General features: G+C 42.7%; 1 protein-coding gene and 2 long non-coding RNA genes across 3 annotated transcripts; 1 reads left to right on the top strand and 2 right to left on the bottom strand.

The window, feature by feature from the left end:
* Window positions 1–28,106: 28,106 nt before the first annotated feature.
* Window positions 28,107–29,596, bottom strand: LOC132653108 (uncharacterized). The gene is made up of 2 exons (XR_009590819.1): window positions 29,024–29,596; window positions 28,107–28,340 (listed from the first exon to the last, which is right to left on the bottom strand). It is a non-coding gene; the product is annotated as an uncharacterized LOC132653108 (long non-coding RNA).
* A 16,029-nt stretch (window positions 29,597–45,625) lies between these two features.
* LOC110541437 (zinc finger protein 728-like) lies at window positions 45,626–60,998 on the bottom strand. The gene is made up of 4 exons (XM_060380363.1): window positions 60,800–60,998; window positions 50,852–50,978; window positions 50,319–50,414; window positions 45,626–49,508 (listed from the first exon to the last, which is right to left on the bottom strand). The coding sequence occupies exons 1-4, from the start codon at window positions 60,833–60,835 to the stop codon at window positions 47,059–47,061; spliced, it is 2,709 nt and encodes a 902-aa protein (XP_060236346.1). The 5' UTR covers window positions 60,836–60,998; the 3' UTR covers window positions 45,626–47,058.
* Window positions 60,999–61,092: 94 nt separating this feature from the next.
* On the top strand, window positions 61,093–67,824 carry LOC132653107 (uncharacterized). Its single transcript, XR_009590818.1, has 2 exons — window positions 61,093–61,536; window positions 67,227–67,824. It is a non-coding gene; the product is annotated as an uncharacterized LOC132653107 (long non-coding RNA).
* Window positions 67,825–72,089: the final 4,265 nt, after the last annotated feature.

The following is a 72,089-nucleotide window of genomic DNA, read 5'->3' as shown; positions in this document are numbered from 1 at the left end:
GGTGGGGAGCAGGGGGAGGGGGGAGGGCCAGGAGAGAGAAGGGAAACCAATGTATGAGCATGTCTGGCCCAAACTGGAGACTCACAAGGGGTAGGTAGGCTCTTGGGAGGATATGGGGGTGACTAGCTGAGACTCTTAGCAGCCAGGGATATGAAGACTGAATAGGCCACCTCCTGTACCCAGGCAGGAATTCCAGTGGAGGGAATGGAACAGCAACCCACCCAAAAAAGCCTTTGACCTGAAATTTACCCTGCCAACAGGTGTGCAGGGATAAAGACGGAGCAGAGATTGAGGGAAGGGCCAAACAATGACTGGCCCAACCTGAGATTCTCCCTGTGGGAGAGAGTTAACTTCTGGCACTATTAATGATATTCTGCTATGCTTGCAGATAGGAGACTAGCATTACTGTTTTCTGAGAGGCTCCTTGAAGCAGCAGATTGAAACAGATGCTAAGACCCAGAGCCAAACATTAGTTGGATCTCGGGAAGTCTTGTGGAAGAGTTGGGGGAAGGATAGCAGGCCCTGGAAGAGACAGGAACTCCACAATAAGACCAACAGAGTCAACTACCCGAGGACCATGGGGGCTCACCGAGACTAAACCACCAACCAAAGACTGGACCTAAGCCCCCTACACATATGTAGCTGATGGGCAGCTTGGTCTTAATGAGGCCCTCCTAGTAAGAGGAACAGGGGCTGTCTGACACAGACTCTGTACCTGCTTTTGGATCACTTTCCCCCTAGCTGGGCTGCCTTGTTGGGTCTCAGTGGAAGAGGATCCCTTTAGTCCTGAATTGACTTGATGTGCTAAGGCAGGTCGGTGGGAGAGACTCTCCTTTTCTGAGGAGAAAGGTTAAAGGGAAAGGGTTTGAGGGTTTGAGAGAGGAATCTGGATGAGAGGAGAGATGGGGATATGATCTGGATATAGAGTGAATAAGTAAACTGAAAAAAAAAATTCCATGTCAGATTTGATACCAGGTTTATGCTTCTAGTTCTTTAGCAATTTTAAAATGCAAGAAAATGTGTTCAGTTCATTGTTCCTATTGTTAGTTTTGTCATCTGACCCTTTGTAGTCTGAGGGACTTTTTTGTTTTGCTTTGATTGTAGTGAATATTTACTTACTGATTTTGCTGATTTGCTTAGTTCCAACATTTTGACTCATTTCCAACTGTCAGTTATGTCTAATTGTATAAATAGTTTTCATATTCTAGGATGTTATACAGGTTGTTCCCTCCCCCCAGGTTACTTCCCTACATTGTTGCTGATAAATTTTAGTTTTCACAAACCTTGTGAATTTGTGGTTTTCATTTTTTTTCACTTTGCCAAAATTGGGGAAATTTTGTTTTTGTTTATTTTGCATTTAGGTTAATTTTGGCAAATACAAAGCTTTAGAGACTTGTTCCTCTTTTGTGTGATTTTTATTTTTTGAGACTGTAATTTAATTACACCACTTCTCCTGTTTGTTCTCTCCCTCCAACTCTTCACATACAACCCCCACTTTCTTTCTCTCAAATCCATGACCTAGTTTTCTTTCATCGTTGTTTGGTGTATATGGTTGTTTGTGTGCATGTGTGTGTCCTTATGTGCATGTATATTTGTGTGTGTGTGTGTGATTGTGTGCATGTATGTATGTGTTCCAAGTACATGAACACAACCTTCTCAGTCCATCTTTAAAAGCTCATATTATCCATCTTCGTTTCTGCTTCTACACTATTGATGTTCATTTTTTTAACATTTGAGCTAAATACTAGAACTGAGTACTGTATTTTTGTTTACCAATTTTTAATTATAAATACCTTGCTTGTTCTTTATATAGTTTTTATAGTAATCAATGTGCACATTCCAACATTTTTGCGTGGGTGAAGTGGTGTCTTATTAGGGATTCTATTGTTGTGATAGACTAAGACCAAAAGCAACTTAGGGTTGATTTCAGCTTATACTTCTGAGTAACACTCCATTGCTGAGGAAACAAGGAAGAAACTCAAAGAAGAAACCTGGAGGCAGAAACAGAGTCAGAAGCCATGGAAGAACACTGCATACTGGATTTCTTCTCTTGGCTTGCTAACCTGTTTTTGTTTTTACCATCGAAGACCACCTGCTTGGTGGTGGCACTGTACTCAGTGACTAGGACCTCCCACATTAACTATCAACCAAGACAAATGCACAAGAGACTTTCCTAGAGGCTACTCTGGTGGAGGCTACTCTGGTTGCTCAGCTGAGAGTCCCTGTTCTCAGAAAGCTCTAGCTGGTGTCCAGCTGACATAAAATTAGCCAGCTCAGTGTGCTCCGTAGCAGACACCGGGAAACCATGGGCAGATTGCCTTCATTTCTGTGCTATGCTGGGCTGCATGAGGCTCCCATGAAGCCCTGCGGGAAGTTCCCAGGATGTGAAGCCAGGTTGCTGCCAGTGGATCAGAGCTGTTAGGTGTGATGTGTGTGCCACAAAAGAAGGCATGCAGGTGCTTGGTGGCCTGTAAGTGAAGCGAGAGGACCATCTGTGCTTTCACAGAGGACATGTAGAGGGCAAATCGGAGGGTGGGTTTACAGCTCTGTGGAGTATTTTGGGGCAGAGCTGATAATTAGTGCCATTAGCAGGGAAACTGGCTGTGTCTCTGAACATTGAAAAAGGTGAGTTTTGAAAATGAGGAGCAAGTCTATAGGTGCTTCACAGAGGCGTGTGTAAGACCAGCAGCAGGCAGTAAGGCCATATGAGCATGGGAATCCGTAGCAGGTTTCCAGACAGGAATAGCAGACCTTTAATTAAATTTAGTAGGAGATTTTTAGCAGTGGAGAGAGGTTCAGTTAATAAGCCATCCTCCTGCCAATATCTGGGGTTTTATTAAATTTTAGAGGCATCCCTGAGACAAAGCTAAATGCTGTCCAAGAGGCCAAGGTCAAAACAAAGCTAGCCAAAGATAGTTCTTTCCTTAAACTGTGGGAGTGTGAGAGGCACATAAGTGTTTTAAAAATTGTTTGAGTAGCTGGTAGGAACTGAAGTTTGGAGAACTGGAGTCAGGTGGGAAAAAGCTGAAAATAGGAAGCCCATTAAGTAATCATCAGGCTGAGTATGAGTCAGGGGCTCTTCAACTTAGCCAGCTCAGTGTGCTCCAGGAAGAGCAGTTCCAGTCTCCCATCTCCACAGGAGACACAGGCTGATAGACTGCTGCCTACCTGTCTTAGGTTTATGGACAATCAATGTCACCACAGGTGTCTGTCATTGAGTACAGGGAACTAGTCAAAGCCTTCAAGAAACATAGGCTCATGACAAAGATAGCCTGCTGCCCAGGGTATGCACAGCTGAGGAGACACACAGACAATGGACAGAAAAATGGTGTGACCTCAAAGCTCTCACAGAGACTGGCTGCTGGGGAAGTCACACAGAGGGAGGACCAGGAAAGCTGTTGCTCCCATTATGGAGCAATGTCTGGGGATCAATGTTGAGGTCTTTCCTGCTCTAATACTAGAGACCCTGGGAGGCGATGGCTGTTTTCACAGTGAGGCCCATGTGAATTCAAGTGACAGCTGCAGACATTCTCTTCAGCATACATTTTAATAAAACGACACAGTGAGAACATATTGCTGGAGGGTGAAACATGGCTGTGGAGGGGAAGGGCAGGGGGCCAGAACACAGGACAGCAGGGAAGCACCACAGCTCCAACGTGACTCATGGACTTTGAACTTGGTGATAGACGACAGACATGATTTGATTGAACCTGGCAGTAACCTGACAACATTGCAATTGTCCTTTTTCTTTCTCCCTGCTGTTTCGATCCACCCAGCGTGGGTCTTCTCATGCCTGGAAGCTGCTGTATCTTGAATCTCAGAATGACCATGTCACACTGTCATGGATTTTGATGGTTTTGGGTCCCTGCCTGAGGTTCTCTGTGAACTACAATGTAGTGGCGGCCCCTGTGTTTAGAAATCATTGCTTCTTGCCCGGGTGTTGTGGTTTTGAATGCCTGAGCATAGGAGAATTTGATTCAGCCATTTCACACTGGCTGACTCTCTACCAGGCAGCCACTGAACAATTGCTTTCTCCTCCTGGCTTTTGCTCTAATTGCACTTCTATCTATTGTGTAGTTTTGAGCCTCCTAGTTTGCCTCACAACCACACATTTTTCTTCTTTCCTAACTAACTTCTTATTCCTTGAAAACTGGCCGAGACAGCATCAGGCTCATTGCTTATTCATCTCAGTTCTTCACACTTTTGTGGAGATGCACAAAATATCTGTTGTAGAAATGACTGGAGAAGGAGAGGTTAGATTAAATAGGTGCACAGACATCAGAAACAAGCACTGTATCTAGAATAATATGTGTGTAATGAGACTGACTATATGATAGTCACTCTTAGGGTAACTATTGCTGTGATGGATCAGCAGATAAACATGAATCAAAACAGTTTGGGGAGGAAAGGGTTTATTTGGCTTACACTTCCAAATCACAGTTCATCACTGAAGGAAGTCAGGACAGGAACTCAATCAGGGCAGGAACCTGGAGGCAGGAGCTGAGGCAGAGGCCATGGTGGGGTGCTGCTTACTGGCTTGCTCCACATGGCTTGCTCAGCCAGCTTTCTTATAAAACCCAGGACCATCCACAATGGGCTGGGCCCTTCCCCATCAATCACTAATTAAGAAAATACCTTATAGGCTTGCTACAGCCCAATCTTATGAAGGCTTTTCTCAGTTGAAGTTTCCTCTTCTCAGATAGCTTTAGTTTCCATCAAGTTGACATAAAACTAGCCAGCACAGACCTTCAAGTGAATGTGGTCAGTATTGCCTCTTTTGCAGAAAGTGGTGTAGAAAATTTTCACACACAATGCATTTCAGTCTCCTCCAAGGAAAGAAAAATCAACGACCCAAGCACAGCAGACTGTTTGGAAAGATCAGGGCTTGTGTGAGCGAAACATGGCAGAAAGGTGAGGAAGCATTCCTGACCAAGTCGGTACTCTGCAAGGGGTGAGGAGCGCAGTGCCAGGAAGAGGTCCTGGAACACTTGTCTCTGCAGGCAGCTTGTGTGCTTTTATTGGCCACCAGGTATGCTCGTCAAATCTCTCTGACTTACTATATCAAAACTTCCCTGCAAGAAAACGCACAAGGTCTTCCACTCAGAAACTTAACAGAAATTCACTTCACATAAAACTGCAAAGCGAGTCTCTCTAAAGATCCAGTAAAGCAGACCCCAAATGGCGCGTTTCATCTGTGTTCTCCAAATATTTCCTCTGAGTTCTCCCAGCTCAACGCTATATTTTCACATTATAAAGTTTTTATTGTCACTCCTGGAATATTAAAATATTAAAAACATGAAAATTCAAGAGAAATCACATCTGCAGTCAGCCGTCCTCCTACCTCTGCATGGACACAGCAGCACTGCTCTTCTCTTCCTTGATCTTGAGCGCAGAAGTGCCCTTGAGTAGAGCAGTTTTCACAAAAAACAACACTTACTCTACTGGGTTGACAAAATCCTGTGCCATCTCCCATGGGCCCCCAGCTGGTTGTACATAACGTTGCGTCTGTACTTAGGGCATCTCCATGCAGGGTGCAGAGAGTTCTATGACTGGACAAGCTATCTGCTTGCTTCAGATCGTATGTTAAAGACGATCTGAAGAAAATCTTAAAATTTTTTAAGAAAAGAAATTTCTTAAAATTGTATGTTAGAGACTTCCTAGTTTTTCCCCTAAGCCCATTTTCTAGGGCAATTTTAGGCTATTTCCACATACACATGTATATATATATATACACATATTTCCATACATATATATGACTATAAAAGAATAGTTGCTGCACCTAGAATTGGCCTATTGATGAGAACAAATCTAAGGGATGAAGGAGTCTCATGCCAGCCAACAGAAGCCACTCATTAAACTCCATGTAAGTTGAAATAAATTCCTCTTGGTTAAGCCACCAAGTTATTAATTTCTTAATACTTTTGTACTGTTGAGGTCTGTCTGAAGGACATGGAGTGGTGTTATTCCAGGAAGATGCACAGACCTTTGGCTGAAGGAAGGAGCCTGCAGTGAGCGACTGTGACCTTGGGAAGGGCTCACCAGTGGCTCACCAGTGACACACCGCAGCACAAAGGAGGTTGAGCTGGCACTGGGGTGTCTCACTGCCCATCATGCCAGGCCTACCACAGTTCTTCATTGACAAGCAGACTCACAACTGAGCATATCTGATACAAGCTGCACAGGTTAGATTTGGGGGCAAGAGAAGATTGTGGGGTGGAAATAAGTCCAAAGCGGACAATATAATACATCTGAGCACAGGCATGTTAGGTCAAAAAGAATTGCGTTTTGCCGGTGCATCAAATGAGCTGGGTGCAGTCCATAAGCTTGTTTTTTAGTCTGTGCTGATCTTTTCTTCTCTGCAGCTTTCTTCTCCCTGGGAGATTGCAGGCTCACCACACTGAGTTTCAATTTGAGCTGTGTTTCTATCGCTTATTATTTCCATTGCAGATTTCTTTAAAGCAAGAGGAATGTAAACAGCACCAGCAGGGGTTCACTTTTTGAGCATAATTGCTGGCTCTGAATCCTCCTTCTCAGATCTCATTTCAATTAAATTCAACATCACTTAGTGTTTCCTTTACTGTGTTTACAGATCCTAGGCCTCGCTGAGATGAAATGAGAACCCCTACAATCTGGCATCACCTATTCATTCCACAGACAGGCAGGTACCTGAGCACAGTGATAACCTGTTCGCCATCCTGCCTTCTGCTGGGTTTGATGCTGAGCATGCCAGTGGCAAGTTGAAATAAAAATCAAATGTAGTGGCCTGTCACCTTCAACAGCTTGCAGCGAATGGCACTCTGAGATGCTGGTGACATTCTCCTGTGTCATCCTCACGTGGACCTGCACTGTCCTGGTTCCCCCCAGGCTGTGTGAACTGGATGGACAGACTCTTAGGACTCTCAGTTCTCAAGCGGTAAACAGGCAGAGGGCAGTGATCCCTTCACTGACTCCCTGCCTGTGAGAGGCAACAAGTTCATGTAAGGCCACAGATCACTGGTTGGCTGAGTGACGGTGTTGTTTTCCTAAAAGCCCTGTGTAATTGCACATTATACCATGGAGTACTTATCATTTTCAATAGTTAGGAGAAAAGCCAGTATGTGTTTGAAGTGGAGGATTGAGCGTTGTGGGGAGCTAGGGGCCCAGCTGAGAGTCTCATGGGCACTGAAAGGAGCAGTGTCTATGCTGAGTTATGAGTCAGCATGAAGAGCAGGGGGAGAAGAAGGGTCCTGGTGACTCTGAGGCAAAGCTTGACCCTATACAGCCACAGGCTGATGATGTCACCAGCACCATGGCTTGGAGAGTCAGGAAGATTTTCTGCAGCCTCTGTATGGAGTGTAACCAGCTGGGAACTTGGGTGTTTGGGCCTTCAGAACACTTAGGAGGAAATTACTGTTGCTTGATGGCAGCTAATGTGTTTATTGGAGTTTCCACAAGAAGCTAAGACCCACTCTTTCAGACTTCCTGCCACCTAGTGAGCACTTCCTTCCCTGCAAAGCAGACTGCAGATTTACTCAGGGATTGGTAGGGGAATAGAGGTTCTCTCTATGAAGCCCAGAGTGACCTGTAATTGTCTTTGTATCCCAGGCTGGCCTTACACTATGGCCTTCCTACTTTCGCCTGCAGAATGCTGAGGTGTGTGGCACCATGCAAGTTATTCAGGGAGTCTGATGCTGACATGGCAGCCACATTCTGTAACCTGACTCATCTTTTGAGCATGCACAGAAGAGCTCCTGGCTACTGAGAAAGGGGTCTCCATGAAACCATATGATCCCAGTGCCCTGGAATGGTGGTGATGACTTTGGATATACCTGATTACTGACTTATAGAATAGCTTTTTCCTGTGCAATTGATTTTTAGGTTTTGCATTAAGGACAGGTGTGAATGCTTGAGTCTATCTGAATAATCCAGAATAGTCTTTAATCTCAGTTCCCTCATTCTCACCTGTAAAATCTCCTTCCACATTTAAGGTAACATAGACATAGACTCTGGGTGTGGAGCTACTGAGGGGCTTGTTTGTCTTCCAGGAAGATGAAGCATGGATAGAGAAATGCCAGTAGAGAGAAGACCCAATGCCATTGATGCTTCGCAAAATTTCTATAGCCTCTGCGAGTGTGTACAATAGTAAAGCCCTAAAAATCTTTTCCATATGTGTGCTAGGCTCAGAGCTTCTCTGCTGTAGGGACCTCCCTCATCATCTGCTTTGCTCACCCCAGATGCTTATTCAGACTGTACAGAACCACTGGTCCCATTCCAACTGAGCAGTCCCAGTTACTGAGCTGGCCCTAGTGTCACCAAGAAAATACCATCATGCAGTAAATAGACAGAATTTCTTACTAGAGACTTTTCCTCATGGGTCTGGCTCTGTTTTGAGATAAGAATCTGAGCCCCAAGGCCAGCTGCTTCCTTCCATCTTGTGACTCACTTTCTGTGGCTCATTTATTACCCTGTGTGTGTTTTTTTTTTTTTTTTGCCAGTGTTCTGGTTGACATGGGATGCAATGATTTGATAATTTGTGAAGGGTTTTGTATCTTTCATCAACATAGAGTGTTTGAACCTAACCTAGAGGTTTTCCTCCTATGAAATTAAAAAAAAATGATTATATAAAAATACATATGAAAAAATGAAATTTTAGACAGAAAAGGAGTTTAGAGTAAGCACCCAAATGGACTAATCAAACTTACAGAGGGTCTCAGCACAGCCTCTCATCCAAAGTCCTGAGTTCCTTCCTGACAGGGGGGGATAAAACCTTGGGAATCCTGCCTTCTCAGCTCCCGCCACACCTCTGTGCCACCAGACATCACTTTGGATGTTAACAGAAGAGCCATTGCTGGCTTTGCATTCAATCTGAAAAGCCATTCTACTGTCCCCTGCTCCTTACTCTCCTAAAATGACTTTCAAAAGACGTGAAGAGAATCTGGTTCCGATTTCTTCCGTCAACTGTGACTTGCAGGTGAGCAAGCAGCAGTTGGCTTTTGTCCCATCCACAAAAGTAATTCTAGGTGGGACTTGGCCAGAGACTCAGCAGTGCAAGCTGCTTTTGCTAAATCAAGAAAGAGAGGGCTGACAACACTATGGGGATGTTTTTTCCTCTTGCTACCCCTGACTGATGTACTCTGAGGCTTTGTTTACGGTGTGATTGAAGGAAGGCTGGAGAAGACTGTGAGGCTGAAGAAATGCAAAGGAAAATAGGAGCCTTTGATAGTGTTATAGACATTTGGGATCATGCCACGGGTGTCATTTGAAGTACACGGGAAGGTAGGGGGTCAGCCGGCCATCTGGGAATAGTTTTGCACCATTTCTTCTTATGGATGAAAGGTAACAGATGTGGCGGCACCTTGGTGTGCTCATATCCATGTCACAGGGTGGGGACCACACCAAGCCGTGAGACAGGAGATCTGTGTGCTCTTTGGGGGTTTATGATGTGGTCTGCGTACATTACTGGATGTCACTGTGGGTTAATTCCAAGCCATTGTTTGTGGATTCCATTGCAGCCTTCAAGATGTACAGCTTGGAGCTACCAGGGCACAACCTTGGCATGAATGTCACACATACACTTGTCTCAAAGCAGGAGTCGAGACACATGTGTATTATGCGCTTCTAATACCCTAAGAATAGCCAGCCCTAGTCTTTAGGGTATTCCTACCACACACCATCACAACCCAAAACTATTGCTCATTTCTGTTTCTTTAAGCCACGTGGGGATTCTGTTCTCTAACCCAAAGAGTCAGCTGCACAAGGAAAGCCCAGTCACCACTACGGGACCTGTGCACGCCGTTTCCTGATTGTGTGATTTGAACTGAATTCTGTGATTTCTGCTTAGCTATTTATCAGCATTCAAATATATGGCATGCACGGTATTTGCCACAAAAAGTTGTACCGACGTTAAGTATGGTGTGCACTAAGCGCTTGTATGAGGATGCAGGGCTGGAATGAGCCCACCGGATCAGCACACGCAATCCCAGCCATCACACACAGCACTTTCTCTAACTCAAACAAGGCACCATGCCTCTAGAATTCCTCACCATGAAAACACAGCCCTGGAACTGGAAAGAAGACTTCTCTGTTGAAAGCACTTGCTGCTCTTCCAGAGCCATATCAGGTGGTCCACAGCCTTCTTAACCCAGGTCCAAGGGATCTACCGCTCTCTTGTGTCATCTGGTGGCACCTCCACTCACATGTGAATACACACGCAGACATATGCACAAGTAAATAAGTAAATAAATATTTAAAAAGACAATCTTCTATAGAGTTTTATCTGTAGAGACACTTTAATATTCTCCTGGGTTTTGATTAATAATAGGACTTGTACCTCTCTTGTTTAAATTCATGTTTATTTTGTAATATATTTAATGAGACAGGAGTGTAGCTTTTACAAATGTTTTCTTCCTCTTTCACATTGTTTCATTGGAACAGAAACATTTGATTCATCACCGGCAGAAATGTAACATGTAGGGATTTTTATATTTGAAATGATCACAATGGCTGGGGGTGTAAGAAGTGGTAGAGTGAGGGCCTGGCATGCGGCAGCTTTAATCCCTGGCACTAGACAGACAGACAGACAGACAGATGATAGATAAGATAGTTGATAAATAGATGATAGATGATAAATGATACACAGACAGATAGATAGACATAAAGAAAGAAAGATAGCTAAATAGATAGATAGACACATAGATACATAGATACATAGATAGATATGAAAGGGAAGGGCTGTTACGTACCCAGGATTATTTATTTCATGGGTCACTTTGACATGGTCATTCAATCTCTAGATGGTTTTTTTTTTTTTTTTCAATGCAGTTTATTCAGGAATCTTGAACAATCATCGGACCCCGGGGAAAGCCAGCCCACAGCTTAAATAGCCTCTGGGTAGCCAACCCCAGCATGCCACGTGGGCAATGCAGATAGGTCCACATACATGGAAGCAAGCCAGATCCTCAGCCTTAGCCAAATGTGGAGTTGTTCGTGACAGAGAGCACTCACCATCGGGAAGGTGGAAGGCGGAAACCAGCTCCATCTTTAAGGCATAGCATTCCGCAGCTCTCTACAGTTCCCCCTTTTTGTTTTAGACATCTTGCATCAGGCAAGAGTAGAGGTCTGATCTCTGATATTAGAAATAAATTGGGACTTGGTACTGATGTTCATTTAGGTGTCATCCACCCAAAGAGCATCAGACCCGTCCGATACCTTTTTCTCAGAGGCGGGACCTGGGGCATCAACCCGCATGCAATCAGACTTGCTCTTCTCTGGGTCGAAAGCGGCTGACCCTGAGTACAGTGCTTAGCCTCGCATCCTGAGCATAACATTTTAGCTTTTTATGGTATCCAACCATGCTTGGGGAGAATGTCCTGCTTCAATGGCTGTAAAGGCCTGAATGATCATGGCTGCATCACACTGTTGTGAGACTCTAATCTTGCATATATACCACAGGCAAACCAAGGAGACCAACACCAGAAGGCCTGCTAATGCTCCCATGCCCGCCCATTCCTTCAGATGATTCATGGCTGCAGCAATCCATGGTGATAATCCTGTGGCTAGTCCTGCGTCCACTCTGGTAGAATTTACTGTGACAATGGCCACTCTCAGCTGCTCCATCGTAGTATCGAATTCTCCAGTCCAATTACCTAAAATATAGCTAGACAATTGTTTAGACAGATTTGCAGCACAGGAAAAATTCTCATGTTGTATGCTAGTGACACAAAGTCCAGCATACTTTCATTGACAGCCAGGTTGAGCGATTTGCCATAGGGTATCAATTTGCTCCTGCAAGAGGTCAATCCTCTGATTGACCACAATCAAGCTTCCTTTTAGTTGAGCATTAATTCCTTTATGTACAACTAAGGCATGAGCTACATTGGCTAAATGATTATTCAGGGTCTGAGCAGTCTGCACAGTATGACTCATGGCTAATGCCCTGGTGGTAGCTCCAACAGCCGCCAATGAGATGGTAGTAACAATGGTGGCTGTAGTTCCAAGATCCCTTTTCTGTCTGAAGAGAGTCATAGCATGAGGGGCATCAATGGGCACAGGCACCCAGTGAGGCATGCGAGTAACCAGGGCATACCTAAATTTACTAGCATTCCAGCATTGGGCAAAAAAGCAAGTATCATTACCACAATTACTTGGCTCTATCTGGCTAATAATGAATAAAAATGGGGGATATAAACAAACAGGTGTGGGCTTATAGGAAATATTATGAGAAACCTTAACCCCTCACTGGAACATCCTGCATCAGTTCTAGAACTAGCAGTGGTGGTGTCCGAGGTCTGAGTAGGTTCAGGAGACCATTGCCCCCAGGGGCGAGACGTGCTCCATGCCAATTAACTAACTCCATGTTTTCCTCCAATTTTGAAAGTCATTTAAGGTTCTTAAATTATTTTTTTCCTTTTTTTTTAAATTTTTCATCAATTACACTTTATTCATTCTGCATCCCCCCATAAGCCCCTCCGTCCTCCCCTCCCAATCCCACCCTCCCTCCTCCCTCTGCTTGCATGCCACTCCCCAAGTCCACTAATAGGGGAGGTTCTCCTCTCCTTTCTGATCTTAGTCCATCAGTTCACATCAAAAGTGGCTGCATTGTCCTCTACTATGGCCTGGTAAGGCTGCTCCCCCCCAGAGGGAGGTGATCAAAGAGCAGGCCAATCAGATTATGTCAGAGGCAGTCCCTCTTCACATTACTATGTAACCCAATTGGACTCTGAACTGCCCTTCAATCTCTAGATGTTGAGTCAACCATTATTCCATGAGTCTCTGTATCTTGTGGATAATGATAACATTTAAATGGTAGGTGGAGTTAGACACAGAGCCTTCTGTAACATGGGTGACCATCCAATCAACTGCTAGAGCTCTCCGTTAACTCAGCAGAAGGCCAGCCTACCCTGATTGCAGGAGGGTAGAGTTCTTCAGTAGAAGGCTGTGGGCTTCTCAGAGGTATGTCCACTCCCTCAGTTCTCCTGGGCCCGAGGCCGCGGGCTTTACGATGGAATTGCATTCTCCATTAGCCTTCTCTGAAGAACTTGAATTTGGCAGCCTCAACAATAATCCGAAATTCTACACCGTAAGTCTCCTCACCACGTGTTTGTGTGTATGCACTGTGACTTTGCTTGCATGTGTACTATATGCACTTCTGCGACCTTGTGTGTGCACTGTATGAACTCCTGTGTCCTGGTGTGTGCACTGTATGAACTCCCGTGTCCTTGTGTGTGCACTGTATGAACTCCCGTGTCCTTGTGTGTGCACTGTATGAACTCCCATGTCCTTGTGTGTGCACTGTATGAACTCCCGTGTCCTTGTGTGTGCACTATATGAACTCCTGTGTCCTTGTGTGTGCACTGTATGAACTCCCGTGTCCTTGTGTGTGCACTGTATGAACTCCCGTGTCCTGGTGTGTGCACTGTATGAACTCCCGTGTCCTGGTGTGTGCACTGTATGAACTCCCGTGTCCTGGTGTGTGCACTGGATGAACTCCTGTGTCCTGGTGTGTGCACTGTATGAACTCCTATTGGCTCTGTTTCTCTGGATGATCCTGACCGAAGGACTTTCTAACTCAGGACTGAAACCACTCACTACACACTGCTTTTTTCTCATCTGTTCCTACTTCTCTGTGCCTCACCTCATATTCAGTATCCAGGAGTCTTGGCAGAGACAGTATCAGGTCCCCTCTGAAAACAGTGTTGCAGGAGCACTGAAGAGCACTCCAAAACACATGCCAGGAATGTAAACAGGAAGATACTTTTTTGTGCTTCTAGACTCAACACAAGGAAATAGAAAGTCAGCTTCAGTAGCAATCTTCATATGCTTTTTTTTTAAAAAAAAATAATGTATTGAACATTTCAAAACAGCAGGAAGACATTGCACATCCTCAACACAAAGAGATGATCCGTGTATGAGACGATGAATGTGCCAGGGGCCTTGATTTGATTATTGCTCAATGTATACATAAAACATCCCCCTGTACCACATAAATGCATGCAATTATAATGTGCCAATTAGAAACAAACATAAATAGTAAAGCTAAATATGTACAACTAAAAACATGAAGTAGTCTGCTATTGTAAAAGAAAATTAAAGCTGCATTTTGGCTTCTAAACACCTAAAGCAATGAGCTTTATTTTCTGCCGTTGTACACTTAAAATCGACAAGTTTCATTTAAATGAGGATTATATACACTCAGTGACAAATTCAGGATACATAGCTGAAAAGAAAAAAACCTAGTATGACCTATGATCTAAGAATACTGAACATATTTTGTGTATATGTCATACCTTTATGTACACCCACACGTATTGGAATGTGTATATGCATAAATGTACATGTGTGGACTTTGTGCAACACTTTAGTATATGTGTGAAAGAAGCACCCTTGGTTACGGCCCTCTTTTTTTTTTTTTCAATGCAGTTTATTCAGGAACCTTGAACAATCATCAGACCCCGGGGAAAGCCAGCCCACAGCTTAAATAGCCTCTGGGTAGCCAAACGAGGCGTGCCACGTGGGCAATGCAGATAGGTCCACATACATGGAAGCAAGCCAGATCCTCAGCCTTAGCCAAATGTGGAGTTGTTTGTGACAGAGAGCACTCACCATCAGGAAGGTGAAAGGAGGAAACCAGCTCCATCTTTAAGGCGCAGCATTACGCAGCTCTCTACAGTTCCCCCTTTTTGTTTTAGACGCATCAGGCAAGAGTAGAGGTCTGATCTCTGATATTAGAAATAAATTGGGACTTTGTACCAATGTTCATTTAGGTGTCATCCACCCAAAGAGCATCAGACCCGTCCGATACCTTTTTCTCAGAGGCGGGACCTGGGGCATCAACCCGCATGCACTCAGACTTGCTCTTCTCTGGGTCGAAAGCGGCTGACCCTGAGTACAGTGCTTAGCCTCGCATCCTGAGCATAACATTTTAGCTTTTTATGGTATCCAACCATGCTTGGGGAGAATGTCCTGCTTCAATGGCTGTAAAGGCCTGAATGATCATGGCTGCATTACACTGTTGTAAGACTCTAATCTTGCATATATACCACAGGCAAACCAAGGAGACCAACACCAGAAGGCCTGCTAACGCTCCCATGCCCGCCCATTCCTTCAGATGATTCATGGCTGCAGCAATCCATGGTGATAATCCTGTGGCTAGTCCTGTGTCCACTCTGGTAGAATTTACTGTGATAATGGCCACTCTCAGCTGCTCCATCGTAGTATCGAATTCTCCAGTCCAATTACCTAAAATATAGCTAGACAATTGTTTAGACAGATTTGCAGCACAGGAAAAATTCTCATGTTGTATGCTAGTGACACAAAGTCCAGCATACTTTCATTGACAGCCAGGTTGAGCGATTTGCCATAGGGTATCAATTTGCTCCTGCACGAGGTCAATCCTCTGATTGAACACCATCAAGCCTCCTTTTAGTTGAGCATTAATTCCTTTTTGTACATCTAAGGCATGAGCTACATTAGCTAAAAGATTATTCAGGGTCTGAGCAGTCTGCACAGTATGACTCATGGCTAATGCCATGGTGGTAGCTCCAACAGCCGCCAATGAGATGGCAGTAACAGTGGCGGCTGTAGTTCGAAAATCCCTTTTCTGTCTGAAGAGAGTCATAGCGTGAGGGGCATCAATGGGCACAGGCACCCAGTGAGGCATGCGAGTAACCAGGGCATACCTAAATACACTAGCATTCCGGCATTGGGCACGAAAGCAAGTATCATCACCACAATTACTTGGCTCTATCTGGCTAATAATAAAAATGGGGGATATAAACAAACAGGTGTGGGCTTATAGGAAATATTATGAGAAGCCTTAACCCCCTCGTTGGAACATCCTGCGTCAGATCTAGAACTAGCAGTGGTGGTGTCCGAGGTCTGAGTAGGTTCAGGAGACCATTGCCCCCAGGGGTGAGACGTATGGCCCTCTTTCTTATGAAGAATGTTTGCAGAATACTGAGTACCAGCCAAGCCTCGGGACAGATGCTTGACAAATATTTTCTTTTTAGAGAAGCACAGTCTTTTCTATGTTCATTATTTTTACAATGAACTTTAGAAAATAGAGTTAAATCAGACATTGTAAAAATATGTTAAAATGTTGTAAAACATACTTGAGATTTGTTTATTTCAGCTGCATAGGTAGAATGCCAGCCAGACTGCCAGATTCTAGCCTTCCTTGTGTCAAACAGGGAGGCAGAGCAGGGACCACGGGAGGCCCAGTACAAGCAGAGCCCTGGAGTGAGACAGGCTCTCCTAGGCCGCTGTTGTTCCAATGTGGAAACACCAAAGGCACCTTTGAGACCAGCCGTCCACTAGTGCACCAGGACAGCCCACTCCTAAGGAAAGGCTTTACTTAGGGATAAAACGATACGGAGGGGATTCAAGTTTATCTATACTCTTTTGCTCTGATTTTCATAGAGGTTATTTTTAAAATGTATACCAACACATTGAAACATTCATGTCAAATGGACAAAAGCCTAGGGATTCACTCGGAAGGACTCAGTAGCATGAAGGCCTTGACCATAATACTGCCCCAACCCTTCCAAGCTGAGTTCATTCAAATCTAGTCTCAGTCTGTAAGCTTTGTCTAGTGGGCCTCTCCACTTCAGAACCCCTGACTTCAGGGGCCTGTGGTGCTTCTCAAGGCTGCTGTCCTTCAGGGGATCTGTGCTCAGTGTTGGTAAGATGGTCTGTGGGCAGGCTGCAGCACAGTGTTCTTTGTGGACTCCACCATTTCCTGTCTTATGACCCCTCTACCTCCAGTTTTTCCATGTTACCGCTTGACTCTCCTTATCTCCAGGCCCATGGAGGCAAAACTTGGCTACAGGTTGGGGGTCACCTTATAGTTTGGTTTTGCTCCTGATCTCATCCTCTTCTCTTTTTTAATTTTAAAATAATATTTTAATTAACAAAGTTTAGTCAGGATGGAGCATTGTTGATTTTTGTATATGTATGTATTGCATGTGGTTACCATGATCAAATTAATACTCCCATCCCAAACTCTGTATACTAGGTCCCCAGAAATGGCTCATCCCATCTTTAAAAAAATCTTTATTCACATTTTCTAGGTAGCTCTATATAGACCTGTCTACAAGATTAAAGCACCTTTCATATATGAAAAACAAAAACAAAAACAAAACAAAACAAAAAACAAACGAGAGAGAGCCTCCATCCCAGTGTGCACAGTCTGTCTGGAAGCAGTGCAGACAGAATGGATCCAGTCTTTCGATCAGCTCTACTGTCCCCAAGAGGCAGCAGATGACAGCATGTCACTTGCTGTCCACAAGTAGCAAGACGTAACCATGCTTTAGCTTGTATCAGAGGGGTAAACCAGGTGTTCCATTGCTCTCGGTATACATATTGAATGGAGCTTATGACTACAAAGAAGAAATTGCAACAGAGTAAAAAGACTAGCTTCATCTAGAATATTCTAGGAGTTGGAGCCCTGGAGTTGAGATTGGAAAAAGTCTGTATCAGTTGGGAGACTTTTATTTTTCTAATTTGTATTTGGCAGCGTTAATGATCTGAAATGTTCCAATAATTATGAAAGCAAGAAGGCCGGAAACATAACAAGATGCAAATTGCCTCATTCCCACAACCACACAGTGCTTAGCTACTCACAATGGCCGTTATTCAGAATTTTATACTTTCTCTGTTTTTCATGTTTCAAAGTGGCAATTTGCTCTCTGGAAAGATGAGTATTTTGGTTGCTTAAAATGGTAATGTGAAACTGGAATAAAGAAAGGCTGCCAATCATGGGCTCCCATAACTGGCAGTGAAGGCGATGTCTTCTGCCTGACAGGGGCTTTTAAGGAATTTCCAGTACATGATTGCTATTTTGATGGCACAGGCTGGTGAATCCCTAATGAAGCCTGAAGCAGACCCTTCAGAGCACTCAACACAGAGCAGGAGGAACATGACACCCACTGAGGATGACCTCCCTCTCCCAGGAACTTATTAGCGCCTTCTTCTACTTGTGGTCCTGGGTGGTTTCAAACTCAGGGTTTCATGCACACTAGGCAAGAACTCTACCAGCTGTCCTTCATCACCAGCCCCATATCTGTTGGTTGCATATTTTTGAAAGTTCAATTACGCATGTGCTTTTAAATATATAGCCACATGATAACTATCAGCGTACAAACGTGAAAAGTATTCCCTTGGTTTGCAGCTCAGGACACTGCTTGTAAAGGTTGTTGAACTCTGTGGAGTCTTTTAGAGGAAGTAGGTCACTGGAGGCGGGCCTTAAGGTTTTATATCTGAGCTCCATTTCCTGCCCATGCCCAGCTTCCTGACTGTCTGCGCAATGTGGCCAGCAGCTTCCTGCCGCTGCCGCTTTGCTCTCCCTGCCATGACAGATTCTTCCACCTTGTACTGTAAGCTAAATAAGCCATTCTTTTCTTAAGTTGCTTGTCAGCCCTTAGTCCTGCAATCCAGACAGGCAGCCAACACAAGACCCTTCCTCCTTCATCAAGGACTAGTTGTAAGGCCTTCCAGGTGCAGATTCTGAGTTCAATGCAGTTACGGGGTATCAACATCTAAAACAAAGGAACTGATTCCTCGGAAGCTATTTGCTCCCCAGGACTATCCATTTGACTATGAGGTTCCCAAAATATATCTTCTAAATACAGTAAATATTACATGGAATAGAAGTTGGATAATGTTCTGTTTAAGTCTGGATTTTATTTATTTATTTATTTATTTACTTTTGGTAGCAAATCAGCTTTGTGAAAAAATCTGCACCAAGAAGCATGGGTTGTGCCTGCAACAAAGTTTAGAATATTGGTTTTGCCATTGCTTCAGAGATTCAATATCTGAAATATTTATCCCATCTAAGCTTCAAATTTCTCCATCTCAGAGAGGAGCTGACATTGCCAAGATGTACAGGACATTTACTTTAGGAAAACAACTGGTTTCCTTGTCGCCTACATTTTCTAGTCCAGCCATTCAGGCCATAGCCCTTTGCTATTCTTGATGGTAGTTATGTGAAAATTTAACATGTTTAGTCTTGGATTGTATATTCCTGAAAGATAACTTTTAGCAAACAGAAGTTTTACTACAATTCCTGTTTAATTATAATAGAGCTAGGAGTTAATCTCTCTGCTGGAACGAAAGCACATTATTTGTGAATGAGAGTACTCAAATTCGTCCCTTCCATGACACAGACCATTAGGATTGAAAACTAGGTCGTTTTGTCTAAAAGGACATAAATAGAGAAGCAAGGCTAAGGGCCCTTGACACAACAAAAAAATAATTGCATTTTCTTCCATTATATCATTTGGGCATCTAACAGTATAATGAAAATGACGAGGACCTCAGAAGCTGTGGGTGCCTCAGAGAGAGTCCTTGGCTAGGCACATGCTTGGCAGCTGCTGATGTTTCTGGCTGGGGCCCAGTGTGTTCAGCTTTGTCTTAGTGTAGGTTTTGCAGTGTGTTGGGTAGGGAATATGGCATCTTTTGAAGGGCATGCTGTAGTAGGCACACATCATCACCTCTGACTTGTGTGTGTACTTGTTATAACCTGCAGAAAGTTGGATCAGTGTCATTTTTGCCAGAATTGACACCTCGTTCCCTTTTAAGTGAGGTCAGAGTCTTTAACACAGAAGCCTCTGAGACACATTTTCCCATTCTCCTTGAGAAAATGCATGGTGTTGTCACAGCACAAAGGCAGGCGCCGGCTCTGCTCCTGACCCTCCACAGCTCTGCACTCGAGTAGCTGATGACTCCACAGATCAGAGCTCTGGGGGACACTGTGGCAGGAAGGAAGTGGCCACAGGGAACATCTTAGAGTTATTTGGCTTGGGCTATATCCAGGAATGTACTTTACAGCCAAGGACCTGCAAATGCTATGTGCTATGCACACTGCACTCTGAACAATGCACTTAGCGACCTGCTTGCAACCTTGAATCCCATTTGCATCAGTCTGCGTTCATACCCCATGCCAAACAATGGAATGAAATTCTCCTTTTAATGGCTATCAAACTTTAACAATTTCTACCCCACCTCACTCTTGGTAAGAGATTAGGAAGGCCAATCTGCCCTGAACTAGTTCAGAGCACATGAAAAATAAGGCAAACTGTACCCTTTGAGGGTAGTTTTGGGAAGAACATCCTATTTAGCACCTACGCCTATGCATAATTGAGCATATGATTAAAATCAGGTGCATTATGGGAAGGGACATGTGCAGTAGCAACTTGCTCTGTCATAACACAGAACTACCCAAGCTGCTCCCCTTGGCAAGTAAACTCCTTCCACTGAACCCCACGAAGGGAATCTCCAGGCCATAAGCCTTTGAGCATCCTCACCCTCATGGCTGCTGTCACTCTTGACACTGCAGTTTTCTCTGCTCACTTTGGAATAGAGTTTACTCACCATTTTCTAATCTGCTTGAAGTTTTAGTTCAGTCCACCGGCGATAGCAGATCTGCCGTTGCAACTTTGGTTCCTTGACCATGTCCTTCGTTGGAAGAACAGTTTTCACACAGGCAGGCTATGATTACCCACAGTGAAGGCACCCGAGGAAGCTGCTTCTCAGCAGGGATCCTTACCAACTCTTTTAAAGGTTTGTTTGTTCATTTATATTTGTGTGTCTATGTGGGTATGTGTGTTTGTCTCTCTGTGTGCCTGTCTGTGTATGTGTTTGTGTATGTCTCTGTGTGTTTGTATGTCTGTCTGTCTGTGTTTGTTTCTGTGTGTCTCTGTGTGTTTGTGTGTGTGTGTGTCTGTGTGTGTGTGTGTCTGTGTGTGTGTGTTTGTGTGTGCCTGTGTGTGTGTGTCTCTCTGTGTGTGAGTGCCTGTGTGTATGTGTGTCTATACATCCGGTGGGAGAATGCTCCTGTAAGTACAAGTGCCCATGGAAACATCACATCTCTGGGGCTGGAGTTTCAGGCTGCTGTGAATTACCTGACACAGATGCTGGGAACTGCACTTGAGTCCTCTATAAGAGGATTAGTCTTTTTACTGTTGCTGAGTCAGCTTTCCAACCTGACTTTCCACAAATTCACAACCACAAGATGGCCTTGCTTGTGAGGCTGAACTGAAGCTGTGTTGCTATAAATGGCCAGGTCACACAGCATACACTCTTCTGCCCCTAAGAAGTAAGGGCAACGGACCTCGTTGGGGGTTTGATGCAGTCTCTGGGTAGGAGAGGCAGAAGTGTTAAAGTATCTGCAGATCCCTTGTGTGAGGTGACAGACTGAAGGACCACACACTGGTGACTGAGAAGAATGGGAAGCAGAGGGTTGGGGTGGATATTGGCGCCTGAGCGGTGAGTCAGGAAGTATGTAAGGTCTTTGATGCCTGTAAAGGCTTGTAGTAGAGGGGCATCGTGGGATTAATTGGGAAGAAGCAGCAGCATTGCTCAGTGGTTATGGACACAGTGGCAGAGCTCAAGGGTATAGCATGGAGCCCTTCCCCATCCCATGCCACTTTGAACCTCTCTTCTCCAACAGACTTACACACGGGTTCTCTTATGAGCAGATCCATCCCTGGTGTGTGGAAGAGAGACTGGCACCCAGGAGGTGCTAGTTATGTCTCCTGCTGGTGACAAGTGTGCAGTGGCCTCTCACAAGGCTCCACATCGTCAGCACTCTGGCCAAAGTGCTGCATTAGGAAGGCAAAACTCAAAGCTTGCACACAGGTCAGAAGGAAGCCAGTGTGGCTCTGTGTGGAGAAGTGTGGTGCAGAAAGAGGCAGCTGATGGCGAGGATGAAGGGTCAGCTGAACAGAACAGCCCAAGAGATGGAAATGTCATCAAAAGGGGCTGGCCTCTTTTGGAAGCGACCTTTGGCTCAGTCTCAGAGGCCCCCTGGCTGTGTTCCTGCCACATATGTGCAAATCACCGGGGCACATTGCAGTACTAGGGATGCCAAACGGCCAGCTGGGTTCCACTGCTGTGGGTCTGCAGGGCTCACTTTGAGGAGCAAAGATATCCCTGGGGCACTACAGTGGCAGAAAGGTTCATTTTGTCGCTTACCTTTGTGTAACTCTGGTGGCTGCTTCTGTTTAGTTCATTTTGGCTTAATAAAGAGCAGGTCACCACCACTTGGGTGGCACATCCTGTTGCCATGTGGGTGTCTCATCTTTACCAGGACTCACTGCGTTCCTCTGTGTTCTTGTCTTGGGGGCTGAGACTGCTGGGTTTTTCTCAGCATCTTGACCTCTCTGGGATGTTCCTCACACTGAGACCCTATGTCTGCGCCCTGTCTGGGATGGAGCTTGCCTACAGTTTAGCGACTAACCACAAAAAATGCAGCTCCTAAAGTGCTTACAGCAACTATCAACCAAATCCAGATTCCCAAGGGGTTTGAAAGCAGGAAAGTCAAGAATGTGAGTTGTGTCTCTTATTGTGGTCTGGCCACCTGGCAATGTATTGTGTTCCTGGCAGGAAATAAATTATGGATGTAAAAATCATAATGGTAATTTATAGAGAGCCTTTGTTGCACTTAAAAATTAGCATCTGAAAATTGCACTGACATGTGAGTTCCGGTCTTGGGGTTGGTCAACTGCTTCTGGGATGCATTAGCACTTCTCTGTGCTGGGGCCTGTGGCTTTCAGGACAGGCTCCTGACAGTTTGTCTGCTGCATCTTGCAAGGAGATCCCAGTTGTTGCCAATGCATAGTGCATCCTTTCTCACTGAGGCCAAACAGAGAGAGAGAGTTTGATGGTGGGAGTGGAAAGTAAGGGCTAATTAGCTTGTTTTCTGGGTTCTAGAGAGGAAAGCACACTCTGAATCCTGTAATATTATGCCCACACACGCACTAAAGAAGAGCAGTGAGTCCAGAATACAGCCTGATCCGTCAACCCATCCACCACTTCCCCTGACTACAATGAAATGTTAACCAAACGCTGCTTAGGGTACATCTCTGTAGCATGCACACAGATTAAAACTAATTTCTAGTGATGTAAAAATGCAGAGTGATGCTGGCTTCAGCAAAACCTTCCTAGGATTCTACTTGGACATGACTGATGTTTGGCTGAGTGTCAGCCCAGCTTTACCTTTTCAGCCCTGCCTGGCTGCCTTGTTCTGCTTGCAGCTCTCCGGGTCCCATTCTCACAGAAGCCCTCCCTGCTGCCCGTGCCCTGCTGCTAGGTGCTCCTCTTTGTTTCCCTTGGAGTGCTTAGGAACTGTGAAGGCTGGATTTCCACTTTAAAAGCCTGTAGTCTTTTATAAGCTCCACAGATGAGGTCTGATGAGTAATCGGTTGTGTTTTCAGGCATTGCACCATGGACCCTTGTAGTGATGTTTCTAGATTCTGTCATACTTCCTTATGCATCTATCCCCTTGTTTCCTCACCTGACTCGGCTTGTACAAGCCACAGCTTTCCTCTCCTGCTATCTGTCTACCCACTCTTTACCCCAGGAGTTGCCTGTGACCCAGCTCCTCTCTACCTATCCCTGGATCGGTCAATAATTAGTTTTTTTCTGATATTTTCTTTTTTTTTACTTTTATTGCTAAGAGAGAGAAGGAAGGTATATGTGTGGATTAACTCCTATACATCCTGCCCTGCCAGGAAACCTGATCCCTAGTTAGAAAAAAGGTGCGAAGAAATACCCAAGCATTAAAATACCCATCTGCTGTGGCCCCTGACATGGTACTGAAGACCTGTAAATGAACGTTTCTCTCCTCTCACTGCACAGAAAAGACTCCTGGAGGGAAGGAAGAAGGCCTTGTTGACCTGTTCCACCCATGCTCATGGTATTCTTTGAGGGGAGTTGAATAGTTGTCATCTGTTCACAGACATGAAGCTCTCAGAGTACACATGAAGCCAGGCGTTTCCGAGTTAAAAACAAAACAAAAACAATGTTCAGGATGCCACTGATGAAGCTCAAAATATATTTGTGATGTTGTTGATCTGTTACTTCAGTTTTACCTTCAGAACTAATTTGCCTCCACTGTGTCCTTTATCAGTGAGGAAGAGTGGCATGTCTGCTCAGAAGGCAATGTGTGAAAAGATGATGAAAAGCAGAGTGTGTGAAATGTGGAGGAATAGTACATAAAGAGTGGCAGGAAAAGGAATACCTGGGCAGAGTCATCATGAACAGTTATTAAAAGAGGAAATCGCCAGACAGACAGCTTATTACTGCCCTTGAGTTGAGCTTGACATGTACTAGCCGGCAGCTACCTGGAGCAAAGGAATCTGCCTTCTGAGTCTTACTTTTCTCCGTAACATAATTCGACTGTTTGAGCAAACTTTGAGTTTTGTTCTAGTTTCAACAGAGTGGTAGCCCTCTGAGGCTTTGTTTATTGAACTTGTTTGCAGGCTCAGCCAATCAGCATTCAGTGAGAGGGCTCACTGTGAATGTGTTTTTGTGTGGACATTGTGTAACTGAGAAGGAGCATCTGTCTGAAGTACTGGAATCTACCTGGGTTGTCTTGTGCCTGCACTCAAAGACTTGGGGCTCTGAACCCCTAGAATTTCTGAAAAAGTATTTTCTGAGTGTGCATTACAGAAAGAGGCTCTAGATAGCATACTGAGGTCAAAGCTACAGCTTATTCAACATCTGCTAATGCAACAGCATGCTTCTGCTTTGTCGTGTGTGTGTTACTTGCTGTTAGAAAACACGAAACAAAAACAATTATAAACGAGGAAGGATTTATTCTGAGAACAAAGTCTATCATGGTGGGGAAGGCGTGGCAGCAGCAACACGAGGCAGCTGATCACGGCACACCAAGAGTGAGGAAGCAGAGGCGCGGGTGCTGCAGAGGCGTGGGTGCTGCAGAGGCGTGGGTGCTGCAGAGAGGCGTGGGTGCTGCAGAGAGGCGTGGGTGCTGCAGAGGCGTGGGTGCTGCAGAGGCGTGGGTGCTGCAGAGAGGCGTGGGTGCTGCAGAGAGGCGTGGGTGCTGCAGAGGCGTGGGTGCTGCAGAGAGGCGTGGGTGCTGCAGAGGCGTGGGTGCTGCAGAGAGGCGTGGGTGCTGCAGAGAGGCATGGGTGCTGCAGAGAGGCGTGGGTGCTGCTCTCAGCCAACTTTCTCCAGCACCTAACTCAAGGAGTGGATGGTGTCATTTTCATTTAGGTTGGGTTTCACTACCTCAATTAACCTAATGGAGATAAGGCCTGTTTCCATTCTGAGTCTAACACTTATAATGTTGAAAAGCCAGATTAACCACCATAGTTTGTATGTGATCTGGGTGGGAAGAGTGGGGTATCACCCATTTCCTTCACACTGGGGACTCAAAGTGTCCCCACCCTCCAATGCGGGGAAAAAAAAAACAAGCAAAACAACAAAAAAAAACTCCTGTTATTTCTCTTCTTGATCATCTCCTTCCTTTTTTAAAAAATTCTAAATGTCTGCGATATGAGCTTCTTAATAGTGAATCTCACACTACAACTTAGTGGCTGGTTCTGTGGCATTGATTCTTAATGATGGCTTTCAGTAGCCTCTGGTAAGGCAGACACCAGCCAGCCATATCTGGGTCAATTCTGGACAAACCATGCAGGAGACACAGTGACACTCAGGCCGGTCAGGAGCCACAAGGGTGGTCATCAGACCCAAAGGTGCTGGAAAGACAATTGGGCCTTGTCTGTGTCCCACAGCCTTTTATGTGTCCCGCACTTGGGTGTGGGCTGCTTTACTACATTATTTATGAATCTTGAGAGAAACAGAGCCAGTAGGTGGTGTATGTGTGCATATGTATACACATTTGTGGGCTTTATTTTAAGGAATTGTGATTATGGACGCAGGAGAAACTCTGCGAGGGTGTGAAGCAGGCTGAAGAGCGCAGAAGAGCTGACACTGTATAGGGAACCTAAAGTCTGTGTTCCAGACACAGCCTGTGCACACAGCTCTGGTGCTGAAGGCGGCTGGATGAGACAGATAGGCCAGGAATAGCAGTTTGGAGACTTTTTCAGTCATTATTTGCCCTTGGCTATTCTGTTTGCTGTGTCATTGGTCATGTTCAGCCTCATCTCACCTGGCTAAACCTCTCCCCTGAGGTCAACACACCATTAGAAGATCCATAAAGGTGGGTTCTTCAGTCCTTGCTTGGGCTAGCTTCTGGTCCCCAGAAAAATAAAGGCAGCCCTAAGCTTGGAAAATCAGATAGGTAGGACCACAGAGGAGCCAGACATGGAGACATAGGCCTATAATCTCAATGACTGAGAAAGATGCAGGAAAATTTTGAACATCCTTCCCGAGTGTTTCTCAATCCTTACAGCAGCGGTTCTCAACCTTTCTAAAGCTGCAGTCCTCTAATGCAGTTTCTCATGTTGTGGTGACCCGCAACCATAAAATTATTTTTGTTGCTACTTCATAACTGTAATTTTGCTACTGTTATAAATTATAGTGTAAATATTTCGGAGATAGAGGTTTACCAAGAGGGTCTTGACCCACAGGTTGAGCATCACTGCTCTGCAGTCTCAATTCCTTGTTAGCTTATATTACATGAGATCTTTAAAAAGGTGTGTGTGTGTGTGTGTGTGTGTGTGTGTGTGTGTGTATGGCAATGGCTTAGGGAGTAAAGGCCCTTGCCAAAAAGCCTAATGACCTGAGTTCAGTTTCTCTCTGACATGACCTCCATCATCCCCAAGGGTGGTTGGCACCATTTCTTCTCCTTTCTTTATGAGAACCCACAGTTGTATTAGGTCACGGCTTCCTTCCAACTTGACCACATCTCAGACTCGTTTTCAAATACGATTGCATTCCCACGTTCAAGGTATCCAGGGTACTGATGCATATTGGGATGGACATATTTAATCTACAATGGCATGTCAGCTACCCATGGCAGAGGGCCAAGAAATGAGAGCTTGCAGCATCTTACCCTCCCCCTTTTCACCACAGCAAACTCCTTAGTGTATCCCAGATTGCTTTCTCATTACAATGACTCCTTCCCACCCTATCTGAAGTGAGGAAACTGAGAAATTATTTAAAATTTAGATTTGTACCAAGCCTTCTTTGTAGCAGCCAGGGCAATGCATTCTTTCCTCAGCCATGTCTTTGCATATCCTGAAGATGATGAAAATGCATTCCACTTCAAAGAGTGTAAATCAAACCAACCACAAACCAGAATTATTAAACAGCCATCTAATTATGTGTTTAGGTGGCTGTCATTGTTTAATTTTCTTAAGTAATACTTAAAATACCTCAACAGACTTGACATGACCTTCTTCTCACTGGAATACTTAATCATTTAAGAAATAACCTCAACTTTGTCTCTCTAAGCAGAAACTGATGAGAGTGCAGAAAGGGGAAAGTTAATTCTTTAAGAAACAACATTCATAAGGGATTGCACGTTGGAACTGAGTTTAGGATAAGTAAAACCAAAGACCAAAGCTGTGGTGTGAGCACCACTGAGCCTTGTGCTCCTCAGCAATGTGTACATATACAGGGTGAGGGGGGTCGGAGGGGCTTCTTCACAATGCCACCTTCAGACTTGAGGTCGTCAGGCACCACCAGGAATAAGCATGAGGAGCAACTACTGGTGCTCTGTCAAGGAGCCTAATGCAGGCTTGCAGCTGACAAGACAGCTAGTAGACAGCTCTGAGCTGAATGCGGCTGACCTCAGAGGTGATCAGGACAGGTCTCCTGCATTTCCTGGTTGTTTCCTGTTATACAATATGACCATGCTTACCATGCCAAATGAATGAATGAATGAATGAATGAATGAATGAATGAATGTTTATACAGAGGACGAGGAAGTGAACTCAAAACTACCATGGACTGAAACAGTTACTTCAGAATTATGCCTTGAAACATAAATCCCAATATGCTGGAATCAGGATGTGTGGACTCTAGAGATAATGATCTCTCAGGAACAGGACTGATGCTCATAGAAGACATGGCAGCTCCCTCTCTGTATCTCCCTGTCTTTCTTTACTTGATCTCTCCCTCTCTCTTCCTCACCTCCTTTTCTCTCTTTCCCTCTCCTCCCTCTACTATGTGAGAGCCCATCAAGACAGCCATCTACAAACTAAGTAGTAATCCTCACTAGACAGCAGATTAGCTCCTCTAACTGTCCTCTCCTTGTTTCTGTGGTTAAATGATGGAAGAACACAGCTTGAGGGAGGGAAGGAGGACAGAGTCCATCTCTGCAGGGAAGATATAGTCCGTGAAAATGCTCTAGATATGACAGTGGATCACGTGGTCACATGGTCACATAGTCTCATTGCTTCTCCAGTCAGAGAGACGCATGCTGCAGTTTCTTATATGCTCTCCTTTATTCAGTGGTGGACTCCAGTACGTAGAATGTGGTACTCACACATAGGGTAGGTTTTTCCTGCTGGGCTAAACAGTTTGGTAAATACACTCAGAGACTTGTGTAGGGGTGTGTTTCCATGTGATTCTGAATGCCATCAAGTTGACAGTGAAGATTAGTTTCATACTTAGGTGAAAGTGAAAAATGACACCAAACTGCTGTAATTTATAGTCTGAAAGCAAACAGTGGGTGGGGCAACATTAGATCAGAAAGCATCATGACAGACACAATCCACATTTGAAAATGCAGCTTAATGCATATGGCTGCCTCAAGCAAACATCAGTATTCTCTCCTCCCTGCTGCCCAGCATGCGGTTGCCAAGGGCTGTGTCCTGCCAGCCTCCCTCTGCTGTGTTATCTTGCGTGTGATGGTTGAAAGACCTATGCCTTCTGCACAACACATCACCCTCTGGGGTTAGACACAGACCGCATATGTACCGATGCTGGGTACCAAGCCTTCCACGTTTGCTCTCTTATAATTTCTTATCTTATCTTCGTTAGGTCAAATTTCTCCTAGGTTCCCCTCAGGCACCGAAAGAGTTGAAAAGTTTGCCATTTCTTCATTCTTGGCAATTCTGTTGGAAGCTCTTTCTGTGTGAAATTTTCTAAGTATTTCATAAAAGTTTACTGATATATTTGTCCAACTACCATATACCCAGAGAGAACCCTCATAAACAAATCATGGTTGCCCAGCAGACAGTAAGTACATAAACAACAAACAGCCATATGTCTCCCAACCTCATTCTCACTTTAAGGTGACACTACCCCAAGATGTGCATCTTCGGGAATACTGAGTTACTTGAAGCTTATAAATGAACGTTTCTTTTTTGTGGTAAAACACTCTAAATAAACTTACCCTCAACCTCAAACAATTCCCAGTGAGAAGCCTGAAGATTCAGCAGAAGGGGGAAGGTGGAGTCTGCAGTGGCCTGGTCCATTCCAGGACAGCTGGTGCTCCCTTGGACAGTTGTTCAACATGGTAGGCTTCCTGATGGGGCCATGTCTTTCGCCATCCATGCTTAGGTCAGCCTTTCCTTCATAGAGGGGCGATCTGAACCCACCCATTTGCTCTTGCACTGCAGTTGTTCTCCTGAGTCATGGGTGTTTGTTTGTTGTTTGATGATTGATTGTTAATGGGACTGACTCTCTTAGATGAAGGAATAGAAATCCAGAGGCGACCATGTCCAAATCCTACAGATAACAATGTAGAGTGGTTTGGTCTGACTCCTGCTGCTGTACACGTAGCATGTGGGTGTGTAGGGCTCAGCTCTCCATGATTCTTTCTTGCTCTGATTCCCAGGTTGCAACCTGCTATGTGTAAGGAGAGATAAATACAGCAAGTGACTTGCACAGACACAAGGCTTGAGTGCAGCCAAGTTCCTAGAAGCAGCCTCTAGGTTTACATCATTCTATTTCTCCAACTTGAAGACACATGATAGCTCTCTTTAACTGTTTGGAAACCAGAGTGTGTCCTACAATTGATTTTTACATTTAATGTCGTTCTTTCCGTTGTCCTCTGAAAAGCTATTAGGACGCCAATAATATGTTTCAGAATTCACTGCCCTCTGGATATCAATGATATAGAGTGTATGTTGCGTGGCATCTGGCTTCAGGAAATAGAATGAGTCCCAGGTAGATTTAAATCCCATTTATATACAAAGAGAAGCATTCTGCTCTAGGAAGGCAGGCTATGCCAACTTCAGAGGACCTAGGTCACTATGAGGCCCCTCACAGAACAGGAATGTCCTGAGCTCCAGAAGGCAAGTGTGGGAAGCTTCAAATACTTTCCAAGGCCCAGCTTGCTAAGCAGGTTTCTTAGAGCTCATGGCACATCAAGTCCAGGCTTCTCTGCTCTAAGCAAGGTAAACCTCCAGCTCCCCAAAGGCAGGAACTTGCTGTGCTCACTTGGAGCCACTAGTGTCTGCTAGGGTTATGCCTGTGCCTGCTGTGTTTCCTGACTTTGCTTGTTTTGATTTCCTTAGAATCGGTCTTCAGAGAAATCACTTTTGGATCAAGGTTAAAGTTTCCTTATAAAAATTCACAGTGAGCTAATCATTATAAATGCTCATGCTGTGTGATTTCTGCCTAATCAACTCAACAGTATTATTTATTTGGTTAATTTAGAAACATAGAACACAACTGCGTTGCTTTGTTCCGTAATTTTTTTTTTTAAAAATTTTTGGTGGCTTGAGTATCTTCAGTGTTCTGAATGCTGGCTTTACTAAATGTACTAACAAACATTACTGTTTCAAGATACAGAACTTAGTAGAACTGAGCAGAGTCATGCTTGCAGTCTGTCTGACATAAGGATGTGGCTAGCAGTCAGAGAGAAGGCTTGTGGTGGGCCCACAGAGGGAGGAACAGAACAGCATACCACACTGAGGTCCAGTATGGCAGGAAGGAGAGAAGGAAGCAGAAAGGGCCAGACTGAGTCTCAGGGTGAGGCAGCAATGGAGAATGATGGGAGGAGTGTGGGGAGCCCGTTCCTTAGGCTGAACTATCCTCACTGTGCTGAGCAGTCACTGCATGCGAACAGCTAGAGTAGTGGGGCTCCCTGCCCTGCTCCCCAAACACTGAGACTAGACAGTGATTCCCAAAGCTGCAGCTGCAGGACTATTTTTTTAGCTTTCTGGTTGTGGGCTGGATTCGCCAGAAAGCAGAGGGGATTCAAGCCCATCCTCACTTACACTTTAGTCAGAAGGAAGCAAAAACAAACAAACAAACAAACAAAAACAACAAAGGGACAGGTGTGGTAGAAGACAGAAGACAGAAAGAGACACACTGTGCGTGAACTGTGGCATTTTGTTATGTTCAGTTGTTCAGGCAAACAGGTGGTTAAAGAAGACACCTGAAGAAGAAGCCAAGTCTAGAGTTTGATTGTTAGTATTTGAACATGATGCCACACATATACAACAGATATGACAGGAAAGATGTTATTCAGGGAAAGGGAAGTAGAAGAGAGTTAGGGCCCAAGTGATCCATGAGGACAATGAGAGAGAGGGTGGGGGGAGACAGAGTCACAGAGAGACAGAGAGAGACAGAGGTAGAGAGAGACAGGGATGGAGAGGGGATGCCCTGAAAATAAAGGGAAAGACAAGAGAGTGAGGGCAAGAGAGAGAGAGAGAGAGAGAGAGAGCGTGGGAATTGCAGGCTGGTTACACCTGAAGCCCCTGGACCAGATAATGTCATAGGATGCAGGTACTGACCAAAGACGTTGTCTGGACCCTAACGGTCCCTAAGGGCAGGCCAATTGAATTGCCTGCACAACATAACACTGAGAACACTATAGGCAAAAAAACATGCAGGTTCAAAGAGCCTGAGGCACATTGAGGAGACAGCCTTAGCTGAAGTGACATATGGCAGCTGCACATAGAGCTAGGCAAGGTCCGGGGAATGAAGCCACATGGGCCTGCACAGAAAAACAACTTGCCCAGCATGGAACCCACACTCTTCGGCCAGAATATACAGTGGCTCGGAGCTAGGTGCACACTGGCCCTCCAGCTGCCTGCACAGGCAGGAAACACATCAGTAGGAGCCCAAAGGTGTGCAAAAGAAATACCAGGACCTGGGATAATTTGTCCTTTCAGTGAATTTCACAAAGACTTTCCCTGAAATATCTAACTTTTATCCCTGTGGCAGGCTTTACTGAATCTTCCCACCTCTGATTATTCTTTGCTCATTTGTAGTCATCGTATTTGGAGCTCTTGGGATAACTAGGCTTACTTGTGAGCCTTCCTGCTTTCTTATGGGCGATCCTGTTTCAGAGCATGGGTTAGTGGAATTCCTGTTTCAGGCCACTGCCTGGCTTCACCACATACCAGTAAAAGACAGTTATGGGGTATGTTGGAAGGATGGAAGAGCCCCAAAGAATATTTTTTAAAATCCCTTATCCCAAATTTTAGGCACTGTTTCTCCTGGGACTAATGTTGACTGCATTAAAATTGATTATTAATTTTTTGTTAACACATTAATTAATAGTATTCGGTGTGATATTTAAATACATGCATACTTGCATGCACTAATTAAACCTAGCCAAGAATTCTTTCAATTAGATGTCTGATATATTAAATACTGCACACATGAGCTTGAGACATCAGCCTCCCCACTTCGCTCTTGTTCTGACGGTGCTGTTTGAAATCTTCACCCTGGAGGACTGTTTCCTTCTCGGACAACACGTTCTGAACTTTTAGATACAGTTTCTAGGATGTGCTGGAATCAGCTCTCTTTACCTCTTTGTGGCATGGCATTTGGGATGCTGGATGGTGGCCTGTCGCTGCTGCCTAGAGTGGCAGCTTGTTCCAGAGGCACAGCTCACAAGCATTGCACATGCTTCTAACCTGCTTCCTGTGACTCCACAGCCAACCTGGCGCTATCTTCCTTTACTCTTTTGGATAAGGTTTAGAACCCCTCCCTAATGGCCCATAGAGAATCATACGTAAATTACTTGTGATCTCTCAACTAACCTTATAATTACTGATATTATATTGAGCTGGAGAGGACAGGAACTCCACAAGGAGAGCAACAAAACAAGAAAATTCGAACACAGGGAACTTCCCAGAGACTCATACTCCAACCAAGGACTATTCATGGAGATAACCCAGAACCCCTGCACAGACGTAGCCCAGGGCAGTTCAGAGTCCAATTGGGTTACATAGTAATGTGAAGAGGGACTGCCTCTGACATAATCTGATTGGCCTGCTCTTTGATCACCTCCCCCTGGGGGGGAGCAGCCTTACCAGGCCATAGTAGAGGACAATGCAGCCACTTCTGATGAGAACTGATAGACTAAGATCAGATGGAAGGAGAGGAGAACCTCCCCTATTATCAGTGGACTTGGGGAGGGGCATGCAAGCAGAAAGGGGAGGGAGGATGGGATCAGCAGGGGAGGAGGGAGGGGCTTATAGGGGGATACAAAATGAATAAAGTGTAATTAATAAAAGTTAATTAAAAAAAAGATGAGCATTCCACTTTAAGAAGTAATAGGTCTGTAACCGAATACAGTGGCTTTTCATCATGATGGGAGCAAAGCCAAAATGTGCATGGCTAAGACATGAAGAGGTGAAGAGCTATTGCCTGAAATAGGAAAAGCGGACATAAAATTCATTCCAGAGGGAGGGAGCATGGGGAATTTATTCAGACACTGACACATATTCATGTAAGGGTCAGCCCATTTCTCAGTATGCTCAGGTTAAGGTTATAGAGCATGTGAAAAATATTGATGTGATAGACAGGAGCACCTGTAGGCATGCTCAGCCTTCACTGTAGAGTTTCAGCTGAAAAGGAAAGGACACATTGGCAGTGTATTGCTATTGGAGTTACCTCAGGAGGAGCCTGCCTTGTTCACCATTGTCATGGAGGAACTCATGATTGAAGGCATTTCTATTTCCCAGCAAACTGGGAAATATATTTTATTTAGAGAGGGCATTTTAAAGTTTGTTTTTAAATATTTTATATTTTGTTTCTATTGTAAATAGAATTGTTTTAATAAACAATACTTTCCAGGTTATTGCTGACATGGAAGAATGTACTCGATTCTAGGTATATTTACTGTCTTACTAATCCTTGAAATTAAGTATAAAGTTTCTCTCATAGATATACTTCAGCTTCCCGAGAGTACCATTATGTTTACAGAGGGTTTGTTCTTCCAGTTTGTGCCCCAGTTTTGGTTTCTCACTTCCATGGAACTGCAGATAAAGCTTTCATTTGTTGAAGCTCTTTCAAGTTACAGCATCAGCGAAGAGAGCTGGAGGACAGCAGAGGCCTCAGGACTGCTGCTGGAGAACAAGCCTGATACAAGCCAGAGCTGGTGAGTGTCACTATGACAGGAAGGAAGACATCACCCAAGGCTGCCTTGGTCCCAGACGCTGGAATCTGAGAGGGATCTGTGATTGTTGGTTTTGAGTGTCACCTTGATGAAATTCAGAGTGGCCTGTGATGGCACTTGTGGGGAGGCTGGCCTGAAGAGGGAAGGTCCACCCTGAATGTTCGCAGTGCCATTCCACAGGCTGTGGTTACTCTCCAAATAAAACAGGAAAGGATGTAAGCTGAGTACCTATCTCTCTGCTTCCTGCCTTCTCTTACACCCCAGCCACCATACTTCTTCCTCGGGAAGACTGTACCTACAAACTCTGAGTCAAAGCAAAGCCTTCGGTCTTTAAGCTGTTTTGGTTGGGTGTGTTGCCATAGTCATGGGTACTTCTTTGCCGATGTGATGAGGTTAGGAACCTTGATTTGGGAGGTTAGACTGTATATTAGACGTGTCTTAAATGAACGCACAGGTACATATGAACAAGTTGTGCCTGTGGTGTTGGTTGCAGACAGAGGAACGAGGACAAGAGATGTAGGCCAAAAGAAGCCAGCAACACTGGGTAGTTACTGGATAGTCCCGAGCCCTCGGGACTACCTCAGGGTAAGTTTACCTCTGACACTTTCCCTTTGGACTGCTGAGGCCCATTCTGGAATTACAACCTGCAAAGCTGCAGGAGGATGTACCAGTGTTTCTCAGCCAGCAAAAACACTGCAGTGATTCCCATTCCTGGAGCTGGAGCAGGGCAGGGGAGGGGCTTTCCAGCTGTCTGGGCTCACTGGCCTCTGATGCTGCCCCCCCCATCATAATGTGACCCTGTATAGCTGTACAGATGTCACTTTACCCTCTACTGGTCCTCTTAAGCTCAGCCAAGAGACAGGGAGGACAATGTCCCAAACTTCTTTGAGAGGGGTGATCCATGTGCAGGTTGGGCCTAAGGCTTCTTTGCTTGCCTTGGGCTGTGCTGACTTTACTTTACACCAAAGCCCAAGCTGTTCCATATGGCTCCTCCTTAGTAGAGGCTGTGGTCAGAGAGGGCTTTCAGTTCTGAAGAGGCTATCAGGGACTAAGAGGTCTCTGCCTGGAGCAATCACCTATGATGTCATTCCCCTAAAGGATCGCCTTTAACAAGCACAAAAATTGTTAATAGTCCAATTCACACCTGGCCTAAGTCAGTCAGGGAATATTCCTGCTGGGTGATTAAGGAGTACCATGGCCCCTAAGAGCCTATTCCTACTGATGCTCATCAAGGATGAGCCTTCTCATGAACCCGGAGTCCTGCCCATGCAGGCAACGCTGTCTGCAAATCCCCACACCTCAGACCCTAAGGAGGGGCTTGATCATCATGCTCACTGGTTCAGCATCCCCATTCCTGACATGTGCTGGGTACAGCCTTCAGGTTTAAAATAAAAGAAGGAAAACAAGTCCTTGGCTGGGGCTAAGAAGGTGCAGAGTCTGCCATGCCACATGTGGGATGTGGGATGCTGCAACTCATATCTCCAGATTGAAACACCGGATTGAGCACTCTTGTTTTACTGCCAATTTTAAGACAGTTTCCTACACTCCACTGGCTGTAATAGTGATGACAATATTAAGAGCAAAGGCTCTCATATAGGCTACTTTGTGCTAGGCATTGTTATTTGTTTGCTGTAGGGAAGTGTGTGTACACTTACGTGGTGTGTGGGCACACCTGTGATTGCTGGTGTACATGTATGTACATGTGTGTATGGAGGCCAGGTGCAGGTGTCGGAGCTCTTCTCTTGCTCTCCATCTTTGGAGACAGAAGTTTTCTGAACCCAGGGAGCAACAGTTGGGTAGACCGGCTCTCCCGTGAGCTTCCAGGATCCACCCATCTCCATCCTCAGTCTCCCTCTCCAGTGGCATGGTTACAGACCCATGCTACCACATCTGAACTTCTGTTTCTAAAGTGAATGCTGGGGTTTCTAAGTCAGGTATTTATGCTACCATGACAACAATTTCACTGCTGGAACCATCTCTCCAGACCACAGCCAGGGTTTTGAGCATTCCTTTGTAAAGTAGAGAGACAATTTTATTATTTAAAGGATTAGCACATTGGGGTGCGAAGGAGTCAAATAAGTACCTCAAGATCAACCAAAGGGCAACTGGCCAACTAGCCAGGCTGTTTGCCCTTGCTGGAGTCAGGACTTGTTCACAGGTGGTCTGGCTCAAATGGCATATCAGAAGATAATGAAGGGGTTTTGGTGATACATAGGGGTATGCTACTTTAACAGTTTTCTTCATTTGTTTCTTGAATTTACTTTTTATTATGAATTATTTTATTATGCTCTTTTGAATATATTACTGAAGGTCATTTGCTATTTCGGTTATTATTTTAGGAATGTTGGCTCAAAAATCTCATATGGATGCCTTCAGATTTCAATGTCTTCTTGAAGCCATACATTCACACATTTTAGATAAAGCCCCAAAGAGATAATAAATTTTATTAAATAAATTTTCATGAGCTGAATATGAAAATAAACTGTCCTATAGGGGAAATTGAAATAAGCCCTTATCTAACACACAATAAGCAAAAATGGGTGTGCCTCTGATTGGTTCTAAGAAGAGTCTTTTGCCTCCAATACATCAAAATGCATTCTAGGAATTTTTCTTGCTCACAGATGGCTAAAGAAAAGAGATGTCTGACTCACCACCTGGCTCCTGTGCTTCTTGGCCCCGTTATTCCTTTAGTGTCTGGGCTGGCAAAATGGAACCTGTAGTCTCGTCACAGCTGGTGACAGACAAAATGGGGACAGCCTTGGAAGTAGATGATGAAATTGCAACCTGCTCCATTGCTAATGAAGTGAGCAAAGTCAAGTATGTAGTTGCCGTAAAGTATGGTCAGAATGAAGTTTGGGGTGCCTTGATACCACGAGAAAAAAGAATATGATATACCAACAGATAACTGCTAAGAGTAGGGGGAAGGTATCTCAAAACTGGGAAGGGAGAGACAAGAAGGGCAGAGGCTGGAGAGAAGCCTGAGACAAGTCATAGCTTCCCTGCCAGAATCACCTTAGGTCAGCACGAACAGCCGGCTTTTCAGAAAGATTGCATTTCAGGGCATGCATCCAGTCAGTCTTTTTTTTTTTTTTTTTTTTCCAGAGGGAGAATTCCAGTTTCATTTTGAACTTCTAACCCCTAAAATTGTGATACATTGGATTTCTATTGTTTTTCTTTATTAATTACATTTTATTCACTTTGTATCCCCCCTGCGGTTCTCTCCCTCCTCCCATCCCAATGCCCCCCTTCCTCCACCCTCTGTATGCATGCCCCTCCCCAAGTCCACTGATAGGGGAGGACTTCTTTTCCTTCCTTCTGATCCTAGTTAATTAGGTCTCATCAGGAGTGGCTGCAGTGTCTTCTTCTGTGGCCTGGCAATGCTGCTTGCCCCTCAGGGGGAGGTAATTAAAGAGCAGGCCAATCAGTTCATGTCAGAGACAGTCCCTGTTCCTATTACAATGGAACCCACTTGGATACTGAACTACCATGGGCTACGTCTGTGCAGGGGGCTTAGGTTATCTCCATACATAGTCCTTGGTTGGAATATCAGTCTCAGGAAAGACCCCTGTGCTCAGATGTTTTGGTTCTGTTGCTCTCCTTATGGAGTTCCTGTCCTCTCCAGATCTTACGGTTTTCCACTTCTTTTTTAAGATTCCCTGCACTCTGCCCAAAGGTGGCCCATATGTCTCAGCATCTGCATTGATAGTCTGCAGGGCAGAGCTTTTCAGAGGTCCTCTGTGTCAGGCTCCTGACTTGTTCCCTCTTTTCTCCTTCTTCTGATGTCCAGCCTCTTTGCCTTTCTGGATAGGAATTGAGCATTTTAGCAAGAGTCTTCCCTCTTGATTAGTTTCTTTAGGTGTACAGATTTTCAGTCTTCTTATCAAGTAGGAAAAACTGGCTCTAGGCAAGGAGTGAACAGTCTTGGGACCTTGGTCTCATGAATCAATCAATGCACAACAGAGACTGCCATTGTTCCCTGGCTATACAGAATCCTGTCTTCTCCCTACTTTGCTGAAATCCCTCAGTCATCTACCCAATTCTGAACAAACCCCCTTGTGGGACCCTGATAAAGCAGCCACTTTATATGGATATGTACACAAGCTAGGAGACCAAGACAAAGAGACGAGGTGAGGGGGAGAGCTCCAAGTCACAGAGATCAGAGAGAAATGTAAGATATCTTTAGGGGGAAAACAGCTTATCCTTAGACCCAAGACACACATGAGTGCTGAAAGTGAGGTTGGTAGAGATTTAAATCCCTGTCAAACAGAGACATGCCAACATCTCCTGCATCAGGAACATTCATTGCCACTTTGTCATACTTTATATCCCTGCTGATTCAAGGTAATTTCTGCTCATGCCATTATGAAGGTAGGGTGCTCATCCTTAAAGAAACCTCCAGAGTGGAGTCAAAGATGGCTTATTCAAAGAGTGATTTGGAATAAAAGAGGCATATTAGTTGTACTTTTTAGGCTATTTTCATAAAATGGTTGTGAAATTGAGAGTGGGTTCAGGGGTGGATCTAGAAGGAGTTGTAGAATGAGTCTGTATTTAATCAAAATCCATTGTTTACATGCATAAAACTCTCCAATAATAAATTAAGAGATTCTAAAAATAAAAAAGAACACAACTTGGTGACGCAAGGTTCTGTTTTGAGGTAAATGTGTCCTGAGAACTGACTAAAGTGCTCGTGTCTCCCCCCCACGTGCTCCCATTTATGGCTGCATCTTGCACGGTGCAGTTGAAGCAGCTTCGTTAACCTGTCAGTTCACCCGCTGCCCTTAAAGTGATGTATGGGTAGGCTTTCCCTGGGCTAACTCGGGCCCCTTTACCACTATTAATAATATCACAGTGATTCAGACCATGAAGCCATTAGAATAGAAATAAAAACAAGACTGTCATTATTCCAACCACAGAGCAGAAAACAGTTGGATCTCCTGTAATTATGGACATTTGCAGCTGCCTGGTTCCAGTGAGGAAGCAATGTGCAGAACACAGACTACCTGGCAGGCTGCCTTTGTGGAAAGAGGCAGAGAGAGCCTGATGCTGAGCTTTCAGACAGCAGGACTAAGTCATAAGATGTTGAGGGGCCTCCCTCTGTGCTTCTGCTGGCTGCTTCGGAAGGAGGATATTTAATATAGCTGTTTCTATTCCACTACTGTTTATCAAAATAAATGTACAAAGCCCTGCCCCTATTTCCCACCTTAGAAACATCCTACAAAATATCTCTTTGCATTCATGATTTCTCAGTAAATACCAGCTATTATCAACTTTGTTACAGCTATGTTTTTGTTTCCAGTGCTGAGGTGTAATTTCATTAACTAGAGACCACGTGATGGTTGTGTTTTATTATGAACTTTACAGGATTTAGAATCACCCAGAAAACACACCTCTGAAGGTGTGAAGATCTGCCTCCAAGTGGACACTGTAGAGGAATTGTAACCCAGTAACATGGCTGCTCTGGCAAGAGACCATTCTGGCTAGAATGATACACTTTTATTCCCCCGTTGGCAGGAATACAAACACAGCCTTAGTAAACACCTTTAATCCCAAGGATAGTTTGTGGAAGAAAGCAGCTATGTTTGAAAGTGTCGTCTAATTGATGGGCAGGTGATGAATGTGATAAGGTGATTCATCAGATAAGGTGATGAATCAGAGAAAGATATAATAGAATGAGTCAGAGATAGGATATACCGAGGATACTTCGATCTTCCAATGCAGCCTCAAAAGTAGCAACTATCTAGCCAGCCTCTAGACCTTCAGCACTTTGTATGCACACTGGAGAAGCAGAGATCCTAGCAGCTCATTGATCTACGAACGCATTACAAAAGTCATGTCAACAAATACCTTTTAATAATATATACCTGTCCTACTGATTTTGCTCCCCAGGAGGATCCTAACTGAATCAGTTGCTGCTATTTTCCTATGCATTGCAATGATTGCTCATGGCAATTTCTTGAAGTTAGAGAAATATTTAAAATCCTTATATTATTACACTGTTCACCCAGTGTTAAAACCGCATTTCCCCTTTTCTTCTAAAATCAGATCCTGGCCTGTACCACAAGCTTCAAATCTAGAGTTCCTCAAACCAGGTAGGAGTGTGTGTAGTTTATGTCACACTGAAAATCACAATTAGAAAAAAAAGTTTTATTTGTACATATATTGACTGATTCTTACTAATTTTGATACTTATACACTATGAATGTGTTTAATCCATTACTCCAAGAAGAGGGATTTTCAGATGAGGGAGACTGATAGAACATGTGGTTTTCACTATGAATCTTACCCTTAGGTAGAAAATATCTCTTGATGTTGAGCTCTGTGATGAGGTGAAAGCACAGAAAGACTGGATAGGAGTGCTCTACTCTGAAATCAAGGTCTTCTCCCTAGCGTAAATATGGGCTATCGGATATGGTCCGGTATGGGCACAGATGAGGCAGTACAGTGATTGAAAGCAAGCTTTGACCTTGGCAGTGAAAAGTGCTGGGGCCACCCAGAGTGCTGTTTCAAAAAACTGTGGAACTTTTAAGAGGCGGGGCCTCCTGGGAGAAATGGGTCTTTGTAGGCTTTGATATTTTTAAAACCTACTTTATTTTTTGATTTTTGTTTGGGGGGGGTGTTAATGCCTCTACCTCCCTTCCAACCCACCCACCCTAGGGAGGAAAGAAAGAAAGCTTAGTAGGGATAAGGGATGGAAACCTTTTTAGACTCATTTCCTTGGGGTGATCCCATCTTCGTCAACAGGATTTCAGCAGTCCAGAAAAGCACCAGCAAACACAGCAGCAAACAGCAAATGACCAACAGCAAACAGCAACAGCTGAATCAGCAGCAGCCTCCTCAGAACCTTCCCCAGAGCGTTTCTCTCTAGGAGTGTCTCCAAGCGATGCAGAGCAATGCTAAGGGATGCAAAGCTCTCTCTGCTTTTTGGACTCTTATTCAGGCCCTCCCTGAGTCCCCAACAGGATGTTTTCTAGCTGGTAAAAACTACGCCCCAGCTGACAATGATCATGCACTCTCTCAAGTCTTTTTCACATCCCATACTTGGGATCAAAACAAAAAACATGTTTACCTGATCAAAACTTGCATTACATGGGTCACTGGATGAGGTTCACTTTATTCATTAGTAATAACAGTGTACTCAGATTCATAAGTTTTGATAGACATTTGGATTCTGGTTTCTGTTCTCTTGAGTGAGCTGCCATGTCGTCTGTGGTACTCACTCTCTTTAAAATTACGTATTTATTCACTGTATATCCTGATTGTTGCCCCTTCCTTCCTCTCTTATCAGTGCCACCTTCCCTCCCTCTTTGCCCATCCCCCATCCCTCAGAAAAGGGAAGCTCGCCCCCCCCCACACCAACCTACCCTAACTCACCAAGGACTGAGCACATCACTTCCCCTGTGGCCTGGTGAGGCAGCCCCACTAGAGGAAAGTGATAGAAAAGCAAGCAACAGAGTCCATACTGGAGATTGTTCCCACTCCTCTTACTAGGGAGCCCACATGAAGTCCAAGCTGTCCATTAGCTACATCTGTGTAGGGGACCTAGGTCCAGTCTATGTATGTTCCTTGGTTGGGTGCTTAAGTCTCCACAGGCCCCATTGGGATGGTTAGTTGCCACTGTTGGTCTTCTTGTGGAGCTCCTGTCACCTCCTGGTCCTTCTATCCATTGCCCCCACTTATACACAAGACTCCCTATGCTTTATGTAATTTTGGCTGTGAGTCTCAGCATCTGTTTGGATCCACTGCCTGGTGAAGCATCCCAGAGGACAACTCTGCTAGGCTCCTGTCTGCAAGCATAGCAGAGTATCATTAATAGTGCCAGAGTATGACTAATAGTAACATTAACAGAGTGCCCCACCTTTCCAGCTCCACCTGAAAGACACATAGCCTCTCTCCTAGTCATGGTCCACTCACTGCTGGAAGCTTTTCTTAGTAGAACCTATACTTTCCTCCCTCATACAACTGTCATTTCCAATATCTTGGGAGCATATAATTTGGTATTATAACAAATTGATATCCTCAGTCATGAGCAATCTGCTTGATTCTGGCAACAATGACTTTTTCTCTCCAGTACATAAAACCATGTCACATTAATTCCAAGCATTACCTCACATTTTTCAGCACATCACATTCATAGGATTGATCTTCTATACAAGTGCCCTGTCTGAGGAAGGATGTGCCATGTTCTTCACCTTCATACAATGTTTTCCACTATAAATAATTTGCTTTTAAGATGTGTACACGTTGGACAAAATTACTGCTAAAGTCTTATGTAACAAAACTACAAGTCTACTTTTAAATGGTATAAATTTGTGTATAAATTCAAAGTTATATTTTTACAACATGCCATATATATATATACACACACACACACATATATATATACACACACACACATATATATATACACACACACATAAATATACACACACATATCTATATTTTTTAAGCCCTGGTCCAAAATAATTTTTATATGATGCTAAAATTTCAAGGTTATAAAGGTCTATTCAGATTAACAAGCTGCCTGTGATCTGGGATCACCACTAGGCTTTCTGATCAATGGGTTTGGTATAATAAATTCTAATATAATTTTAAAGTTGTTCTATACTGTTCTATTATGTTGTTTATTCTAAAACTCATAACTTGGGGGTTACTAGATAAATGTTTTTTGCCTAGATACCCTTAAAATATGATATAATTCCAAAGATACTCTAAACTAAAATATATTAATTTTAGAGACAGACATTTGTTTATATCGAAACTTGGTTGTTGTGCTTTATCTTCACTCTCAAAAAGGTTAAAATATCCTGGTTTTGTTTCTAAATATAGTAATTTAATCTATAATATAGCCTTAGACTTTTTATAAGCTAAATCATGTAAAAACTGTTATACTCTCTTTATGGACTGTGTTTGTTTTTAAGGCTCCAACTTAACAAGGATAAAACCTAAAATCCTAATATTTAATGGTTAACAAATGCCAGTTAATAGTCATCTTATAGATGATCAAGTCTTCTAACATGTCCAAAAATATATTTATAGCCTACAAATGCAGACATTGTCTCACTGCCATCTTCACTAAACAGCTGAGGATGGTCCCTGAATCCCTCCAACCCCCAATCAGGGGTGATGTTTAAAGTCCAAGAGAAGCCTTCCTGATAGGCTCAGATACAGCATAAAACTATACTCCATACCTTGGCTGTTGCTCTGAAGCTGTCTGCATTTCTGCAGAGGAAATAAGAGATCTGTAATGTCCCAGTCCTTGGGGGTCTAGCCAAAGTCAACTCTGCTAGGTAACTGTTTCAAATGCAGCCAGGAAGGACACCAGTCCCCAGCCATCTCAACAAGCCATGTCTAACCTGACGGCAAGACTGGCCCCTGGAAGTCAAAATGCTCCCCTTCAGGCTTGTCCTTTGTGCCCAGCCATGGAAGCTCAACCAGTACAGGTGCCACAGACACTTCTAGCCTTCGAGCTCCTTGGCCTGGCAGAAAACAATGGTCCTAGATTCAGCAACTTCCACCAGCCTCACACCAAGCCCAGGGTAATGCTAAAGGTCTCTTTTAACTTTACACTCAGTTCTCAGTCATATTGCCTACCTCTGTCATACACCGGAGACCAGGCCTTAAGCCTCATTCCTAGAGCTGCTGTTAGTATAGCCACAGTCTACTTTGTAACCACACTAAAAAGCAGGTCTCAGATGTGACTTGCTACCATTCCTTTAGCTAAAGGATAATAATTGTTCATAGCAGTCTCACCTAAGTATCATAGTAAATTTTAAATTTCATTTGGTTTGTCTCTTAAGTACAGACTTAAGAATTGTTTAAGCATCCCTACCATATTGTGTAATCATACTAAAAGTTAAGATCAAGTGAGCTTTTGCCCTTTCTACTTCACTGAAGGCTTCTGCCTTTCCAAAGCTCACCATAAAGAGTGTTCATAGAGTTTATTCTGTTAACATAAAGCTGTAGGTCTATTGCCTTTTCTACAATGTATATTTCACTACAGATTGCAATGGTGATGCTAAATTGTCTAAAGTTTTATCTCCTTTGTAACATTAAAAGGAATTCTTGTAAGCTGCAAATCCATCCGAACCCACCTCTCAGGTCAAATGGGCTCTAGATAAGTACTGCACCTATTGTCTATCTCAAAAGGTGGGATTCCTCCCCCCTTTCCCTGGTTTTGGGATCCCCTTCCCCCAACTACCTGATTACTACATTCCTGCACCCAACACCAGCTGAACTGTGAATCTTCCCTTCTGGTTGGTATAAAGACTTCCCTTTGTCCGAGAATGCCAGTACCTCCTGTTCACTGGGGAACAGAGGCACCCCCAATAATGACCTTCAAGGCTACAGTTAATGCTTCTCACTAACACTCACTGCAGATGCCTTCCCTTGGGTGAATAATCTTTTACTTTTTACCAACCTGGTCACTCTGCTTTCCTTCTCTCTCACATCAGAAAATCCTAAATGAGGTTGTGTCCCTTCGGAGTCTTCCACCTGGCCCCTGGCATACCTCATGATGACTTGCTCTGCCACCATGTGCCCCCGATTCTCTGGTCCTCCTGTACTTTGTGGGGTTGCCTCAAAGTCTGGCAGAACTGATTTATTTTCCTGTTCTAGCTTTCTCTCTCTCTCTCTCTCTTTTTTTTTGTGTGTGTGTCAAACCATCCATCTCTGCTCACTCTCCCAAAAGTTTCAAATATATACCTAAAAGAAATTTTATCCTTAACATACTTAACTTTGTCTTCTGTCCATATCTATGTTCCAGTATCCTGCCAGGTGTTTCCTACATCCAACACATCACCAAAGCAGCTACCCACAAGTACTCCAGGCTAACCTCGAAGTCTGCATCAAGCTGGACCTGCACTTTTACTTCCCACTGCAGAAATTCTCACAGATCCTGGACAGCATCAAAACAGCCTGCTCTTCCTGGACTTGGAAACATTTTTGGCCTCCCTATCTCCACCCCAGTATCAGCAGGAAGTAGCTAAAGATGATTGATTTGACTGTTATCCACTTATTATTAAAAGGCTGGAATTGTGTGCTTCAGGCCCAGGACAAACAGCTCTGGGTTCTCCTAGCATCCCTTAGTCCCTATCTGCTGCTGGGCATGGCTGGCAACACCACCCTCTGCCCTGAACTTTCCAGGGCACAGGCTTCCCCTCCTTCTCACCATGTAATCTAGACATTTTGATGCTCTTACTTTTTTCCTCTCTCTCACCCCCTTGCATGGTGAACAAGAGCTGCTTCCAATGAACCTACATTTATATACTTTAACTTGCCTTGCATGAGAAGCATTCCAAAGTCCTCATTCCCACTTTGTTACCCTTCCCTAGCTCATTTTTTTTTTTTTTAAATTAAACAAAAAGGAAGGAATGTTATTTGTGCATGCCATTTAACTGACTTCCCCTTAGGGACCTATGTCATATGACCTATGTCATGACAACATCGTATGTCAGTACCTGCATCCTATGATATCATCTGGACCAGGTACTTAGGTATAACCAGTCTGCCACTTCTTTCTCTTGCTCTCCCTCTTGGTTCTCTCCCTTTCTCTGCTAGGATGCCCTTTCTCCCCATCTCTGTCTCTCTCTGATTCTGTCCTCATGGGTCACTCAGGCTCTAGCTGTCTTCTGCTTCCCTTCCCCCAAATAAATATCTTTCATAACAGATCAGTCGTATGGGTGGCATATTTTAATATATCATAACAGCTTCTCTGTGTGAGGTTGAGAGCAGAAGTAACATAGGTCATCAGGATTGGCAGAACATCTCATCAGTGAAGATTCATTGGTGTTGAAGAATAAAAATATTTTCAAAGGCTTCTCCACATCATTTGGATGTGCAGACATTTGTGTTGATGATTAGTGATATGACTGAAGACTTTTCCACATTATTTAGGTGTAGAGTTTCTCACAGTATGAAGTCTCAGAGGACATGAAAACTATGTAAAGGCCTTGCCATAATCACAACATTTGCAGTGCACTTTACCAATATGAACACTATGATGTGGACACAGGCATGAAAAACAACTAAATATCTGGCCATAGTCTAGAGACTCGTGTGTGACTTCCTTGATGTATAATAAAGGGTGAATGATAAATACAATCTTCTCAGCACTCTACATTTGGAGGACTATTGCTCTGAGTACTTTAGTTTGTTCAAGGGAAGAGGAGCTCTTAAAGGCATTGTCACAGCTTTCAAAGTTACAGTGTTTCTCTACAGGATAAATTCTATGGAGGTCAGAAATGTTGACTGATTGGTAAATAACTCATTACATCCTTCACATGTGTATGAATGCCCTCTACTCTTGATTCTTTTGTGCTATGTAAAGTATGATTCCACATTCCTCACACAAATACACTTCTACTCAGAATGAATTCTTTGAAATCTTTTATGACCTGAAGAAGTATAAACATTTTATGAACACTTTGACATTCATATTTTTTCATTCCATTTTGAATTACCTTGTGTTGAGAAATAGAAGCTTATTAAAGGGCTTGCAATATTTTTCTCACTTGTGCCATTTAAGTCCGATTATGAAGTTTCCAAAGTTCTTAGTAAGTTCAAAAGACTTGGCACATTCTTCACACTTGTGTAGTTTCTCTCACAAATGAATTCTTTAATGTTGCTTAATATCAGAAGACTGGTAATAAATTTTGCCACAGTCTTCATACTTATAATGTTTCTCTCCAGTAAGAACTATCTGGTTTTCAGAACGTGCTGTGAAACTTCTAAAGTCTTTGCCGCATTCTTTATTTTTGTAGGGTGTCTCTCCAGAATGAATTCTTTGATGATCATTAAAGTTTTTAGTATTGTTGAGCACTTTGCTACATTCTTTATATTTGTAAGGCTGTATTATGAGTTAATTTGTGCTGACACAGGATTGACTCTGTAGAGAGGGCTTTTCCACTTTCCTCACATTTGAATGGGCTATCAAATAAACAGAAATAATCTGGAAAGTTCTAAAGGCCTTGCCACATACCTCACAATTGTAGGTTTCTCACCTGTCAAATATCATTGCTTTCAGAAAGTAATGATGGGCAATTGAAAACCAGGCCACATACTTTACAAGTTTAGCATTTCTCTCCTGTGTGAATTCTCTTGTGTCTAGAAAGTAATGATCGATAATGGAAGTTCCTGCCACATACTTCACACTTGTAAGGTTTTTTCCCTGCGTGAATTCTGTTGTGTTCAGAAAGTAATGATGGATCATGAAAGGCCTTGCCACATACCTCACACTTGTATAGTTCCTCTCTTGTATGAATTTTCTTATGTCGAAAAAGTTTTGGTAGATCTTGGAAGGCCTTGCCACAGACTTCACATTTGCAGGGTTTTTCTCCTGTATGAATTTTCTTGTGTACAGAAAGTACTGATGGATAATGAAAGGCCTTGCCACATACCTCACACTTGTAAGGTTTTTCTCCAGTATGAATTCTCTTGTGTTTAGAAAGTAATGATGGAACATGGAAGGCCTTGTCACAAACTTCACATTTGTAGGGTTTTTCTCCAGTATGAATTCTCTTGTGTTTAGAAAGTAATGATGGATAATGGAAGTGTTTGTCACATACTTCACATTTGTAGGGTTTGTCTTCTATATGAATTTTCTTGTGTGAAGAAAGTAAAAATGGATCATGAAAGGCCTTGCCACATACCTCACACTTGTACAGTTTCTCTCTTGTATGAATTTTCTTATGTCTAGAAAGTTTTGATAGATATTCGAAGGCCTTACCACAGACTTCACACTTGTAGGGTTTTTCTCCAGTATGAATTCTCTTGTGTTTAGAGTGTAATGATGGAGCATGGAAGGCCTTGCCACAAACTTCATATTTGTAGGGCTTTTCTCCTGTATGAACGCTCTTGTGTTCAGAAAATAATGATTGATCATGAAAGGCCTTGCCACATACCTCACACTTGTATAGTTCCTCTCTTGTATGAATTTTCTTATGTCGAGAAAGTTTTGGTAGATCTTGGAAGGCCTTGCCACAGACTTCACACGTGTAGGGTTTTTCCCTTGTATGAATCTTCTTGTGTTTAGAACATGATGATGGACAATGAAAAGCCTTGCCACATACTTCACACTTGTAGGGTTTTTCTCCAGTATGTATTCTCTTGTGTTTAGAAAGTAATGATTGATAATGGAAGTGCTTGCCACAAACTTCACACATGTAGGGTTTTTCTGCTGTATGAATTTTCTTGTGTTTAGAACATAATGACGGACAATGAAAGGCCTTGCCACATACTTCACACTTGTAGGGTTTTTCTCCAGTATGTATTCTCTTGTGTTTAGAAAGTAATGATTGATAATTGAAGTCCTTGCCACATACTTCACACATGTAGGGTTTTTCTCCAGTATGTATTCTCATGTGTTTAGAAAGTAATGATGGAACACGGAAAGCCTTGCCACATACTTCACACCTATAGGGTTTTTCTCCAGTATGTATTTTCCTGTGTTTAGACAGTAGTGATGTATAATGAAAGTGCTTGCCACAGACTTCACATTTGTAGGGTTTTTCTCCTGTATGAATTCTCCTGTGTTCAGAAAGCAATGATGGATAATGGAAGTTCCTGCCACATACTTCACACTTGTAAGGTTTTTTCCCTGCGTGAATTCTGTTGTGTTCAGAAAGTAATGATGGATCATGAAAGGCCTTGCCACATACCTCACACTTGTATAGTTCCTCTCTTGTATGAATTTTCTTATGTCGAAAAAGTTTTGGTAGATCTTGAAAGGCCTTGCCACAGACTTCACACATGTAGGGTTTTTCTCCTGTATGAATTTTCTTGTGTACAGAAAGTACTGATGGATAATGAAAGGCCTTGCCACATACCTCACACTTGTAGGGTTTTTCTCCAGTATGAATTCTCTTGTGCTTAGAAAGTAATGATGGAACATGGAAGGCCTTGTCACAAACTTCACATTTGTAGGGTTTTTCTCCAGTGTGTATTCTCTTGTGTTTAGAAAGTAATGATGGATAATGGAAGTGTTTGTCACATACTTCACATTTGTAGGGTTTGTCTTCTATATGAATTTTCTTGTGTCCAGAAAGTAAAAATGGATCATGAAAGGCCTTGCCACATACCTCACACTTGTACAGTTTCTCTCTTGTATGAATTTTCTTATGTCTAGAAAGTTTTGATAGATATTCGAAGGCCTTACCACAGACTTCACACTTGTAGGGTTTTTCTCCAGTATGAATTCTCTTGTGTTTAGAGTGTAATGATGGAGCATGGAAGGCCTTGCCACAAACTTCATATTTGTAGGGCTTTTCTCCTGTATGAATGCTCTTGTGTTCAGAAAATAATGATGGATCATGAAAGGCCTTGTCACATACCTCACACTTGTAAGGTTTTTCTCCTGTATGAATTTTCTTGTGTTCAGAAAATAATGATGAAAAAAGGAAGGTTTTGCCACATTCTTCACACTTGTAGGGTTTTCCATGTAAATGAATTCTCTGATGCTTTTTAAATTTTGATTTGCAATCAAAGGCTTTGCCACACTCTTTGCATCTATAGTATTCTCCCCCTGGTGAGTAAAAGTTGAGGAATGAATGAAAGCTGAGCAAAATTCTTTATGATAACAATGCTTATTTTTAAAAACAAACATTTACACAAACTTGCATTTTTCTATATAAATGATTAGCTACATTCAAATTTTTATACTGGTATTCAATGAAACCTAATTTAAAACACACAATAGGTGAGAATAATGTAACCTTCCAGTAAAGTAAGAAGACCATGACAATACAGAACATAGAAACAAAGGAGTATTAATCAAAGTCAAACAAGGAAGGCACAACATCAACAATCAAGAAAACCTATAATAACGTTATGCAAATGCAAATCAGCCCCTTAAACAGACACAGAAATATTATGACTAGATAAAAACAAAGTATAAATATAGTTTAACTTAGGAAATACCTGTATATAACATTTGCACATATCCTAAGTACAAAGTTTTAGTTTTAGAAGTTATGAAACTTAGGCTGCACAAAAAGATGGTCCATAATAATATTAAATAATAAATTTCAAAGATTTGAAACAAGTTTTATGTATATATTATGAAGAAAATAAATATCCAAGTTAAAGTTCACCCAGAAACAACAGAGCTTTGTCTGTCACCATAAATACAAGCTAACTTTATGGTAGAAGAAAACAAAGCTTATAAAACTCAAAGCATTCTAAATGTCAGATAGATGTCTTCCATGACAGCAAAAGACAGAAAATAAGATCTTTGAAAGATGATTTTCACCAGAACATTTTGTCTCAATGACTTTCTGTTGAATCTTTGAATCTCCCACTCTGTCTGTCCTCTAACCCCTTCGTTCAGACATACCTGGGGGCATGGTGGCAGCTGCTTGTCTCTTCATATCCGAAGGCTCTTGTCTCTGCTCCAGAAAGGTGATGAGGTATGGCTTAGAGGAAGCAAGACCTATTTGTGGATAAAGGGAACAACATTGTTAGTAGGTTCTCCTGGGAAATAAAACGTCCTTTCCAGGACTGTGTGTATAAGGAGAAGATACAATAAAGGAGAGTAGAGGATTTGTTCTTTATGTGTTTTCCTATGGGTACAAAGGAATCCTTAGGAAAAACTTAGGAATTGCAGGTCCCGAGCTTCACATCCCTTTTACAAGGAAGACTTAACACTGAAGGGTGTGACGGTCTCTTTAAAGCATACTATTTTCTAATATAAATCATACATTTAAGTGTGGAGGGGTGGTTATGAAAGACAAGAAAAACAGTTCTAAGGTATAGGAATTATTTTTAATTTTCATTAAAAGTAGGCCAAGCCCCCATGAGATATTGTACAGAGGGAGCAAACTTCACGCTGACAATTAATTAAGAATTTATCACAGAAGGGATCCTCACCCAGGAAGACAAGATTGTTGTAATTCTCCAACATCACATCCCTGTACAATTTCCACTGAGCAGGGCCCAGGTATTCGCATTCTGCTTCAGAGAAAGAAATGGCCACATCCGAGAATGACAGAATATTCTGAAATAAAGAAAAAAATAATGACTACTGTACATTATGCTAATTACAACCATCAGTAATAACATAATTTCCTAGAGTTATCATGTGCTTCTCCATACCAATTTAAAGGTCACCTAGAATGAGAGGAGAGCTGAAAATGCTTCTGATACAGGTAAGTAATATTCCTAAAATACTTCTGATGTGGTGCTGGGATGTTACAGAGTACTCATCTTTAAGGAATGTAAATGGCAGAAGATTCTGGAAACTCCTATGGATATTATACTTTTAAGAACCATAACACGGAGAATGAGTGCATCTACAAACAGTATGTTGGACTGAAGAGATAGCTCAACACTTAAGAGCACTGGCTGCTCTTCCAAGGAGAGGCCATATGGCTGCTCCAAACTAAATGCAGTTAGAGGATCCAACAATCTCTTAGCATGTATGCTACCAAATTACAAACACATATATGCCTTATTTAAAGCTCGTATTCCTGCTATGAAACTCTATTGTAATGCTAGGCTCATGGGACCCTCAGAGACCACCAGGAGACGATTGGATGTTATATCAAGAGAGCTTTATTACGAGAGCAAGTCTCAATGACGCAGCAGTAGAGAAGTGGGACCTCAAGCCCTGAGTGAGCAGTGTTTTTAAAGGAAAAGACTGCAAGCAGGGGGTTTCCATGACAGCAAACAGGGGGGTACATGCCTTGACATTACAGAAGTAGGTAAAAGTTAGAGGGACGAGGTGACCTTCTCTGAGGCATATAATCACAATTGCTAAACCATATAATCACAATGGCTATTCTTCTGAAATATATTTGAAACATTAGGGAGAATTTTCCCACCGGATTCCCAACCGATTCTCATTGATTATTGCCAGGGAGATTGTCTCTATTTTCTATAAAGTATTTATTCTATGATATTTCCTGGAGGCTGTTGCTAGGAGAGTTAACTTTGTTTTCTGCCAAGTGCACATTTTGTGATATTTCCTGGTACCTGAATTCAGCTCCCAGTCAAGACAGTTCTTTATTTCAAAATGGAGTTATACCCAGGCTAACTTAAACTTTTCACAAAAACAAACTCAGGGAGGAAAGGGTTCATTGTGCTTCCACTTCTGTAGCATTGTTCACCATTGAAGGAAGTCAGGACAGGGACTCAACAGGACAGAAACCTGGAGACAGGAGCTGATGTAGATGTCATGGAGGGGTTTTGCTTACAGGCTTGTTATACGAGGCCTGCTCAGCCTGATTCTTTATAGAACCCAGGGCCACCAGCCCAGGGGTAGCACCTCCCTATCAGGCCATGCCATGCCCCATCAATCACTAATAAAGAAAATGCTCTACAGGCTATCACAGAGCCTGATCTTACAGAGGCATTTACTAAATTGAAATTTTCTACACTCACATAATTCCGGTTTGTTTCAAGTTCACATGAATCTAGCCAGCACAACAAAAACAAAAACAAAAACAAAAAAAAAAAAAAAGAAGAAGACGAAGAAGAAAGAAACAATAAAAGTTTGAAAAAAAACACTTTAGTGTCCATGCTTATATTATAATACAGCACATATTACATACATTTCTCACAGGAGCCATGGTGGAGAAGGTACTTTTAAACTCAATATGCAATATCACAAATGACAAATAAAATGAAACCACACATCTGATGTAGCACCTTGGCAGTAAGGTCTGGCTTACTGCGCATGACACAGAGTGATGCAAATGACAGTGTACCAAGGAACATGAGTTTGAGCAGCCAATAAATGCTGCTTAGTTAGAGCAATGCCTAAAGCACTTAGAACAATGAATGAACTGATAGTCAAATGGAATCAAAGTGTATGAGAAAGTTATAACTAGGAAATTTAACAAAAAATTAAATCACTGTGGGGATTTATATGGACCCAAGACTGTCTCAGAGACTCCCATAAAAAGACAAAGGTAACATTAGAACTTGCTCTGTCTAGCAGTGGACTTGGCCAGGCACAAGTGACGCAGGATCCAATGCCATGAAGGAATCAATGTTGCAGTTACTAGGGGCTCTAACTCTTCTCCTGAGACTGGATTGCCAGCCCTAAGGCAGCTGTGACTAAAGTATCCTGTGCTTTCATTGCCAACATTGTATAATTTAGGTCTCATGCTTGGGGAGAGGGTGTTATTATTTGTACAACTTGGGGGTATTGGATTGATGGAAATTTTCTAATGAATCGTTTACATCTTCCCCCAGGAATGTCCTGACCATACTGCCCCTCCTACTTTAAGGGAGATATCCTTATCTGGCCCTATCTGAAGGTCTTCCTTATTTCCTGGAGGTTGTAACTCAAATAATTATGCCAGAGACCTCCTTCTGAGGCTCTGACTCAAAGATCCTCTTGGCACATCTGCCCCTGCACTTAGTCAGAAACAAAACAATCAGAACAAAGTAAACTTTAAAAGTTAAACAATATATGGTAGGCTAGAGAAATTGACAGTGGATCAAATTAAAAGCTTCTTCCTATGACAGATGGACAAAGAATGGTATGGATAAATGATAAAAGAATAAAGTATTAAGACTTCTCTTTCTTAGAAAAAGTTAGCTCATACAGGGCCACCGTGGTATCATATGACCAAGAAAGAAAATACCAAGATCAGACATATAAATAAATTCTACAGATATATAAAATATGAACATTGTATTATGGCAGAAAGTAAATAATAACTGCAGCAACTTTGGCCTAAAGACTTTCCTGGTCCTAATGACAATTAGCACTCTGACTATTAAAAGTTGATAATACACTGCTTGAGACATGACAATCTGCCCAGGCTGGCTTGGATGTTTTCTTTCTGTCTAGTGTCCTTGAAACAGCAGGAGCTACTAGCCTGAGAACAGGCTGTCATGCTTTGGCAAAATAAGCCCTTGAAACTGTGATATTGTTAAAAGCTGGGTTGTGGGATTGATGAGGGAAATTGATTGTAAAAGATAATTCTGTTGTCTCATGATTTATCAATGACGACTAAACTTATGATCAAGCAGAAGTTAAAACACGTTTCCAGGGACAAAAATTATATGATCTACGTTTGGAATAAAATGCATCTATCCCTGTAAGTTCTGTATAAATAAAGAAGCACCCAGACTGCTAGTCATTCAGGATGTAAAACTCTTCCCAGTGCCTGACTCATTCCTCCCTCACCACTCTTCAGGCCCTGACTTCATCCAAGGCTGAAGCCTGGCAGGTTCAGGTCAGAATCAGTACCCTAAGATTCCTTCATCTGATCTAAGTGAAGAACATTTCCTGATCAATGTTTCTCCAGCTTTCCTCCTCCCAATGTTACCAGCCAATGGGATTAAAAACTACTTCTGTCACATGATTTAAAATTCTTTAGAATCAACATCTGACTGGCGTTGTTGGATTTCTGAGACAGCACCAAGAGCCAAAGGACAGAAAAAAAAGACAGGAGTCTGACCTTCAACAGACAGGAGTGTTTATTAGCTCACATACTGGAAGACACACTCAGTCCCATGAGAAACTGAGGAGTGTAACGGGACAGGAAGGTCACAACCCTTTAGAAGGACAGAATGATGAGCTTGGAAGTAAGGCAATTTGTGGTAGCACAAAGTCTACCTTTCTCTCTCAAGGTCTCTCTATCAAACTGTTTGTCAAAGTAGAGACAGGTTGACCCATCAGAGCCTGACTGCTTGAGTGAAAAGGCAGTCACCTGTAATCTCATATCAGTCCTGCTTTACCACCACAGAGGATCAGCTCCAGTGATCTCAGCTAGAAGTGCCTGACACACAGGTGACTCAGTCTGATAGAGCAAGAAGCGTGGTCACACATCTTATGGGACATGCTGAACCAACAATGTCCTGTCTCATCTGATAGTCTTGCTTGTCAAGCAGAATCCCTGTGATTATAACTGACGTTCCTCAACCTTACCGGTCAGGTACAACCAGTGAAGAACGTTTTTGGAGACAGCCTGTCTCCCAAGGTAATCTGTCTTAACTAAGCAGACAACACCAGGAAGGGCAGACTGCAGACCCGCAGGGGCCCCTTAAGCAGCAACTTCCTCATTCCCAGGCCCTTCACCTGGTGAGGGGCTCTAAAGGGTCCCAGCCAGTTTTCTCACCTCACACAAACCCCCTTCCACACTTCTAGGAAAGTTGGTGCCTCTCTGTGTGATTACTAATAAACAGTCTCACCTGTTGTCAGCCTCTTTCCTGCCTTTCATCTCTTTACTCTGTGCTCACAAATACCATCCATGTTGTTACAAATGATCATAGTTCACCCTTTAATTTAGCTGAATAGTATCCCAAGTTAAACATGTGTTCATAATTCCAATTGTTTTGCTTTTATGATTTAGTTTAAACTCATGCAAATTAAAGAAGTTAATTTCCAACCTCATTAAGATGAGAAAAGAATAAAGGAAATTGTTATGAAGTCAGACACACAAACATGATAAAACAGTACTTAAGTTTGTTGCAGGTAGACTGACTCCTAGACCATACCTGCATTTTCTCCTACAGACCCAATACCCAGTTCTCATAGAAAATAAACAGTATGGAAGGTCACACTGGCATCTCCCCAAAATACCCTACAAGTTCTGTAGAAATATTTACCAATACACAGTACTTAGATGAACACCAAGACACTGATTTTAAGAGCACAATCATAAACTTCATCAAAGACTATATCAAGTATAGAAAAGACAAAAGGAAACATCTCAGTGCCATTAACGACAAATGCACTTAAGGAGAATAAATGCTTGAGTGATGCCCAAGGAAAGAAAAACATAAGAGTGATGGAAGTGACAAAGACAATCCAGGATTTGAAAATGGAATTCAGTAAAGAGAAACACTGAAGGCAATTCTAGCTGCAGAGAAGACAGACTTAAAAAGCCCAATAATCCAAGAACAACAACAACAAAAAAAAACCTCCAAAAACAAAACAACAACAGTAAAACACTTAGAATAAGTCAGGAAAAGATGGGATTAAGGACTTAAAGTAGATGATCTAGATAAAATGAGCTAAGAATATGAAATAAAATAAGAAAGAAATCCGCAGGAAGGAAACATAGGAAATGTTAGACACTGGGAAAAGATCAAACCTTCAAATTAGAGACATAGATGAGAGAGAAATATCTCAAGGCAATGGCCTAGACTAGGTCTTCAAAAAGATCATAAAGGAAATCTTCCCTGAACTAAGGAATGATGTACCCATAAAAATGCAAGAAGCATACAGGACACTAACTGGATAAGATCAGAAAAGAAAATCCTCATGGCATTCTGAAATCTGCAAGCAAAAGAACACATTAGAAAAGAGCCAATTTCTCAGTGGAACCTCTGAAAAGCAGAAGAGCCTGGCAAAGTGCATTCCAAGGCCTAAAAGACCACAACATTCAACCTAAGCTACTACACTCAGCACAATTATCTGTGGTACTTGAAAAAGAAAGAACAACTACAGAAAGCCCAACCCTACAGAAAATACAGGAAGCAATATTTTAGGCTGAAGAGAGGTCTGAGCACAGCCAAGAGCCTGTAGAAAGGAATAAAAAGACAAAATTATTAAAACACAAGGGGCCACTAAGAACACAAATAACACCAAAAATCAGCAACACAGTGACAATTAACACTATTCTAAAGACACAGGCTGGGAGAAGGGATCAAGAAATAAAATCCATTTTTCTGTTGTCTACAAGGAACACGACTAAGAGACTTCTTTTATGGAATACGACAGGTTTTCAAAATAGTCCCTAAGGATAATCTAAAACTTGTGGTATTTTGGTATCTGTTGTTAGTTTTGCTCATTCATTCTTAAACCTGTTTTTTCCATTCAGTCTATAGAACATATCTCCATAGACTTGACAAAGATTATGTTCTTGGACATGGACACGTATGATCTGTATGTAGCTAGCTTTGTTCCTCAAGGAGATTTATGGATGCTTTGTTGTGCATACAGGATTGACTTAATTATCACCAGAAGACTTTTCACCTAATTGTGTTTGTGCAAAGACCTGCCTAAAACAAACAAGTAGAGGTCAGACTCCCGACATTTGAACCAACACCTGTTGTGTTGGGCAAACTGCCTTCCAGCCTCCCCTGCCTTGTAAACTGTGGCCATAAAGGTCCCTGCAGGGATGCTGTAAGGGAGCAACAGAGACAGCAAGGAGGGTACATATTACCTCATGGGGAAACTGGAAAGAACTGTGGGGCAATAATCAGGGAGGTGAAAGAACATAAATATGGATTTGAAAAGTGTCCTTGTACTCACCGAGAGAAATATTTTAACTCAAAAGTAGAAAATGATGCCAACCTATGCTTCTAAGGTTTATCACTTTCTCCCTTTGAAGGTCATGCAAATCAGTCCCAGCGGCTGTTCCTGACATAGACTCTGTTGCATGCTTTTTGATCACTTCCCCCTAGTGGAGCTGCCTCACCAGACCACACAGGAGAAGAGGATATGCTCAAGACCTGATGTGACTTGATGAGCTGGGGTGGGTTTGTTTTGGGGGGAGAGGGGTCTCCTTTTCTGAGAAATAGGGAAGTTGGAATGGAGGGGACTATGATCACAATGTAAAGTGAATGAATGAATGAATGAATAAATAAATAATTTTGAAAATAATCAATGCAAATAACACTTGTGTCTCCTCTGCATGTCCTCTGAAATATACTCAGCCATCACCTAACACCTCAGAAATATACTCAGACATCACCTAACACCTCAGAGTTTTCCAAAGACTTGTCAAATATAACTAAGTTACTACTTTCTGAGTCTCTTAAAATCAAAGTTGTTCATTCATATCACCATTCACACTAATATTAGGATGAAATGACATGAGCCTGCAAAACAGCAGGACTGCACAACATAGGAGCCTGAACTCCTCCCTGAGGAAGACAAAGGAATACCACTTTAACAGTTTTCTGGCTGGAGGGCTGTGATATCACATGTGAAAGACAATGGTAGATGTGGCTGTCGTTTTCCATTTGTAGAGCCAGGATTCTGTTTTGGAAAAATTCAGGTAAAATCTAAAGAAGATACCATGAGATCATGACAGAAAAAGATTGGTATAATGTTCTTTTGAAATGTATACACCTTACCTTTGTTCATTCAAATGCTAATTTCTCTCCCCTACTCTCCGGTTTCAATCCGGACATTGCATTGTGATACTTATTCTAAGCATCACCTGTCTCAGCTTTGTGTAAACATGCCAAAATAAAACAACTAGCCACAATGTTGAGCAATGGAGTAGGTAGGAGAGGGGCGGAGCCAGAGGACAGGAAGGAGTGGGAGGCAGAGGAGGAGAGAGAGCAGAAGATGGGAGAGCAGAGGCTGGAGGAGAGGTCTTGGAACCAGGTAGACAGATGGAGTGGACCTAAGAAATCACTAAAAGCAAGTATAAATAGTAAAATCTGAATAGTAGGAAACTACATGGGCTTGAAGATTTAGGATGGAATAACTGTTGCCCAGCATTGTGATCTAGGTTAATTAAATAAATCCCAGTCTCTGTGTGGTGATGTGGTTATACAGCTGTTTAGGATTAACAGGAGCGTTACTAAAACATAATCAACAGTAAACATTAAACAAATTTACAACAGAAAATAACAGAGAAGAATATGCAAAGATAAAATAACATTCCCTGTAAGTAAAGAGGAATAGTCAAGCAACGCAAACGCAAAGAGGAAAATCTTTCTCCACACAGTAAATGCAAACAAGTTCCTAATCAACACAATGTCATTAACAAAAGGATACTAGTGAAAAACTGAAAATTAGATTTCAAACACAGTCAATAGAACTTCTCTAAGCACATGTGTAAGTTTTGATAATTAGTAAGATGTAAATTGCAAGGATTTCTGTCAGGTCACTGGTGCTCAGAAGTGAGAGGAACCAGAAGTAACTACTACACTGAATAAAATATATTTTTTAGAATCTTTTTAAAACATAGCATCTCATTTAGCCTAGGCTCACCTTGAACGCCTATAAATCAGAGGATGACTTTGAACTCCAGGATTCGTGACAACTTCTCAAAATGCAGATTCAGGAGAGATGAATCATAGAATAGGCTTAAGTTTACTTTTCAATCATAGGGCTGTTTAATTCAAAATATATATAAATATTTGCTCCCTATTAGTTATATATGAGCATGCTGCTGTATCATCTCTATGCTGTTCTGCTGTCAAGCCAGTGAGCTTTTCCCAGTTCATATACATTTATTATTTTTCCTACACAGTAGCAACATTAACTAGGGACTATCTACTATCTTATATATGGTTGGAAACTCACTGAGAATGCCAATAGACAGGATAAGGTGGTCTGAAGCCCATGCTTCCTAAGTATAGACTTCAATGTCATAAGCCAGTCTCCAGCTCAAAACACCTGGTTTGACTGAAGAGTGAGAATATATGCAATGATCACCTGAGACAGGGAGAGTGGATGTGGAAGGAAAATACTGAAAAAAACCTGTGCCTGGCTGTGAATGAGAACTCTCGGGAGGAGGCTGTGTCTGCAGAGACTGATGGCCCATGTGGACGTTCAGGGCTGTGCAACCTGTAATGTTGCAGGTTCAGGGGGTAGTTGCCTTACCTTGGGCTGGTTTCACCCTTCAGAAACAGTCCTTGCCTCACTCTGGAGTGGATCAAACAACTTGTGACAATAGATAAAAACCTCCCAGAATCCATTGACTTGGGTAGAACTATCAGTCCAAAAACTAAGAATTTCATCATAGTATCTCAGGTGACTAGAATAGCTCCCCCTGCCCTACACCCCCATCTCATAATAATACCTGCCTCTCTGGGGCCTTCACCAATGTATTTCAAACTTCCCTTGATTAATGACATCCTTTGTTCTGTAAAACCATGAAACTACTTCCATGTTGGAGGATGGAATTTGGAGTAACCTCAAATCTGTGTTCCCAGACATGGCCACTCAAATGGCTCCAGGCTAAATTATCTCTTAAACCTGTTAACACCTGTGGGTTTTTCATCATCAGGAACCTACTATGTGCAAATCACAAGACCCTGAGGGTGCCTCAACTTTCCAAATTCATCTTATATTATCTGTAACACAGCACAAAAACTTGGGCAAATCTAGAACTATTCAGGGACCGACAGTGAACCTGGGTGCCACATTCAGTGACAGTACATTTAAGGGAGTTGAGAAACAGCTGATAATGTGAACAGACAGAAAAAAAGCAAGTACAAAAGAACAAGAGCCGGCCAGAATAACAGGGCCATTTCTCCCCTCCCTTTCAGACACACCATCCCCTCCCAGCGTTCATGAGCTCCATTTCTCTCAGTACACCATTATCTCTCACATCTGAAAAGGAGTCCAAATTGTAGACAGTACACAGTCTCTGGTAGAATTGATGAGGTATCACTGTACAGTAGTTTTTACTCAACTGTAAAAATCCATAATTATGTGGACTGTGCAATGATAGGCTCATTCCAAGATTATTCTGCGGCTATAAACAGTGTATTGTGGTGACTCAGGTCACAGGGGTGTACATTAGGGATTCCAGTCCAACGTCGGGCAACAATTCATTCCAAAGGAAAAGGCACTACATCCCATACAACAATCGCTCTCACAGGACTCTCTGTCCTTGGAAACTAGGACCTTTAGGAAGCTCTGTGAACTCAAACCAGGAGTACAAGGCCGGACATAAGTACAGGAGAGACCAGATGTTCACGTGTTCTAGGAGTCCTGAGAAATCTGACTACAGCCATGTGAGCCTGGGTCAGCTAGGTAGAGCTTCCTTCGGCTCCTCAGGCACAGGCAGTCAGTAGACTCAGCCTGCCCTTGACATCTCATTGTTTCTAACCTTCTCCCGGTCAAACCTGCACCCAGGAGCAGTGGCCCAGCCTAGGTCAGCACAGCACCTCCATATCAGCTTCCGGGTCTCCCAAACAGTCCATGTCAGCTCCCTCCGCGCTGGACCTGCCACCGCGCACAGTCGCTCAGATCTGCAGGAAGCCGCTGCGACCCCCACCAATCTCCACGACGGAGATCCAAGCCCAGCGCTGAGGAGGACACTCCCCAAACTTTGGCGGGAAAAGAAATTTGAATAAGGAATGCGGAACTTTGACACTCACAGCCCTTTCCTGTGATGTCATAGTGGTGGGACTACATTTCCCACAAATCAGTGCGAAGGACTTCCTTGTTTCCCGCCCAACTCTGTAGCTGTGCAGGTGAAGTTGGAAGGAAACAAGCTTCAGCCCTGGGATGGTCACAGGCGATTCAGGCTGTTTTAAAGTCCTGTGATCGCAGCACCGGATCTTAGCCTGTGAGTGGAGCCTTTCACAATTATGTTTATCACATTTTCTAGTTATTTCCACTAAAACATTGCGATTTTAAAGCTCGGATCCACTGCATGAAGAATCCAGACTGATCTGCTTCACTTAAAATAAGGAAGGAGCAAGCTAATGTGGGCCTAAGCATTTTCTCTTTAAGATGCTAATTGAAACCTCCCTAAGTGACCCGGCCTATCATCCTCGCCTCAGTAAAGACAGAAGAATCTGAAATCAAGGCTCATCACCACCAGGTGTTCTTTGAGCACATGTTTTTTTTACTGTGCAAATCTCCGAAGAGGAGGGCCAGAGCCCCTGGGATCACATTGGTGAGTGTACTGACTCTTGGCCCACTGTGCAGTACAGGATATTTCCAGCCGCTTTAGGTTTCATGTTCCTATTGAATTCCTGTCTCTCCTCTGATCCTGTCAGTGTTCATATTTGACACTATTTGAACATCAGCGGTATCTGCCTTGAACTTCCTTCACTTCTCCTGAGCAGAACGCTGAGATGATTTCTCCTTGAATGCGAGATGATTCCTCCGTGAATGCGAAGGAATCAGAAATATGTTCACAGGACGGTCAAATGAGCTCACTGTAGTAACGAAGCTGCATTGGAGCCCTGGAGTATGAGAATGCCCACATCTTCGTAGGAATGTTCATTCCTGTGCAGCTCCTGCTTGAGACAAAGACACAAACCCCACCACAAGGAAGATTTCATGCTTCCACCATGCACACTGCTTCACAAGGAAGCTGTTTCTATTGAGGGAGTGTGTTCAGTGACAAAGGACAGCCTCCTCAACTTAGACAAACTAGAGTCAACGAGAACTGTAGCAACCTGGACCCTTGATGGGCAAGTCTGTTAAGAATGACATCATGACTGGTCTGTCCTGAACACTGCAGTGAAGGGCATTATCACCAACCTTAAGGACTTAGCATTTCTGAACATGGCTAGGCTTTCAGTATGTGTGTATGTGTGCATATGTATGTTTGTGTCTGTTACATAGAACACTAAGAAGTTGCTCATTCATATGAGAAGTGCTGATCCTTGAGGATGCAGCGTTCATTTCTAGCTCTTCTGTTGTCTCCAGCTCTTCCTAATGGGGTTGTTTAATTCAGGAGGAGGAGATACCATATTGTAGGCTAAACAAGAGGGAGTTCCTTTCAACAGTATATGAGGGACCCAGGCATACTTATGGAAAAGTCTAACAGAGCCACTTACTCAGGCCGAATGCTTGTTTAGTGTTACACCCATTTCGTGAGCCCCCAAAAGATCTACAGGAATCGACTCCGTTGCAAAACACATGAGGGTCTTTTTATTACAAGCTCGAGCCCAGGTGGCTGCCCTTTACAAAGACATTTGGGCAAGCAACCCCCCGGCTCCGGGAGATCAAGGGTTTTAAAGGAACAAAAACGCCAGTGGGGTAGTACAAGCCTTGGCATTACAGGATTGGGTAAGAGGAACAAAACACAAGCGGGGTGGTCTCTAGGGAAGCTGACCTTTAAAATGACTGGTCTGTTTTTAGGTGCCAAGACTGCTAACGGTCGGGCCTAGCTACTTGGGAGACATCTTACCTCTAGTTCTTAGGGGCCATGTGACTCCAGTCATACCCCGAGATTTATCTGGGTGGGGACTGCTGCTGGCCCATTATCTGAAAGGAATGTGGGACTCTGCCCTAGCCTCTGGGCTAGCCCTCTGCTCTGAAAGGAATGTGGTCTTGTGATTCTGCCCCAGCCCCAGGAATTAACCTTTCATCAAGGTCATGTTATCAGTTTTAACTTTATTGCCTATAATATTTGTGTAATATCTTGATGATTTAATTTCCTCCCATTGAAATATTGTGTATTAGTTGGGAATTTTGGCAAAAATCACTTTAAAATCTATACTTCCAGGCTAAAGGGATGGGTCTGTAGTTTAGAGTACTTAATGTTCTTGCAGAGGTGTGAATTTGTGTTCTAGCAGTGAAAGAGTGGATCAGAAGCACATGTAGCAGCAGTTCTAGAGGATCAGACTCCTTCTTTTGACATTCTCAGGCTCATGTTGAAAGATGGACAAAAAGAAACAAACAGACACACACACTCATAGTAAAATAATAGAAAATTATATAATTGAAAAAGGTTGTACTGCCCATGGTGGCACACACCTTTAATCCCAACAGTCAGAAGGGAGAGGGAGTTGGACCTTTGGGTTGGAGCACAGCATAGTCAATAGAGTGAGTTTCAGGAAGGTCAGCAATACACATCTGGAGCATAAATAAATAAATAAATAAATACTCAGGTTTCACACTTAGAAAAAAAATTGATATGTGGAAGTAATATTATTTTCTCACTGTTTAAATATATATATATATATACACACACACAAAACAAATGGTAAAATACCTGCCAGTTGCCATTTACAAAGATACATCCTTTTATCAGTCATAAGCAAAAATCCAGTGACAGACTCTTTGCTAGTGTAGTTCCAAAGACTCCCCATGTCTACCACACTGAGCCTGTACCACTTCCCCAGATACAGTACACGCCATTTCATTACTGTATCCCTCACTGGAAGATACAGGATCTGTGTAGATAGTGCCATACCTTCTCTGAAAACATTGATCCCAGAGCCACTACAAAAATGTGACAAAGAGGTGAGACTCCCTGACTTCCATTAGTCTCTAACTATGTTATAATTCCCACATGAGTGGAGATGCTCAGATACAGACAAACTGATGCATGATGAGATTTGATTTTTACGTTGAATCAGAGATAGGCTAGGCTGTATTCATCAAGAATCACTAGGAAAGCCAGGGATGAACTCCCAGATACCAAGGGTGACTGGGGTAAGGAACCTGTGACAGGAGCTTGTGGATGTGGGGTCCACAGTCTTTGTCTGGCTGAGTGCCAGTAGTCCTGGGGTGGTGGGGAGGCTGTATATGAGCTGGTAAGAGCAGCTAATGCTTCTGCAGAATGAATTTCCATGATTTGATGCACCTCATGGTAATCCAGGCAGCTCCCATAGCATATTACCTCCACACTAACATCTGAAGCTACAGTGAGCCTTCTAGTGTCGGATAAACCACCATTATGTTATCCTAACTCTGCTTCATGGTTACACAATTCTTCTGTTCTATGACAAACCCCTTTCCGGCAGCCTCTACTACACACAGCATATCAGAAGCTGTAACTGACCCTAATTATCTCAGTCAGGAACCCATGTTAACTGGCATCTTACGGTCATAACCAAAGAAAGTGGTGCTTTATCCTCCGGGCAGAGGGTAGGAACCCAAGGGGAGCGGGTCTTGGAGAGAACTCCAGCAGCTATTGAAAGTGATTCTCTTAAGGTTCAAACTGTTTCCCAGTGTTGAGAAAATGACCCCTGGAGGTCAGCAGGCTCCCGTGACCCTGCTTATTCCTGACTAAATGGAAAGGCATACATGTGTAGTACAGAATAAAGAAAAAAATATGGTGCCTCCAACTTAATCAACAATTAAACAGGAACTCAATTCTAAGAGACAGCCACAAAGATCATAGAAGAGCTCAGAAAATAATCTCTTAAGCCTTTGGAAAGTGTTTTAGGCCAGCTTGTCAATGTGTCTAGATAGGCAAAGAACTATCAAACCAACATATCTGGCTAGAGACAAAAACACGGCTCACATCTGCCCAGGGTAGAGATTAGAGGCTTTCTCTAGAGTACAGCTGACTCAGGCATTTCTGGGACAAGGGGAGGATTGTGGAGCACACCCACCCTGAGAAATCTGAGAGTCACTTCTGGAAAAGTTGGCAAAGCCCATCTCATCAGAGCTTTGGAGAGTTGCCCTTTATCTTAGGGCCATCATCAAGCGTGCACAAAAAAAAAACATTAAGTACATGAGCATGCTCTTATCCACAGAGAAAGTGAGTTGGTGGTTGGTGGTATGGGGAATAATATTTCCAGTGAAGGAGAAACATCCACAAAGAGGGACACAGTGACTCACAGAAGAAGGGGGAGTGGGATATAGGGTGAGGTAAGGGAAGAAGCCAGAGGGAGCTTAGAGGCCAGCTACAGCAGAAGTGGCATGGAGAGAACTGGTAAAGGTGGGATAAACAGTAAGGGAAGGTCATACAGTCCTGAGAAAAAGTGTCTAAGCCACCCAACAGCTGGAGCACAGAAAGATGAACTCTTACATATTTCCAACCATGAGAATATTTTAGTCAAAGGTCATCTCTCTCATCTCTCTGCTCATCCTCTAACCTAGATGTGGGCTCAATACAGACAGAAGCCAGACAAGTGTCCTTAGATGTGTATGAAATGATGGCAGCATGGGATTGCTAAACAGTTGACTTTAAGTCAACTGTGGAGGGCATGTGGCTATTCTTCACAGTGACTACTAGAATCAAAGAGCCAGCATACATGTATTCAGTGTGTAGTGCTTTTCTTTCTGAACCCAGATCTCCTGCAGCTCTAGGCAGCACTTTTATGGATTATTGAGAGAGCACAAGATTATCTATCTGACCACTAAGTGACTTAGTAACAGACCCAGAACTATGGGTCCTTAATTGCAAATACATATATGATATATACTACATACATACATACATACTCTCCTCCTGGGGAAGACATTTGCTTACCTGGGACATCACTGTTCTGCAGGCTCTTGAAGAATGGTGATATGTTTGTTTGACCAGGGGTAGACTTGTGGTAGTCAATATCATTAATTGACAGGGAATAGAATTGTCTAGAAGAGACACCCCTGGGTGTAGTTGTGAGGGAGGTTCTATATTGAGTTAATTGGAGCAGAAGATGTAGCATGATTCAATGGGCCGTTGTCCTGGTCCGAAAAAAAGAAGGTGAGCTGAGTACTAACATTCTGGAAGGAGAACTGCTGTCTCCTTCCTTAGTGTAAATACAGTGTGAACAACTATCCCTTTCTTTCCCACCATGAGGAACTGTACTCCTAAAGCATGACCCAATTAAACGCTTCCTTCCCTATATGGCTTTTGTCAGGTATTTTGTAATGGAAACAAGCAAAATAACTAATACAGTAGTATTCATTTATAGAAGCAGAAAATACTTAAGACAACATTAAAGGTATTCAAGTAAAGTCATATAATAAAATTCAGAAATGAAATCAGAATTGAAAGTAGATAAAAAGGATTTATATATTTAAACCAATAAAATAATTACTGGTTAGTTACGAGTAAAAGAATGAAGACTTAAATAAAATGAGCCATGGAGTGGCATAAACTAGAGAGCTGTGAGCTTCTCTATTCTGCTGATGTTGAAAGTACCACTGAATTATGTAATTTTGACAATCTTCTTCATAATCGCCTCAAATAGTGAAAATATTTTTAAATGGCACCTAACATAACACAGTTCTGGAAAATGCCAAATTCTTAATTCCAAATTGCTACACTAAGTTCTAGTTTTGAACAGGATGGAAGATGGTGGCAAACTGTTACCTCTGCTAAGGAACTCATCACACAGACAAAAGATTTAAGAATAAAGGAGAGCCTGTGGGTGAAAGAATAGCTGAAGTAGGATTCTGTGTGAATGAATATTCCTTTCATTCAATGTGTGAACTGGAAATTATGTTTCTAAGAGTGTCTGACAGTCCTGAGAAGGGGCTGAGCCTTGGGTCTAGGTTTAGATCATAGGACTATGCTTTGAAAATAAAAAGCCATAGGGTTTGGCAATTTTGTGAAGCTGTTGAGACAGGCCCATCTATAAGTAGGCAGCTTTTCTCTATTTGCTGATGAAGTCTGGTTTGGAAGTAGGGCTGCCTTCCCTTAATGTTTTGGAGACAATTCCCATTATGATTCCCAAGGCTTGTGTATGACACAGCCTTGATTGTCTGCTGAAGGCATTCTGAGAGGTGAAGAGGTTATTTGATCATGAAGCTTCTTCACTAATAGATTGCTGATGTGACACACTTATATCTGAATGGGAAATGGTCATAGATTCGTTTCAAGAAGTACATCATGGAGAGATGGGGAAGGACATTTAGAATTATATTGTGTCCCTAACCCATTTCTGTTTTTCTGCTTCCTGGCTGCAGGATGTAGTAGTGATAAATTTTCGTCGTGAGACAACTGGATCTACTCCATTGTGTGATTCGGCCACAGCCATTGCCATCCTCAGGCCCATAGCAGTAGAGGCAGCCAACCCCGGGCTGAAACCCGAGATCATGAACAAAAGTGACTTGCCTCTTCTTGCACAGTTCATATCAGGGATTTTTGTCACAGTGATATCTAGTTGACAAATACAAGGGCCTAGAATGGACATAACCCCAAAGCTTACAGCCATTGGAAAACAGAGAGCTGATATGCTGTCACCAACATCAGCTCATGATTGACTGGAGGTCAGCCTTCATCAAGTCCACCCAACAAGGGGAGAGTCCTCTTTGGAGACAACTTTACTATCGACTTCCTACATATAAATTTGGATGCAAAATCTCAGCAGGCTTCATTCATCTCAGTTTTGCTGTAGAAACATCAAGCTCACTCTAAATTGTGTTTGGAAATGCAAATGATTTTCACATACAAAAAATCTTCGATCTAAGTCTTAGCTGTATGACAAGGCTATATTGAATACTTACTAGACTTTAACATCATTAATAAAAAAAATAAATCTTATTAAATAAAATGAAAATTCCACTAAGTGGTTAAAGACTGGTTATCAGACACGTATTGAATGCCGTGCTATTGAAAGATAGAATTTGAAAAATCAGTATGGAGGTTCTTCCAAAAAATTAAAAAGGAACACATATTTTCACTCATATTATCAGTTTAAGTCATTCAATGAAACAAAGGATGAACAAACAAGAACATCACTGCCCCTTAACATCCTGATATTTGACAGATATGCATGAGCAGAGATGTAAGAGTAAATGGTAAAAAGAATTTAGAATTGCTTTGTTTTCCTTATAGGTTTACTGTCTACGTAGAAACTGATCATCTGTGACCACATTGTTGGTATTAAAGACTTCTGCTTACAAAAGGATTAATTCACACACCCCCTTATTCCTGTTAACTATGAGTAATTGCTTTATTACATCATGTAGCCATAATGGTAGTAACATTGATGCCACATTTACAACAATAAAAAGTCAGACGATAGTGTTAATATGATAAGACTAAATCATGCTACAGAAACACTCTCTTGGCTAGGTCACTGTCTATTAAGTCTGATTGTGTCCTCATATCAGCCTTGAGAAATACAGCCTGGAGACAGCAGTTTCTGAAAGCATCTGCAAAGCTAATGACCACTGGCTGTCATGAGATGTTTAGGCTCAAGAAAATGGGATGCTAGTTTTTAAAAGGCCGTAAAAAAGAGGAAAAACTCACATTTCTGGTTGTCCTTGATAAAATTACGTCTCTTGCTCACATCTAACTTTGAAAATTCCACTGCCTGATAAAGGCTGGTTATCAGACACATACTGTTAATGTCTCTAGAAGAAAGTGGGGAATGGGGGAAGAAGCAGAAAATTTTGCTGTGTGACTAAAAGGTGGAAGTTACATGTGGGAAAAACTAAAATGATAATAAAATTAAAAGATGAATTCAATGCAGAGGTTGGGAACAACCAAAAATGTTAATTTTTATTCAAATTAGTTTGCATATTTAAAATATTTCTATGAAAATCATGATGCTTTGAATTTAAACTTGATAAGTATGATTTTTCTTTTAAATTTATTTATTTGTTCACTTTACATTCTGACCATAGCCCACACCTCCCTCTCCTCCCAGCCCCACACACCCTCACTCTTCCTACATATCCTCCTCTATTCTTCCCAAAAGGGGAGCCCCTTGCCTTACAAACCGATCCAAGCTTATCAAGTTGCATCAAGACTGAGCATATCCTCTTCCCCTGAGGCCTGGCAAGTCAGCTCTGCCAGCAGGGAGTGCTCAAAAAAGCAAGATACCAAGTCCATGTCAGAGGCAGCCCCTGGTCCTCTTACTAGGGAAACTACTTGAAGCCTGACCTGCCCATTTGCTACATCTGTGTTGGGGACCTAGGTCCAGTCCATGCATGGGCCTTTGTTGTATTACTCATTAATTAATATTTACTATTGATATATGTTTTATTAAAACTGCTGTTAATCCTATACAGCTGTATAACCACATCACCACACAGAGACTGGGATTTATTTAGTTAGCCTAGAACACAATGCTAGGCAATAGTTACTCTATCCTAAACCTCCAAGCTCTCATAGTTTCTTAATATTTAGATTCACCCATTATACTTGCTTTTTGTGAAATCTTAGTTCATTCTCCACATCTTTTCAAGACCTCTTCTCCAGCTCTCTCCTCTTCTCCTCCTCTGCCTCCCACTCCTTCCTGTCCTCTGATTCCTCCCATTTCCCTCCTACTTCTTTCCTCTCCATTGCTCAACATTGTGGCTGGTTGTTTTATTTTGGCATGTTTACACAAAGTTGAGACAGGTGATGCTTAGAATAAGTATCACAATGCAATGTCTGGATTGAAACCAGAGAGTGGGGGAGAGAAATCAGCATTTGAATGAACAAGGGTAAGGTATATACATTATACATTCCAAAAGAACATTATACCAACAGTCCTTGGTTGGTGCTTCAGTCCCCTCAAGCCTCTCTGGGTACTGGTTATTTGTTGGTCTTCTTGTGGAGCTCCTGTCATCTCTAGGTCCTTCTATCCATTCCCCACTTTTCCACCAGACTCCTTATGCTTCACCCAGTGTTTGGCTGTGGGTCTCAACATCTGATTTAATTCTTTGCTGGGTGTAGCCTCAGAGGACATTGGTGCTAGGTTCCCGTCCACAAGCATAGTAGAGTGTCATTAATAGTGTCAGGGTTGGCTCTCTCCCATGGGATGGGTGTCAGGGTGGGCAAGGCATTGGTTGGACTTTCAATCTCTGCTGTATCTTTATCCCGCACATCAGCACATCATGTTGGGAGGGTAAATTTTGGTAAAGTTCTTGTGGGTGTGTTGGTGTTCCCCTCCTTTTACTGGAGTCCTATCTGATTAGAGGGCAGCCTCTTTAATCTCCATGATGGGAACTAGTAGGGGTCTCAGCTAGAGTCATCCCCATATCTTCCCAGGAGGCTTCCCTGTCATAGGTCTCCAGCCTGGCCCAGAGATGCTCCAGGCCACTGTTTCTCTTCTCTCTGCAGGCCCTCTATCCTCCTGACCCTCCCTGATCTCCCTACAGCAGATATCAACCCTCCTTTTCCTCAGCACTTCCTTTCCTATTCTGTTTCTCTGCTGAGATTTAATCATCCTCCCTTGGGTTCTCCTTGTTACTTATCTTCTTTGGGTCTGTGCATTATAGTATGTTTATCCTGTACTATATGGCTAAAATCTGCTTATAAGTGAGTACATACCATGTTTGTCATTCTGGGTCTGAGTTGCCTCTTTCAGGATGATCTTTTCTAGTTCTATTTGCCTGTAAATTTCACGATTTCCTTGTTTTTAATAGATGAGTTGTATTCCATTGTGTGAATGTACCACCACATCTAGGGACATCTAGGTTGTTTCCAGATTCTGGCTATTATGAATACAGCTGCTATGACCATAGTTAAGCAACTGTTTTTGTTGTATGGTAGAGCATTTTTTGGGTATATACCCAGGAGTGGTATAGCTGGGTCTTGAGGTAGAACTATTCCCATTTTTCTGAGACAGTGGCAGATTTATTTCCAAAGTAGTTGTACAAGTTTGTACTCCCACCAGCACTGCAGGAGTGTTCCCTTTCTCCACATCCTTGACGGCATGTGCTGTCACTTGAGTTTTTGATCTTAGCCATTCTGACAGTGTGAGATGGAATCTCAGAGTCATTTTGATTTGCATTTCCTTGATGACTAAGGACATTGAGCATTTCTTTAAGTGCTTCTTGGTCACTTAAGATTCTTCTGTTGAGAATTATCTGTTTAACTCTGCGCCTTATTTGTACTTATATCATTTTGTTTGTTGGTGTTTAATTTTTTTGAGGTCTTTATATATTTTGGTTATTAGCTCTTTGTTGGATGTAGGATTGGTGAAGATCCTTCCACAATTTGTAGACTGCCATTTTGTCCTATTAACAATGTCCTCTGCCTTACAGAAGCTTTTCAGTATCAAGAAGTCACATTTATTAATTGTTGATCTTAGAGCCTGAGCTGCTGGTGTTCTGTTCAGGAAGTTTTCTCTTGTGCCAATGAGTACCAGGCTCTTCCCCACTTTTTCTAGTAACAGATTTACTGTGTGTGGTTTAATGTTAAGGTCTTTGATCCACTTGGACTTGAGTTTTATGCAGGGAGATAAAAAAGGATCTGTTTGCATTTTTCTACATGTGGACATCCAGTTAGACCAGCACCATTTGTTGAAGATGCTGTCTTTTTTCCATTGTATGGTTTGGCCCCTTTGTCAAAGATCAAGTGTCTGTAGGTGTGTGGGTTTACTTCTGGGTCTTTGATTTGATTTCATTGATCCACCAGTCTATTTCTATACCAGTTCCATGCAGTTTGTATTACTATTGCTCTGCACTTATAGCTTGAAGTAAGGGATAGAAATACCTCCAGATACATATTGTATAGGATTGTTTTTAACTCTTCTGGGTTTTCTGTTTTTCCATATGAAGCTTAAAATTGTTCTTTCAAGGTCTGTAAAAAAAAAAAATTGTGTTGGTATTCTGATGGGAATTGCATTGAATCTGTAGATTGCTTTTGGTAAGATGGCCATTTTTACCATGTTAATCCTACCGATCCATGAGCATGGACATCTTTCCATCTTCTGATGTCTTCTTCAATTTATTTCTTCAGAGACTAGAAGTTCTTATTACACAGGTCTTTCTCTTGCTTGGTTATAGTTACACCAAGATACTTTATATTGTTTTTGGCTATTGTGAAGGGTGTTGTTGCCCTAATTTCTTTTTCAGCCCATTTGTCTTTTATATACAGAAAGAATACTGATT

The sequence above is a fragment of the Meriones unguiculatus genome, chromosome 3 (genome assembly GCF_030254825.1).
Source record: "Meriones unguiculatus strain TT.TT164.6M chromosome 3, Bangor_MerUng_6.1, whole genome shotgun sequence".
In the NCBI taxonomy this organism is placed as follows: domain Eukaryota; kingdom Metazoa; phylum Chordata; class Mammalia; order Rodentia; family Muridae; genus Meriones; species Meriones unguiculatus.
This window is presented reverse-complemented; position numbering and strand designations above follow the sequence as displayed.

Coding starts and splice junctions, on each gene's coding strand:
- LOC110541437 (XM_060380363.1), bottom strand. CDS start 60,835: ATGGACTGTTTGGGAGACCCGGAAGCTGATATGGAG. Junction 50,979..60,799: donor ACCCGGAAGCTGATATGGAG/GTGCTGTGCTGA, acceptor TCTTTATTTCAG/AATATTCTGTCATTCTCGGA. Junction 50,415..50,851: donor CAACAATCTTGTCTTCCTGG/GTGAGGATCCCT, acceptor ATCCACAAATAG/GTCTTGCTTCCTCTAAGCCA.